Source organism: Centroberyx affinis, unplaced genomic scaffold (genome assembly GCF_046629955.1).
Source record: "Centroberyx affinis isolate AG114_WGS23_722 - 3 ecotype Tasmania unplaced genomic scaffold, CSIRO-AGI_Caff_v1 ptg002090l_1, whole genome shotgun sequence".
In the NCBI taxonomy this organism is placed as follows: domain Eukaryota; kingdom Metazoa; phylum Chordata; class Actinopteri; order Beryciformes; family Berycidae; genus Centroberyx; species Centroberyx affinis.
In genome coordinates, this window is record NW_027280416.1 from 1 (window position 1) to 63,497 (window position 63,497).

The 63,497-nt window shown below is 41.3% G+C and overlaps 4 protein-coding genes across 8 annotated transcripts; 1 reads left to right on the forward strand and 3 right to left on the reverse strand.

Annotated features, from left to right (window-relative positions):
- Positions 1-2,728: 2,728 nt before the first annotated feature.
- Positions 2,729-21,308, forward strand: slc5a6a (solute carrier family 5 member 6a). The gene is made up of 17 exons (XM_071531517.1): positions 2,729-2,854; positions 4,184-4,440; positions 4,852-5,073; positions 5,664-5,729; positions 7,230-7,281; positions 7,558-7,625; positions 8,179-8,333; positions 8,760-8,900; positions 10,220-10,349; positions 11,282-11,370; positions 12,649-12,761; positions 12,956-13,023; positions 13,174-13,260; positions 13,922-14,097; positions 14,790-14,893; positions 15,578-15,699; positions 15,799-21,308. Exons 2-17 carry the CDS (start codon positions 4,315-4,317, stop codon positions 16,000-16,002), a joined length of 1,923 nt encoding a protein of 640 aa, XP_071387618.1. The 5' UTR covers positions 2,729-2,854; positions 4,184-4,314; the 3' UTR covers positions 16,003-21,308.
- Positions 21,309-29,327: 8,019 nt separating this feature from the next.
- On the reverse strand, positions 29,328-31,764 carry LOC139654451 (transcription factor 24-like). Its single transcript, XM_071531516.1, has 5 exons — positions 31,589-31,764; positions 31,258-31,279; positions 31,109-31,201; positions 30,077-30,235; positions 29,328-29,465 (listed from the first exon to the last, which is right to left on the reverse strand). The coding sequence occupies exons 1-5, from the start codon at positions 31,762-31,764 to the stop codon at positions 29,328-29,330; spliced, it is 588 nt and encodes a 195-aa protein (XP_071387617.1).
- Positions 31,765-34,464: 2,700 nt separating this feature from the next.
- Positions 34,465-40,685, reverse strand: ephx1 (epoxide hydrolase 1, microsomal (xenobiotic)). 5 transcript variants are annotated; one of them, XM_071531520.1, is made up of 9 exons: positions 40,503-40,685; positions 39,403-39,583; positions 38,592-38,810; positions 38,160-38,289; positions 37,646-37,860; positions 37,378-37,379; positions 36,733-36,791; positions 36,078-36,200; positions 34,465-35,375 (listed from the first exon to the last, which is right to left on the reverse strand). In XM_071531520.1, exons 1-9 carry the CDS (start codon positions 40,683-40,685, stop codon positions 35,165-35,167), a joined length of 1,323 nt encoding a protein of 440 aa, XP_071387621.1. In that variant the 3' UTR covers positions 34,465-35,164. The 5 variants fall into 5 exon arrangements, with proteins under 5 accessions (XP_071387621.1, XP_071387620.1, XP_071387619.1 ...); XM_071531519.1 differs by lacking the exon at positions 37,378-37,379 and having other exon boundaries at positions 36,733-36,841; positions 40,530-40,685; XM_071531518.1 differs by lacking the exon at positions 37,378-37,379 and having other exon boundaries at positions 36,733-36,841.
- Positions 40,686-45,395: 4,710 nt separating this feature from the next.
- On the reverse strand, positions 45,396-47,840 carry srp9 (signal recognition particle 9). The gene is made up of 3 exons (XM_071531524.1): positions 47,672-47,840; positions 47,412-47,480; positions 45,396-46,284 (listed from the first exon to the last, which is right to left on the reverse strand). Exons 1-3 carry the CDS (start codon positions 47,741-47,743, stop codon positions 46,165-46,167), a joined length of 261 nt encoding a protein of 86 aa, XP_071387625.1. The 5' UTR covers positions 47,744-47,840; the 3' UTR covers positions 45,396-46,164.
- Between the last annotated feature and the right edge of the window lie 15,657 nt (positions 47,841-63,497).

A 63,497-nucleotide genomic window follows, 5' to 3' on the forward strand; every position in this document is an offset into this window, starting at 1 on the left:
TTTTTCTGTTTTTATCTCATATATATATATATAGTTACACATTTTGAGCCAGTTTTGGAATTGCTTCTCTATTCCCAACCTAATTCATACCTCAGGTTATAGATAATGAGCCGTAATGATGAGTGTGGTATTTAATGGGGTCAGATGTCTTGGCCAGGGCTTGATCAACCCAGCTCAGGAGAATCACACAGACAGGCCTGTCACTGCAGAACACTACTTTTGTTTGATCAACACACACACACAAACACAGTCTCTCTCTCTCTCACTCTCACTCTCTCTCTCTCTCAATCTCTCTCTCTCTCTCGTACGCACGCACACAGAGAGAGAAGCAGAGAGACTGAGGCGGGTAAAGTTGCCAGAGGAGTAGACTATGTGTGGGAACAGGGGGTTGAAGGCTACAGCACGTACACTGCATCATCCCTCTCCTCTGTGATCCTGTAATTGTTGTATCATATTTGTCAGTATGTTCTGTGAAACCCTGTAAGTTATCTGCGCTAATGTTACAAACTCCTGTACAATTTTTTTTTTCATGTTGACTAAGATCAGATGAAACTACTGATCCCCCTGGCGAAATTGGTAGTTGTTCTCTCTATGTTTGATTTTCCTCTTCAGCTCCCTCTGGATTGACTAAACGTCCTCCTGAAACCACTCTTTTTGTGATTTCATGTCCTTGTATCCATGGTTTATTGTTGGGAAAACAGCAAACTGTTTTCGTTGGAATTGTAGTGTCCACACAATCTGACATAGTCCATAATGCAAAGGTGGAGTCCTTTGGTCCATGTGCTGAAATCAGCCCTGTAGAGCCTCCATAGACTCTGACAACACACTCTCACTGTCTTGATGGCAATGGGCTGCTGTTGTTCTCGTCATTTTTGGCTAGGTCACCCTTAGGAAATGATTCTTCTTAATCTCAGTGGGATTTACCTGATGAAATGAAGGTGAACAAAACTGATTATCCAGCATAGTTTGGGGAGCCATGATAATCTTTACCTTTACCCAGCCTTTTAAAAACACTACAGTAGAGAATGCTTAGCCAAATGAGACAATCATATTTCTGTGTTATGGTTAAATTTTTATCTTAACTGGCTATTGTGCCATTGACAACATGTGCATTCTAAGGTACTAGGCTGCTGAAATAGACTAATACACCCGTGTGTGTGTGAGAGAGAGAGAGAGAGAGAGAGAGAGAGAGAGAGAGACCCTGAACCTTGGAACCATTGGCACCTGATGTCAGTGTTCTGAATGCAAGTAGCTCTATTCTCTCTCATAAAAAATGATCTTGCTTTGAAGTAAATGAGTTTAGTTAAAACCAGCCGGTTTATCTTTAACAAAATGGCCTTGTTTTCACTCTGGCTGAAACACCAGTTTTTATGCTTGCAGGTTTTGAAATGAATTTCTATTTTTGCTTATTTAAACACCAGAAGTGGCAAACTAACCAAATTAACCAGCCCAATTTCTTTATAAAAGACACACGTCTCTGCACCTGTTGCAAGCAACTTCAATTTAGGGAAATACTTTCATTTAGCAATTCAATTAAGAATGTCGCATTTATGACAAATAAGTAATGATCTCTCGGCAACTTTTTAAAATGCTGGGAATTTTTGATTTTAAGTGAATCGATGAGTACTACCTGAAAGATCTGATTTAAGTGTTTGGACTTCTCTAGCAAGCAGGACATTGGTTCTGTATGTGCATTTTTTTTTTTACAAACATCTTCTACTGTTTGAGCTAAGCACATTGTGCAAGCTAGCGAATTAGAGAATCAGAATTTGCAGGAGTGTGTGACAGTAAATTCAAATGGTGAAAGCTCACTTAACATAATGTTGCCAGATTATGAAAATAAGAGTCATGACCAGCCCAAACTTGGTTAAGCTATTAAGTTGAACTCAAGTAAGTCACTAGTGGCAAACCAACGCCATCCTATCACCATGTGTCCAAACCGAGGATGTCTTTTTTTGAATGGGTCATTTTTTATAGGCTAGCCTATATACCAGTCCACTGCTTGTGCACACAGATACACTATCTCATGCACACATACTGTAGGCCTGCACTTTCTCTCTGATAAACACATGACCCCCTGTTTAGAGGGGTAATTGAATTGGAGCCCAACATCTCACGAGATCCCACCTCTCCCTCTCCTCTCCCCTCGTTGTTCTTTCCCTCCTCCTGCCTTGTTTCACTTGTAATTCTCCACTACCACCCACCTCGTACTTTCCCCTCATTTCTACTATCTTCTGCTGCACAGATCCTCTCATCTCTCTCTCTCCCCTCCCTGGTCTGTCCTCCTAACCCTACTCCACACCTCCTCTCATCTCTCCCTCCCCTCACCTCTCTGCAGTATGCTGCCCGTCGCAAGGAGCGTAGGACAGTGCAGCTCGAACATTGTGAAAGAACAGGTTGTGAAAGAGAGGATGGTGTTTCGTGTAGTTGAATAGGAGAGGTATGTGAGACTCAAATGAGTACAGCAGGGAGTCAAGAATCTCTCTTCACCGCTGACAACAAAAATATATCCAGTAAGTGAAACCTGGAAAAGCACACTGTTGCGTATGGCTTGTGCAAATATAACATGGGATTCAGTTTTGTTTGGTCAAAATGTTCCGTGTTGAAAAAGAAAAGAAATACATGTTTTGGGAAAGATTGTGTTTGTATTGAATCTTTGGTAACAATGTTGTGACAGGTGATTTTTCTTATGTGTTTGGTGTGCTGTGTTTTTTTTTTTTTTTTTGCAGAATTTCCCTGTTGACTCCACAGTGGTTGTGATTGGTGGTTGTGAGCGAGATACTCCCCGTCGGTGAGCATTAAGTCTGAGTGGTCTGTGTGTGTCAGCCAGCCAACGGCAGCTCGAACTGAGTAGGTAAGTCCTTTGCAGAATTTCTTTGTAGCTTTCTCTGTCACATACACACACAGGTGCTACGAGAAAAAAATATCATATCACTTGTTTTTTTGTTGTTTTCCCCTGAATAATTGTCTTATGAATTGTGACGCATCTATCAAAATGCATTGTTTAGGAACCTTTTGTGAAGACCCAATGTGGACATAAACATAGCACTGTACTAATTGTGATTGTAAGTGTATTGAAGGCATGTGGAATAGTTTTTGTTGTGGAGTATGCAGATGACTGTGTGTGTGTGTGGCAGGGAAGGGAAGGTTGAAGGTCATGCATGCCTGTGTCTGGCTTATTCTCATTTTTACCTTTATCTCACGGATCATTCACTGGCTTTTAAATGCAGGCGGAAACTAGTCGTTGAGCTAAATGGAGGCAGTGTTAACAGGTGATGCACCGGAGTTTCTGGTGTACTGGTATAGCGCTATTTCAGAGGCCACAATCCAATTTTACAGTCTTGGATGGCTAATTTTCTATCTTAAACTTAAACAAAAATGCTGACTCATAAGAGATAGTAACACACAGGTCATGCTGCCCTGGTGCACAGTTATCCTCACACTTGAAGCAGTCTTGTGTGTGTGTGTGTGTGTGTGTGTGTATATGAAAATGCTGACTGATCAACATTTTTATCAAAACTGGCAATTTCCAAGGCTGAGTTGCTTCAACAGTGTCAAAATCAGACTTGCTTTTGATTAGATGTACTACATAAAGACGTCACTCTCTTCACTCTTTTTCGCAATCATCCTCTCACACACACACTTCTCACTGTCTCTCACTTTTAACACATTAAGTTCCCCTCTCTCCTTAACGCAACACACATTCATCTGTCTTTCTCTCTCTCTGTTATCTAGATTAAAAAGAACGGACAATATTATTCCTGTTCTGGCGTCTTTGCTCCGGGCAGTCCCAAGGTCCCAGTTAAGACTTATGGGTGATAAGGCTTTTGCTTTGGCTCCATCAAGACTGTTCCCAACCATCAAGTCAGCCCAATCAGTCAAAAAAATTTAAAATGCGTCTTAAAACCGAATTCATTGGCCTTTCACTGTGTCTGTGTCTATTTCATGGTTTTAATCATGTTCTTATTACCTTATTTCCCTTATGTCTTAATTTTCCTGTTGGTGTTCCTTGCTCTGCCTCCTTTTTTCTCTGTTTTGTACCCCACCTTTTGTGAAGTACTTTAGTACACATTGGGTTTGTGTTTTTAAAGCGCTATCAGTGCTGTATAATGCTCTACAAGTAAAGTTGGTTTGACTTTCTCACATTTTCTCTCTCTCCTACTCCCTCCCTCTCGCCCTCCAGTTAGCTCTCAGTGAGTATCCCTATGGGTGAAGTGCTTCCTTTGCCGTTGTGATCAACCTCCGAGGCCGTGCTTCCGACGGCCTTCACCCCTCCCCCCTCCACCCCCCCCCCAGCCTCCACCTTAAAGCATCATGGGGGAGGTAGCCCAGATGCACTTCAGCACAGTGGACTACGTCATCTTTGCCTTGCTGCTGGTGGCCTCGGCTGGCATCGGCCTGTTCTATGCCTTCTCTGGCGGCCGCCAGCGCACAACACAGGTAGGCATTGGGGTTAGACGGATACATCGGCGAAGAAATCATTTTTTTCTGCTGATGATGCCCCAGTAAATCAGTGTTTCCTATAGATTTGTTGTTTTTTTTTCTCTGCTCTGTTTATCTGCTCTGCTGCTTTGTTTCTCTGTTTGTCTCGCTGCTCTCCCCCTCTGTCTCTGTCTCACTGCTCTCTCTCTCTGTGTTTTGGGCAGGCTGAGCAATCAGGCTAGATAATTAATTTTCATTTTATTTACATTTTCCTAGCTGTAGGGCAATTTTCCAGCTTGGAGGCGGAGGGTGGGGTTGCACTGCAGCTAAATTAAACACTGGATTAAATTGGCACAAAATTAGATTTTTTTTTTTTTGTGTTTTTAAAAACAGTGCCCTGACCTGACATTGACATTTTGCTTTTCGTAGGAGTTCCTGCTGGCCGACCGGTCGATGAGCTGCCTGCCTGTGTCTCTGTCCCTGCTGGCCACTTTCCAGTCGGCGGTGGCCATACTGGGTGCTCCGTCTGAGGTGTACACCTACGGGACCCAGTACTGGTTCCTGGGCTGCTCCTACTTCCTGGGCCTGCTCATCCCAGCCCATGTATTCATACCAGTCTTCTACAGGTTGCGGGTGTCCAGCGCCTATGAGGTACACAGTACACTGGAGAAGTAATAGACAGCAAGTACCCATGGTTTACAATTAACACTCCTCTTCTAAAAAGGTTATATGCAGATCTACTTGATTGAGACAAAATCTGGTTTAGATGTTGTTTGTCTAGTTTGTAAATGATATATTTTTCTCATCTATTCCTCTATTGTTGTGTACTCTGTTCTTTCTTCTGTCTCTCTTTCTGCCTCTGTCTTGCTCTCTCGCTCTCAACACACTCTTTCTCTTGTTCTATCTTTGTCTTTCCGATGTATGTCCTCACAGCTCAACTTTCTTATTTGTTAATGTCCAGGAGAAACACATCTGAACGGCTGTGATGGCCCTTTATCTACAGCCAGACTGACAGTTTTTATCCTGAACTTAAACAACTATAATTTGCAAATACAGAGGAACTAATGCAGTTATTTCATGTACCTTAAGGATGACTGCTTACTTACATATCTGGCTTTGATACTGGGGAACAAAACTGAGAGTAAACGTCCACAGCGTTAACCATAGATCACAAGATGACACTGACTTTGAGATTGCATTTGTAATCGGATGCTTTTGTTCCCTTTCTCTCCTCTCGGCAGTATCTGGAGCTGCGCTTCAACAAGACGGTTCGCATATGCGGGACTGTGACCTTCATCTTTCAGATGGTATCTTTGTTTATTTCATAGTTTGTGTGTATGTGGGATTGGGTGGTGGCATGTCTCCACATTGTTTCAGTTGTCAGTGTAGTGGGGGGTGGTGGGGGGGTAATCTAACTGATTAACCTGAGCATATGCTGTACTATTTTTCTCTGTTGCTGACTACTTTGTGGTGTGACCCCACATGAGAAAGAAAGCTTTATTGATTGTTGTTCTTGCGGTAACCCGAGAGCTAGTTTTCTTGTTTTCCCCTGAAAAAGCAATACATAAGGGATCATGTACAACTTTGTGTCGGGGTCCTGATTCACACTGTCGGGGCTAATTTTGCAAAAATGACTGGCTCTCTGTACTTTTATCCCATGAGTGAGGACATCACCAGAAGACATAAAGGCTGTAAAGTTTTTAAGTGGGTAACTTGAAAGCACTCTGAGTTACTTTTAATAAAGACTAACTTAGTAAGTTAGTTGCTATTTAGAGCTATAGTCACAAAGTAAAGTAACTAGATGATTTTTTGCCTCCATGTCTTGCGAGCAAAGGACTGAACCTCTGCGATGCGTTCTGTAATCGCTTTAGTGTTTATACTTTTTTTGAGCACCAGTGTCCAAAATCAAAATCGAGCGATGATGGAATGTTGGTGACATTGTAGCGATGTCCATCGGGCGATCATAAATCGCTGTACTATAAACTGCCCTTTAATTACATGACTGTTTACCAAAGACATTAATCATTGACATGAAAAATGATTCAATATTATTTTATTGCAAGCTAAATTAATTTACAAGCCTCCACCACAAAAATAGTTCAGCCGCACTGCAACCATAAAAACGTCTGCAGCTAGCATCCATGGGCTACACTGTAGCAGAACTGCAACCATAGCAACATAAACAAATCCGGTAAAACTGATGTTCAGCCTCTAACCAGTAATAAACGTTTCATGCTTGCAGAATAAATTGAAAGTAAAAGTCTTCCATGTTTCTAATTTCTGTTATCTGAGTGTTTGTCTACTGTAACCAGAGTGTTTTTGGTGTTTTTAATAATTTGATTGTACCCATAATCACAGCAGAGAATGCCCTCCAGGGTATTATTGCTTATGGAGCCAGACTAACCTTTCAGCCCTAAAAATGTCACAGTGGCCCTTGTAAAATTTCCACTTTGGGATGTATTTCCTTGATGAGGTTAATAACATCTATATTCTTTTCAGTAAGAGTCGGAAAGGGTTTATACACAGTAATGTCGTTTTGTTTCAGCAACTCGAATAGATTTTCTAATAGTAGCTAGTCTTGAAACAAATCTGTAGACAAATGAATGCCCCAAAATCTTTTCAGAAATGTGTATGAACAATAGGTTCAGTTCAGGTCATGAATTTATTACTTACTCAAATGTGGGCCTGTTTTGGGGTCAACAACACTGTTGAAAACATTTTACCTTAGGTCAGTTCCACAACATGACCGCTGAGCTCAGCTTTGTTTGAGTGTTCCTACTCTAAAATGTTTGTCTCTGCCTCTGCAGGTCATTTACATGGGGGTAGTCCTGTATGCTCCGGCCTTGGCGCTCAACGCAGGTAAATACACCAGAGTAGCTTCTTCTATTTTGTCACATTTTACCATAGCATCAGTTACACTCCTGACAGACACTTAACTGGGTTGAACACTGGGTTTTGCTAGGCTTTACTCTCATTTGTATGTTCAATTTTGAATGAGAGTCTGGGGTTACCGGTGATCCCGAATACAGCATGTGTTATAGCTACCTACTGGGAAATTAAGTTCAGCTAGAAGATGATTGCATAAGAGCATTGTTGTGTAGTGTTCCCCAATGAGATCGCTGTGTTCAATTGCAGTGACGGGCTTTGACCTGTGGGGGGCAGTGCTGGCCATGGGACTGGTGTGCACTCTCTACACTACTCTGGTAAGAGACTGAATCTACGCTTTGAAGTCTGTCTCCTACATACCATTTGTCAGCATGTTGTTTCAGTTCAGTGGTGATTATTCGTAACACTGATGGAGCTTAAGAAAAGCTTTGGACCCTCTGAAAAAGAGATGTGAACTACCCCTGCCTGAATCCCTATCACTCTGGCCTGGGGCTTAACTTAGTAGACACTTCTGATTGAAATCAAGGAATACTTCATGTCCCCATCTTTTACCTGAATCACATCATTCATTCCCATATCTCCTCCCCTCTACTTACTCTGAAATTATCCTGAAATGCTTCCTATGTTTCCCTCTTATTTCTTTATGTAGCACCTCTATCATAAGTGATTACTCAAGGAACACAGACGCATTTGTTACATTTATTGTCAGTAAACCAAGACCCATGCACATCTTGTTATTGGTTGTTTGTAATATTGGTGATCTAGGAATTTAAGTTTGCTCTACTGTTGCGCTCATTTTAGGTCGCACTGGATAAGATTGTCAAAGTGTAAATTTAAACCATGGGGACTGCTGTATGTTGTGTCTTCCAGGGGGGCCTGAAGGCGGTGATTTGGACGGATGTGTTCCAGACGGTGGTGATGTTTGCGGGCCAACTGGCGGTCATCGTCGTGGGGGCCAGCCAGGCGGGGGGGATGGGAGAGGTCTGGAGGAAAGCCGTCAACGGCAGCCGCATCGCCGGACTAGAGTGAGGAGCCTGCATTTTCATAGTACAGATAGTACACAAAGTATTGCTCATTACCTCAGGAATAGCGATCATTTGGACACGTGACTCGGACACATTTCTGGAAGACTGACATATTAAGTATAAAATTTGAAATATCCATGGACCATGTGTACATATTCCAAATTTCTGCAGTTGACATAATTTTAGTTTCATCCATAAATGAGGAAATTCCAACCATTTTTATGAGTAATTGAATTTATTTTGCATTGCCAATTTTATTTGATTATGGCTGTTCTAATAACTACCTCAAACTGTAGTGATAATACAGTTTTTGTGCTGTCTATCAACAGCACACATGGCTGTCGATAGACACCTTGGCTATTGCGAGAATCAAACCTGTGTGGACTTCATCTTCATCTCACTGTATCTCACTTTCTGCCTGTCCAGCCTGAACCCCGACCCTCTGGAGCGCCACACTTTCTGGACGCTGGGTGTGGGCGGGGTTTTCCTCATGCTGGCTCTGTACGGGGTCAACCAGGCCCAGGTCCAGAGATACCTCAGCTCCCGCACAGAGAAAGAGGCTGTCATGTAAGTATGATCCTTTGCTCAGAACTTGTCAGTGTGGTTACTTAGAATTGGGTTATGCCGGAATGCAGATTGTCCTGAAGCCCCTTGGCTCCCCCACTGAGAGGCCGTCATGCAAAGGCTCAATGATGAGAATCTAAAACCTCTTTACAGAGTTTCTGTTTTGTTAGGATCATTTACATTGCAGAGAAAGATAGAAAATACGTGTCACTATCCAGGAAATTTAAAAATAAATAATTTAATTTCTCAGGCCTGGAAAAGTATGAAAAAATTGTCACACAGTCCCAATACAATCATAAATACTTATAGGCCCACTGTCAATTCACGTATTGTCATATTATTGTAAAGAAAGATTTTCAGCTATAGAGTGATATGGCATCGTCGACAGTCATATTGCCCAGCCACTCACATCAAACATCATATTGAACATGAACCAAAATCTTCAAATCCAGTCAAGAAATTAAATTCTAGAAAAACCACTGAAATCGGAAATGGAAAATTCATTGGAATTCTGTCATATTTTTATGTTGTTTTCCCTCTTCAACTATAGGGGTCGAATACTTTCTGCCGCAATCATATAGCTAATGGCATAACACAGTTACAGCATATTCATAATGCATCTCAAAACACATCATTTTCTAATGTGATTATTATGTAAGTAATGTGCATATAAAGAGTTTAGGGTGCCACACAGTACAGATCAAGTAAAGTGTTACTGAATTAGCACATTAACACAGATTAGTGAGAAGAGCACTGGATCTTGTTTCTGATAAAAGACATAAAGAAACAGGATAGATTTAAGGACCGTGGATCCATGTGGTGCTTCCCTGATAAAACACAGGGTATTATTCTGAACTTGATGTTTAGTCGTAACAGAATACAAATGCAGCGTTGAGCACTGAGGTTCAGTTACACACTGATAAAACACATAGGTGAAGTGATGCTAAAATACAGAAAGGAGAGGAAATACCGTTTTTTACAAGTGAGATAAGGAACCCCAATGGACTCATAAAAAACATCTCCCCTTAAAATGAACGGAAACAAATCAAACTGCAGTTCTAACCTTAACACACATGTTTTTACTGCTACTTTTGGATATTTTTTTAACCATACTTTATTTTTTAGATATTTATGTTGATACTTTTTACACTTTTAAACATGACTTTCTCTGTTCTTGTGTCCATTTATGATGTTGGTCATCTTGTTTCTGTTGTTTTCTTTGCTTCTCAAGGCCCTGAACTGTTTTTTATCCGTGTTTGTTAAGCATGTTGGGGGGAAAACCCACTTGTAACATTTTGTCCCCACCCTCTGTGTCCTTCCAGGTCTTGCTATGTGGTTTTCCCGTGCCAGCAGATCGTACTGTGTTTAGGTTGTCTGATGGGTCTGGTCATGTTTGCTCGTTACGGAGAGGACAGTCCTCTGGACAAAGGCCACGTCAAAACCAAAGACCAGGCGAGTGATACTCTACTATAGGGGTTCTCCACCTTGGTGATGATTAATGAAATGGTGGAGGGGGTCTAATGTATAAATTTACTATCATGTGTGATGAGTGCCTTAGTCTTGTGAAATAATTAATATTTGCAGCCTCAGGGCTTCTTTCAATAATTAATCAAGTGTAATAGCTTGAGATGGAAAAATAAAATTCATCCATTGCTAACAAAGTTCACCATTCTGTATGCTTATGCCTGCAACAGTTGGTCAAGAGAAAGCATGACTTCGATTTTGGGGGGGTCATGCACCAAAAATGAGACCCGCTGCTCCACTACCTTGATTACCTCACACCAGATGAAATATCTTCCAAAATCCCCTAGTGAGGGATTTTGGTCAACTTCCGCCTGTTATGTTTTTTTTCCCCAATAATTCAACAAGTTCTGCTTTTGCAACACTGCAAAATGAACTAATCTCAGAGTTTTCAGCTATTGTACTTATGTTTACTGGTTTGATTTTAATAACTCGCACACTTTCTTTGCAAATAGTCAGGCTGAGATCAATATTTCCTCTAACCGACATGTCTGTGGAGGCCTTAGTCAAATAACTCAGCGAACACTTTAAAAATGAATGGTTGCTGGCTGGTTATCAAGCAAAAAGAGATTCAGTTGGTCAATAATACATGAATTACCATTACAGTTACAACTACAATACATTGCACAATAAATATCAAAACTGTATTTGAAATTTCCAAAAACAAAGCAAATCCTAAGCATTTAATTTTTTTTTTATGTTTAAGTGCAGAACAACATTCAGACTTTTTTTTTTCTTTCTTTTTTTTGTCAGTATCTTTGCAGCGTCAACTCTGATGTAAAAAGCCATGGGAGTTCTTGCATTAGCTGGATTGTCCATTCTGGTTCGGTAGGTCCATCCTAATGCCCAGTTTCTTTCTGCAGATGGTGCTGTACTTTGTGATGGATGTGTTCAGGGACCTGCCTGGGCTCCCTGGGCTGTTTGTGGCCTGTCTCTTCAGTGGAGCTCTCAGGTAAGCCACCCAAGAAACGAGGCCTGGAAATAAAGGGTCATCCCCTGGCCAAAAAGCTTGTCCGGTGTTTGTCCTCTGCCACTCGTCCGGTGTTTGTCCTCTGCCAGCCATGAAGGAGTTAGTTTCATTCCAGGCTGAAAAATTGTGAAACTGAGTCACAATTTGAGGATAATAAACAACTTGTAAACTAGAATAGAATGAGTATTCTACCTTGGTTGTAACGTGACCACAAAAAAAAGAATCTCGTCAAAGTACTGATCCCACTGTTGCTGAACTTATATGGTTGAGATGGGAAATTGTTTTATCATTGTTGTCTAGACCCGAGTAATTTATAGACCTTGGTTTCAACCTAAGGGGAAGCAATCTGTCTCTAAATAATAAAGCCTGGCAATAACATGCCTGGCCGGCTGTGATTATATTCTCTTATGTGCTGGGTAGTAAAACTTAAAGGAGTTGTTGGGCACAGTCCATTAGTTTTACTTTCTGTGTGTGTGTGTGTGTGCGCTTCAGAAATGGGGTTTTTGTGACTTTTATGGATCCCTCCATCCACTCCTAACAGCATTAATGTAATGGTGTTTGTTCTGCACTTGATTTTATAGAACACGTTTTCAGCCCGTTATATATCCCCAGCCAGAATGTCACGCACTGAAAAAGCTCTATTGTCTTATGGTACTGAGTGAGTTTCCTTGGGATGTGACTGTTTTGTGTTTTTTGTTTTGTTTTGTTTTTTTTCAGCATGTATACAATATATTCCTGCTCTTCAGACACAAAAACACCCCCCATTATCTCTTCAGTAGATTCAATTGTACTTTTATTCACAACATAGGTTATTGTCAATGCAAGGTTAACACTTTGGTAAATGAGGGATGCAAACTATTGATATTGATATAATGGTTGGCTTATATAAACTCCAGTAAATTATCGCTGACAACCCATTCTTTCCTGATGGGAGTGGCATCTTTTAGAAATGACAAGGCCCATGTTTACAAGGCCCAAGGGCTCTCTGACTGGTGCAGTGGTTTCCCAGTGTTTTCCCCACAGGGATTAATGTGTCATCATCTATCAGTGACAAAGTGAATGATTATGAAAACTATATATATGTCATGACCGTCTCACTCACCAGATCCTGCTGCACTGCCCAGGAGAGCATTTTCTGCCATCACCAATAAGACAACAAATGATGTTACTGTCATATCACTGTTTATAAAATCCTAACTGTACATTCAATCCCCTATTCTCTCTCTGTGTTTCTCTGTCTCTCCCTCTCTCTCTCTCCAGCACCATCTCTTCAGCCTTCAACTCCCTAGCAACGGTAACCTTGGAGGACCTGATTAAGCCTCATTTTCCAGCCATGACAGAAGCCAAAGCCACGCTGCTCTCCAAAGGACTTGGTAAGATCAGACTGCTCTGTGTACTACACACACTTTTTGCTACATTTAGTTTACCACCAACATATAAACACAAAGCTTTCTTCAACTTAAAATAAATTAAAATTAAAATAAAATTAATTAAAATAAATGATTCTTACTGGCAGTAAAGTTCTGGCAGATGTTTTCATTAAATCTCTTGGTTGTCCATTCCGCAGCTTTGGCCTATGGCCTGGTGTGTCTGGCTATGGCCTATATCGCCTCTCTAATGGGATCTGTGCTTCAGGTAACTATTCACATGGTTTGCATTATAATTAGACAGTGATGCAGGGCTGATTTAACTAGTTTTAACTAGTATACACAGAACTCAACAACTCAAGTAAAGTGTCACCCACTGTACTGACATGCTGTCCTGTCTTCCTCTGTTCCCCCCCAGGCAGCCTTCAGCATCTTTGGGATGGTGGGCGGTCCGCTGCTGGGCCTCTTCTGCCTGGGAATGTTCTTCCCCTGGGCGAACTCCATAGTGAGTCACTTTTGAGTCTCTTTGATTCTCATGTCTGAAATAAGTTATTTGGTTTGGGGTTGATCAGGCACTCGTCTTTTAATTTTTTCTAAGCCTTGATGAAGTGAGTGTTTTTTTTTGTGGCAGCAGGTAAATGGTAAGAAGAGAGATGTGAACTGTAATGAGGAAAACACCACTGTCTTCTCTGAATCATCTCATGTTGCACTACAGTGACACAGTCACAAACCTGACTATCATTATGCTGGGTCTTGTTTGGGTTCAGGCTCATAACATGCTGTTCAGGTGCAGGTTTAGGCCAAAACAGCTTGGACTGGATGAACTCATGTCAGGCCGAGCTGAATCTCAGTGTCCACACCCACAGGCTGACCCTGAACAGACTTGTCTCGCACATTTCCTGTTCGAACAGAGTCCAAATTCCTGATTTCAACTTAATTATAGAAATATGGAGTTGGTTATTTGTTGTCTGATCTCATCCAAACAAGCACTACTACTTTGTCCACCATGACAGTTTCTGTTCTTCACCAGATAAAGCTTCAGCTCATCTTTGTTCTGCACCACTCTTCTGCCTTTCTGCTTTTCCTGTCTTACCCTGCGTGTCTCATCTCCTCTTCTCTTCTCTTCCTCACCTCTCCTCCTCTTTCCTCCTCTGTTACCCTCTCAGGGAGCAGTGGTTGGTTTGATAGCAGGCCTTGTCATGGCCTTCTGGATTGGCATCGGCAGTTTTGTGATGCGTATGTCTGCTTCACCGTCACTCAACACCACCGCCCCGCCCCTCTTTGGCAACATGACTACCGCTGTCATGACAACGCTGGTCAGCTCTGCCACAACCAAGCCAAGGTAAAGCCATACATCAGAGTTCTCTTTACAAATCTTATCTGTTGAATCCTGAGTGCTAAAGTTAATACCAATGCCATTACTTTTACTGGACACTATAGATGCAGACCAGCTGTCATTGTACAAAACATAATATGACATATAATCATATTTCTCCATTAGAGAGATCTAACATCCTTCTTTGTGGAAGGAAGGAAGGAAGGAAATGCATTTTGTTTTGATTTCTGACATGTTACACGCGGCAAGGGTTGAGAATTGATTTCACTGATTTGGATTCTGCTTATCTATTAATACCAAAGCACAAATCTTTCTTCTTGTTTTTTTTATTTATCAATTCCAATTCTCTCTGATACCTTAATTCAACGTGGTTTGAAATCCGATACTAGTATTGGCATCTGTGTATTTGCAGGTCTGTAAAAGGAAGAGAAAGAGGCTAGATGATAAAGGAATAGCTTTATCTCTTATGTCTGCCAGGATCTTAACCTAAGATATGATTTTGAAAACATCTATAGCAGATAACATGGAAACATTGAAATTCTTATTTGTCACCAGTGGGAAAATGAGATTGAAAATGTTTTTTTTCTCTCTTTCTGTCTGTTTCTCTTTGTTCCATCTTCCTTGCTTTCTTTCCCTCTTTATTTCCTTCCTCCATTCTTTCCCTCTGTTTTCTCTCTTCCTCCCTGTACCTCCATCAGGCCGACAGGTGTGGAGGCGCTCTACTCGTTGTCCTACATGTGGTACAGCGCTCACAACTCAACCACTGTTGTGGTGGTGGGACTGATAGTCAGCCTGCTAACAGGTAGACACACTCATGCACACATACACTCACTACTTAAGTTGATATTCCACATCAAGAACTCAAACGGGTCCTCAAAGTATAGTGATACAAGTACACAAACACTTGAGCACACACAAGCAAACTTTCATACAGGCAGTGCACAGACAGTTTATGGTGACATGTAAACATAAATGGTAAACGGGCACAGACAATGCACAGCCACATAGATTGTGAATGCAAGCCCCCAATTAGTAGCTAGGTAGCTAGCTAGTAGCTAACTAGCTACTACTACTACTACTACTACTACTGCCTAGGCTACAAGTAGTTAGCTATAGTGGGCCAAATATATTACCTTAAAATGTGAACCTTTAGCCCTTTTTTTTTTTTAGCCTTGATATCCATTCATCTAATGTTTTTTCAGTGGGGAATGATATGGTGAAAGTGAAATAATAAATGTCGTATTTCTGATGTTTGTATGATATGCATCGTGGTACACAATGGTAGGGCATAGCTGGGCTGTACTTGCTCTTCCAGGTAGAGTTTCCCACCCAGTGTGTCGCAAGTTCAAAATGGCTGCCGTAAAGTCCAATCCCTCTCCCTCACTCTCCACTCTACTTCCTACAAAGCAGAAATGCAAAAACAATCTACCAAAATATGGTAATGGGTAAATTGCTGTCATGTCCATGTATCCCACCCATGTGGCAGGTCCCATGAAGGAGAAGGATCTGACCCCAGGCACGGTGTATCCAGTCCTGGGCAAACTGCTGTTCTTTCTGCCTGAGCGCTACAGAGAGAAGCTCTGCTGTGTCACTCCCCTGGCTTACAAGGTAATCTCATGTTTACGATCAATGCCGCTTTATGTTTTCCTGCTTTGTCTGTTCACCTCAGCCGGAGATTTCATTGGCCTTTTTGTGCTTGTTCATCAGGACAAAGCGATCAGCACGCAGCCTTACCAGATGGCCAAGAAGGAGAGCAATGGAGCAGCCTACCCCAAAGAAGAGGCGATCACAGAAGACAAAGAGACGGAGGAGAGTGACAGAGCCAAAACAGAGGAAGGAGACGAGGAAACGGGGACTCCTATGCCCTCATGTCAACTGACGGCTCACACGGTTCAGGAGACGGCTTTGTGATCCTCCTGTTCTCCTTCGTACAACACACGAAACACACACACTAACATACATACACACACTCTCACTCCCAACTACCATCCACCCTGGGCTCAGCTCGTTCTTCCTGGGGGAGAAGCCCTGTACTGGGGAATCAGGGGCAGGATGAAACCCCCCCCTGTGTCTGGAGCATAGATGTCCATCACTAAGTGGACAGCGGAAAATGGAGTTTAGTCCCAAAGCCCTGCAGAATGGAGAAGATAATGCAACACTAAGGTTTGGTGTTGTTAATTTGTTTTTTTTTACTTTGCGAGAATCATTTGATTAGGATTACAGAACAAGGCTAATGAACTTCAATATCAGTGTGTGGAATGGGTGCATTTTATTGGTACTTCACTGCGCCACACTTCTTCTCAAATGAAACCTACTGGAAATCACCACTTGCCACGCTGGAATTGTGCATTGGAAGCCAAAATGGCAGCAATCAAAGGAGACAATGAAATGGAAACGCAAGCAATCACAAGGCAAGTTGGGAGGGAAAAAACCTCTCGTTACGTCCATCAGTCTCCATTAGCCGCCCTGAAAACCCTTGACCGCGCACAAAGGCTTTTGGATCTGTCCTAATGTGTCCAGTAACAGTTTGAAGTTGAGAGAGTGAGGAGTTACTCATGCACAAGGAACTGTTCCACTGTGACTTTGGATCCAAGTCATTTTGCTTGACAAAAGCAAAAAAAAAAATCAGGTAGCAAATAGTGTAAACACAAGATGTGTACAGAAAATTTGTTATTGTTATTTTTGTAGAGACGATGGGAGCATAAAATCACAGAATATATACAAGAGAATATAATATAAAAAGAAAATTATGTCCCACGAGACTGACACTTAATTGAAGATTAAGAATGAGATTTGTGCTATTGTGATAGCCTTGGTTCTTGTGTTGTGTAGTTTCTTTACATGGCCTTTGTTTAATGCTATTTGCCTTCCCAGCTGCTACTATAGATCTTTAAATACTATAAATCCACTACAACAAAGCTGTAAGTTTTCAGATGAGGGCAAAGATGGCGTGCCATAGCCGTTATCATGTTCCTAGAAAGGAGGTGCATGAGGAGAAAACATCCTCACTGTCAGTTGTATGCAGTACAAGTCTGCATGTCTTGCCTGAGAGAGGCTGTACAAAACAGAGAACTCATGCATATGTTGCCTCCCTCATTTGGACTGGCAGTGACATTGCTGTCTCCTCATGCATCTTCTAGTCTTGTTCCCGGAAAGGAAATTGTCATCCACTGTTTACTCTTCATTTTCATTGTAGAGAACTGTACCTGTATTTTGCTCTCTCTTGATGCCACAAATCCTTTTTTTGTGGCCATTTAATTAACAGCAGACATTCTGTGTCCCTCCAAGTAAGCACTGTGTTCAGTTCAGTTGAAAACGCACAATTGTACATAAGAGACCAACCTTTCCTTTCCCGTACTTATGGCTTCTGGAAAGCATGGGAACACTCAGGAGAGATGGTTTTAGCAAGGAAATGGAGATTGTACAGCTTCTTTTTGAAGACATATTTGTATCTGCATCTGTGGCAGGGGAGCTTGCTTTTGGGCCTCAAGTGTAATTCACTATAACAACAGAGGCCAATATGTTGCCCACTAAATGCATCTTTCTTCAACGGAAGTTCAAATGGTATTATATTACATAACTAATCTAATCATCAAAACGTCTGTCTCAAATTTGGTTTATGTCGCTCTTCGTTGTGTTCACCGTAACATTACAGTTTGACACATATTCCATGTCCCTTTTCTCCCAGGCAAAACCCCATGAAGTTATGAAGTGCCTCATTTCATAGCCAGTTTATCGAATGTTGTTTTCATTAGCTTTATACGCATTACAGCACAAATGGCTTGGCCGCCTCCTTTCCCCACAGAGTTGAACTTGCCCGTGCTTCTGCATGGGTTTACATCCGGTCCTTTGTGGGACGACTGCCCTGAATGATTATAGACAAAAGCACAGCAGCACGCGTGAATCAAACAGAGAAGCCATCTTGGACCTTTTGGGATGGATCTCCTTTAGCTCTGTTTGGCAGTTACTTGATGTTTAGTGTCATGTTCTTGGAAGTAATTTTGTATATGTATTTTAAGCATCTTTGTAAGTGCCCGTCTTTTTTTAAATTCAGGTTAACGTGTTGCTAGTGCCAGTACGTGATTGATTTGCGTAATGATGTGTAATTTGAGTATGTATGTTTGGTTTTTTTTAATTTAAAGAATTTGGATCCTGCTGTGCAGAAGGTTTGCATAACTATGTGCTCAACAGTTGCTTCATCAACATCATTTGTCATTTTTTGGAATCTCAATGAATTCTTGACTATCCTGTCCACCTTTCAATGTTGGATCCATGTCATCTCTTGTCATCGTGTAAGAAGGGGGATGTGTGTGTGTGTGTGTGTGTCTGTGTCTGTGTGTGTGTGTGTACAAGTGTTTTTGGTCTGTGTTTCGTCTGTGCTCTTGTGCTAGGGCTTGATAATGGACCTCAATGCCATGCCTGTTTATGTGACTTACTATGGTTTTATCATGACTAGTGTTGTTGAACGGTACTGAGCCTGTGAAACTAGTCTGGCCTTACACCTGTTCCCAAAGAGTTTCTTTTACTTAACAACTGCTTCTCTACAATAGAGAGCCCACATGAAGTACACTCGTAAAAACGTAATTTTTAATAAGTGTACAACCCACATTTTTGTTCCTTTTCTATACAAGATATATTAACCAGTTCTGTCAGTATCCTTGTCTCAGATTAGATGCAGATGTGTTGAAAATTACATCCTTTTCAAGGGTGCATACAGAAATTTGTCATCTAGGTCCTGCAGGTGGTGAAATGACACTTTTTTTTTTATTTTTTATTTTTTTTTAGCCTAACATATATTCATTTTTTTCATTTTTTAATTGGGTGCCCTGCCTTTTCCACCAGATATTATTCCTGTTTATGAATTAATCCAGAAGTTGCTAGAGTTGTGATTGTCCTTATATTTCAAGTACAGCCTAGCCAATTAAGGTGAGACAGACTTGAACAGCAGAAAAGGAGCACTCCACTTAGCCTGTCTCTTTTAATTGAAAAGGATTATGGACTCTCAAGGCTACTAGATGTTAAGCCCCTTTAAACCATGTAAGCACCAGTCCATTACAAAAGCAAAAATATGTTTGTTTGTACCATCACCCTAAAGCTCAGAAGTACTTCTATTTATCCAAAGCATATAGAATGTGAATTCATTTCATATATTTTGATAGTTTTTTTACCAATAGAAAATATATGGAAATCATGTTTGTATATTTTCGTAATTTCACGTAAAGCCTGTGTACATTTCATGAGTTGAAATGTACAATTCTATATGCAAGAACCATGAAATGTTTTCTTTTTCCCCCGTGAATGACAGGCAGAAATGGTAAGGTAGCAGTCCGCTTATAGACGTCTGCTAACTCATCACATCTGTGGACACATCTGTAGCACTAGAAATTAGCGTTAGCATTTTTCAGAGGGACCGTAACAGCCTTCGCCGTGTTCCAGCATTATAAAAATGTTGGTTGGTTTTAGCTTTTTGCTAGTGCTACATCCCATATTCTAGCCGTCACGTTCACAATCAATCAAAGCATTTTAATGGTTCCTAGAGAAGTTTTTAGATACTTTTTAATTACATCCTGTGACAAGTATGTACGTTGAGACAAATTTTTATTATTTATATGATTGCATAGTGTTGAATCCTTGTTCTTCATACCTGAAATTACTTGAAGTGTGTGCCTGTAATGCTATACCCTAATGATACACAGATACAACCTCTTTAAAATCGGGGTGATGAACGCCACTCATCCACAAGTGCTGAGATATTATTATTATTGATGTTGAAGATGTCCTTTATCAGCCCAGATTGGGTTGAGCACTGTGATAATGATGACAACAAAGCACAATGAGGTCAGTAGTCCTCTTATTGAAATAATCTCACTGAAGCCATCAGTTCTTGTAAAACAACTTAGAGACATTGCGTTCATAAGTTTAGAACTGTGTTGATTGTAATGAGGCAAATGACTTGCTTCAGGTCGTCTCTAAATTTACGATACAGTATATCTCTATTCTACTGATTAGTGGCCTTTTCTGTACTGGATTAATTTGGACTGCACAAAAAAATACAGCTGACTGAGAACACACTTGACTTGCCCGTGAAAGAAAAGCATGGCACTTAGTAATTTCCAGCGATAATAAATATTCAGAAGATTGATATTTATTATCCTGTGTGATTGTTCTCCCATTCATAAGAATTCTTCCTAATATGCATTCCAAAAAAAAACCCCGAAACAAAACCCATAAGCACTGAAGTCGGGACGACTCCTCTGCTTTGGCTGTGCCTTCATACAATCTCTGTATTGTGATGCTGTTTTCTTCAACTGTTGGTCTTGATGAAAATCTGTGGTTGAACCTCAGATGTTTCCGTGATTTCCTCTGTGTCCTGATCTCCTTTTAGAGAGAGAGTTTTTTTCAGGATATTCCCCTCTGGAGCTCGACTCTGGCCTGAGAATTTCAGCTCAGTCTGAAAAATCAGTCTAGACCTGGACCAAACCCAAGGAGTATGATCCTTGGTGAGTCTTGCTAAAGCCCCAAATTGTTAATAGTTCAAGAATGAATCACTAAGATCCATATTTTTAACATTTTCCAACTTGATCCCAAACCAAACCCCGCTCCCAAGAATACAAGAGATCATGGAAACACACGTCTGAAGATGCAAATGTATGTTTTACTACTGAATATGTCACTGAAATCCAGCTTCTGATGGAACAGTTGATACATTAGCCAAATTGGGGGTTCCTCTTAACTCCCCCATGTCAACATTGATTTTGTCATAGAGATCTAATCATTTGAGCTGCTGTCATAAGAGAGAACGCACTGTTTTTTCCTCTTTAGATGGCAAAGAAAAATCCTGTCACATCATGATATTGTGGGGAAACAATCCTATTCAAGGAGGGAGTGTGAAACAGGGTTATGGTCCATACACTTTTAATTCAGTTAAAAATGTAAACTGCAATTCAGTCACTTGACACTGAAGTTCCCAATTGTTTTTCCCATTATTGACTGAAAGTGTTTTGACCCCAACCCTGATGTAAAGAAGGGCTACAGGTTCCCCCTGGTATGACAGCGTGTCCAACATGACCACTGTTTGTTAGCGCCACCCAGTGGGCAGAGTTTTCCTAATGTTGACATTTTAATTGTCCTCCCAAGATTCAGTGTTTGTAACTGGATGGGCTCTAGTGATAAAAGACCATTGTTGTTGCTCTGTTTTTGAAAAATAAAGAATGTGTGATTGGAAATGTTTTTGTGTGTTTTTTGTGAAAGTCACTCAAGTCATTGCTTTCAGCCAAGCAAGCTGGTCCATGTGCTCCGAGTGTGCTGCTAGTTTCTACTACTTTGAAGGCAGCTACGCATGCATTAGTAACTGTTGTATAAAATCTGTTACTGTGGTTATGGATACTTCATGGTAGCAGTGCTCAGCTGCCTAGTGTACCTATTGTATCACCACAATCATAAGAATGAATGTCCTTTACATTTACATTACATATTGTAATTTATCTATCTACATCCGTTTACCACGGACTACTACTATATACGTTTACTTTAAAGTTTTACTGCACATTTATAGGTAGTAAAATAAAGTATAATTGATGAGTTTTGTTCCAGATAGGTGATTCCTACCCTTACAAAATGACAGCTGTCATAAAAGTAGAACTTATTGGAAAATAAATAATAAAACATATAAAATATTTTCAAATGATGAAGTAACAATATTGACTGTTATAATAACTCCTGTTATTACATTCTAATTCTTACAAGTTATTACATTTTAGTAATATTACATCATAAAAATATGTTACACACCTTATGAAGTAATAATTACTGGTTAATGTAACAATGTGAATGCTATAACATTATCTGGGAATTTTTTACTTAGAGGTTTTTGTTCTATTTGAGGACCCATTTAGATTTTTTTTTTTTTTTTTACATTTTGACAAGTTATTACGTTATCGTCTTGACAGTGGTCTCATTTTGTTATACCAGTGTATCACAATTAATTTGTACATGATATATTGATGTTTAAAAATGCTAAATGTACCTTTAAGTAAAGAGTTTGTTTTGTTAATCCGCTGCTGCACAAACTGGGATGTCTGGAAAGGTTCTTTCTTTGTTGGATGTTTTGAGAAACTAGGATCTTTCCCTTCGGTCGGTGGCTTTCCGATCCCAGGGGAGAGTCTTATCGTAGACTGCCCCCCCTCCCCCCTCCCCCCTCCCCCCTCCCCCCCTAGTCCCTGTTAGGTCAGTCTGACTGCGGCCCTGTGGGTCCCTGTCTGCCGTCGCCCTCTGAGTTTACACTATCTGATCTAGACATTTGCCAATGCTGAACAGTAGAATAAGATGGTCCAATGATAAACTGTGCTGGCAATATTCCTATGACCCTAGAATTATTATGAAGTGCCTGGAAAATAAATAAAATAAGAGCCGAAGATAGTTTGCTTTTATTAAATCAAATTACTAATTTAGCTATTTGTTCATTTGAATGTTTGATTTAGTCAGTGTTAGTTCATTGATTCCTGTGTCATATGTTGATATACCAGGTGATGTATGTTATTTTGTTTCACTGTGACAATTGCAATCTGTATCTATCTATCTATCTATCTATCTATCCGTCCATCCGTCCATCCGTCCATCCATCCATCCAAAGACCTAAATGCGTCCATAGCTTTACACTCGGTTTTCACATCACCGTACCATAGCTTTTTATTAAGTAGTCCTATGAGTGAATGTACATACACAACTATGTAGGCTAGTCTCATTTGCCTTAATTTATGAAAATGTTCCTTGACTTTATCCTAGGTTGCATTATATGCTCTTTGGCAAAAGATTCAAAAGAATAATGAAAATTACCTATCAACCTTTACACCTAAAACGAAACCGGACAAGCAAGCTTGTCTTTATTGTAGTCACACAACACACCACAACACTTGCATGCAGCGACCACACACACACACACACACCTTACATGTCATTACATTTTTGCTCCTTATTTATCAATGTAAAACACTTATTCTGACATTAAGATAACTTTCTCATAAATCGATAAATAGATTTGGTCATAGGTTCAAAATTTGGACATGAGGATGTTCCATAAACAAAGAACCTGGATGTCTTCCCCTGCCATGCCAAGTCATTTATTCAGTTCATTTTCAGTTCCCTGGAAAATCATTGCAACAAAGATTAACTTGGTGATTAGATGCTTTGGGGAAATCTGTTGAAAGTGTTGTTGCCCTGAACACTGTAATATCAGCAGAGGAAGGAAGCAGTTCAGCACGTTTGAAAGGAGGTCGTGTTTATGTGAAACAGAACAGTAACAACCCCAATAATTTACTGCTAACAGCTCCTCTCCAACAGATAGGAGTTTTACATGTACAAACATTTCTCATAGGCAGAAATAATCTCATTGGTTGAGTTAAACTTCAATGGGTGCAGCCAAAGAACCACAGTTTTTCTGGCAAAGCTTCATTAGCCTGAAGCCCAGTGAAAAAGGTAAGGTATGAAGCCTAGCGCTCTGCTACTAACTGAAAGAATGCAATGTAGCCACACTAAGTTATCCAGGTTAGCTAGTTAGCCTATCTGACCTTCCAAGTTCAAACTAACCTTACTAGCTTATAGTTATCTAGGTAAGCTAGCTAGCTAGCTGCTGACCTTTCAACATCATTAATGGCCATTTATATTTATATTTACATTTTGACCAGAGTTCCTTCTTTGCCATTCAGGTTTGCCAGTTAGCTGATTGGCACCGAAAAACTGTGGTTCTTTGGCTGCGCCCACTGAGGTATAACTCAACCAATGGAATTATTTCTGCCTCCAGAGCAGTTCTGCCTCTGAAAAATGTTCAAGTTTGCAACACTCCAATCTGCTTCTATTACTCTTAGTCTCCTTCTCACCTCTCTCCATTGTTCTCAGCTATTCTGTTCAACACCATCCTCTTCCTCACTCCTTCTCCTCTGCTCTCTTCCAACTCTTTCTTCTTTATCTCCTTTTTCACCTTGTTCTTATATTCTCCTGTCTTTCTTCCTCCTTAATCTCCACTTTCCTTCTCCTCTCTCTCCTTCTTCTCCGCCGCCCTCCCCTCTTCCTCCTCATCCTTCTCTCCAGTCGTCCTTCTAGTTCCTCTCATCCCCGCTCTCTCTCTCTCTCTCTCTCTACTCCTGCTCACTCCCAGCAAAGGCCTGGCCAAGCAGGGGGAGTGTGGCCACACAGCTCCATAAATCCAGCCTGAAATCAGCATGTACCGGCCATAATGAGCGGGAGATACTGAAAATATGTTGATTATCTCCCAGCATGGGGGAATGAGGGGGCAGGGAGTTTGGACATGGGCTTACTTGGAGCAGCCCCAGTGGCATAAATAGCTGTTTTTACATGAAAACATGGACACAAAGACACAAACGCATACACAATCATACACAGACACATACACTCACACTTTGAAGGCAGCATCAGAGCCTGTAGATGGAGTTGATCCCTTGTATTGCACCTGTGACTGAGGTAACTGCCCCAATATACTGTATGCTTTGGTTTTGCTATTTACAATGAGGCTCCTATTCTATATAAAAAGTGAAAGTGCATAAATTCTTTACCTAAATTAAAGTGGAAATCTCTGGTGGAATGGAACTTGAGTGAAAATTGGAGTATTCAGATTCTACTTGAGTAAAAATATTTTATATTTTTATTTGGCATGAAAAATTATATGTTCAATATAATGTTCTTGTATTTCAGTGCAAGGAGCCTTTTTGTTTCCATATACAACTTTGATGGATTAAGCTGCAGTTGTTCCCAGTTTATTTATGTTTACTATGATTGCTTCTTCTTAAAGATGGCTTGCTCTAGGAAAAAAAACAGCATTTTTATGAAAACATCATGTTTGTTTGTGAAATATTTTTCTTATAAGTAACTATCTGGTATCTGTTGGTTAGATGCAGTTGAGTAAAAAGTAGGAATTGAGTAAAAGTAGTAGAGTAGTAGAAGAGTATGTATGACTTATTTATTCTGGTTCAAAGTTAACCGAGTAAGAAACAGGGAATCTTTGTGGATAATATCCAAATATAATATTCAAATCTTCACTAATCCTGATTAGAAGCTCACAATTGTGCATATCTTTCTTGTGCGTCATGCTTGTTCTCTCATTCCCACCTTTGCAAATGCACTACATACTTTCTTGCAGCACTTGTCTGTACGTTTTGAAAGTTTTCAATTCTAAAGTCTATGCTTATTCTATACTTATTTCTCTTCTGTCAGTACTATCCACCAGCTCAAAACTTCTGCACAGATAAATGTACTTTGCAAACCGTGATTCTGATCCTGATTTGATCTCCGCCTCTCTCGCAGTTGCTTTACCAAACCGTCTGGCTTCTCCTTTCCTTCTGTAACCTCCGCCTTAGTAGTCAGACTCCAGCAGCTCCAAATTAGTCATCACTACACGAGGGAAACAGGGGTAGCAACCTCCCCTCCCCCCACCGGAGAGATTTATTGGAATAGCCTTGAACGCCGGGCTATTTCTCGTGGAGCCGAGCCCATCTTGTTCAAGGGGGAGACGAGTTCAGTTAGTCTGGCCTCTCATCCGTCGTAGAGAGAGAGAAAGTGCGCAGGCGTTCTCATCCCTTCTCTCAACCCTACAAACAGGATTTATCGCATCTGATTTCTGTGCCGATCCTTAAAATTACAGCTCCCTCATTTCTGTAATTACAGTCTAATTATACAGCAACAAAATATGATACATGGTAAATTATGAGTTGGTATATAGAAACTACAAATAAGTGTCAAAAAAGAGGGAGACTAGGAAGTGTTTTTTACTGATGGTTTATGTGTCTCAAGGTGTGACCCAGTCCAAGAATTTCACTTGCCAATATTCAGGTGAGTTCAGGTGAATGATCGGCCTGTTAGCTCTGAGATCCAGTTGCGTCAAATTTTGTTCAATTTTGTTTCTACATAATTATACTGTTATGTAAAGGAGCTGCAAGGGAGCTTAAGTGTGGCTAATGTTGTTGCTTTGAAACCATTTCAATAGACAAACGTGTTATTATGCTGTTTTTGCAATCAAAGGGCCGGTGTTAATATTTAAGTGATATTGTTTATGTCAAAATTGGTGGTAGATGCATTAAATGTCATGAAAATATCACAAAAACATCCAATTACTTAACTTATGGTTCACATGATTAGTTTTCAGCCAAAGACTAATCGCCTTACAGCCCCATTGACTCTCCAGAGGAAAAGGCCCTGTAAAGTGCAGTGGTGGGGAACGTACAAAATACTTTAAGATGCTGGGAAATGCAGCATTTTTAGCTTAGCTAAAATATTTGAGTTGGGATTACTTGTGAGTTTGGAATCCAATGTATTCTACCTATTTCTAATCTAGCCTTGTCTTGTAGTTTGGGTGGGTTCATGTGTTCATTGTGTGGCATTGTCCCTTATGTGCTGAGTAGGTTCAAGGCTCTATTCAAAAGAAATAGTGTAGTTTAGAAAAATGTGTGGGCATCAATCTGAAAATTAGGCTCCTAATTCCTTATAAATTGACATTTTGAAAATGCAGTGCACAAAGCATTCATCCGTCACAGTGATATGCAGCATTTGGCCTTCTCTCAGTTCTCATTCCTAATAATTTTGAAATCCCATCTCACTTTCGTCATGGGATGGCAAAGTGCATTAGTTACAACATTTCTCACTGCCAATGGACTGGAGAGATTCAATTATTCAAGTAATGTGCACCATAACTTAAGTTACCCAGTTAGTTAATCAATGTATTATCTGCTCATCATCTGAAACTTGTAATTTATAAATGAAATGAATTCACTTTACCTTGGCTAAAAATTTAAATGTTACTATCTTGTGTAAGATGAAGTCCAAGTAGGCTACAATTTTCTGAGGAACACCTAACATTTAGTTTGTACATGAGCCATTTCAACATGCCTGTCTGGACCTAAATCTAATTTGTATTACATGCCACCAATAGCCTGTCTCTCCAAGATTTTCACACTTGGCATGCAGTGTAAATGACGATGACAGCACCTAGGGGGATTTTCTGGGGATAAGGGCACATTTTCTGGTTGAGAGCTGACAATACTACAACTACAGTATCATTTGGAGATAACAAATCCTAACAAATTTTGTGAGTCTGCAAAATCAGTTTTGAGTCTTGGTTCTCTGATTTCTGCCTTTTGCAGAGAGTTGTTCACATTAATGCAAGTCGTAGATTGGAGTTTCAGTTATATAAACATTTTTCGGAGGCAGAGTTGTTCTTGAGGCAGAAATAATCTCATTGGTTGAGTTAAACGTCAGTGGGCGGGGCCAAAGAACCACAGTTTTTCAAAATATAAATAAAGATTATAAATAGCAATGACTTCTTTCAATCATCACCATGGCATTCATGATGTTGGAAGGTTAGCAGGCTAGCTAACTAGCTTACCTATAGGCTAGTATGACTAGTTTGAACTTGGAAGGTTCATAATATTACCTCCTCCTCTCTTACTCATTGCCTTTTTACTGGACTTCGGTCTGACGTTACTTAGTCAGAAAAACTATGATTTTTTGGCTCTCAACCAATGAGATTATTCCTTCCTCCGAGAAATGTTTGCAAAACTACAACTCCAAAGAATGACTAACATGCATGAATTCTTATCGTAAATGGCGTGTAACGTGTGCGTTCTGTGGAAGAGTTGTGGCTAAGTGGTCATTACTACGCAGATATGAAGTGGTCAGGGTTTCACAGCTGGACAGACAGCTGCCATGTGTTCCCACAACAATCCCTCCCTTGCTGCTTATCTGTCTGTCCATCCTTTCACTCCCACCACGCACGCACACACACACACTTTATCTGACACCAAAAACATCTAAATAAAAAGTAGGAGACCCTGATAAAGGTACATTTTAATTGTTTTTACAAAAAGCACACGTGACAGAAATCTTCCTGTGAACGTAAAGTCTGACAAAATAAAACTATAATACTGTACAACCTTTAAATCAAGATAAACGGTTACACACTGTTCCTCCATGTGGTGATTTGTGTTTCATGTTTCTGTTATAAATAATAGTGGTGTAATTTGTTAAGTGAAGCAGCCTTTTCATTTCCTTCTATTAAATTCATACCTGACACCCTGCTGTCTAATGTTCAGATAATGATGGAATTTTTAGCATTGGCATGGCATTCACTGCAGTAGACAAACATGTAGGCCTACACACTAAAAATGTCAAGGAGGATGAATATAAAGCTTGTCTATGTGTATTAATCTGTGTGTGTGAATGTATCTGTACCTGTGTGAGTGTGTGTGTGTGTGTGTGTGTGTGTGTGTGTGTGTGTGTCTACTCTCTTCCTTTTCTGTCTGTACAAATCCTCAGGGTTTTAGAGCAAGAAAAACCAACACCTTTTCCAATAATCAGAGATTGTTTTTCTCTGCCTGTATAGCTCCTGCAGAGCTACACATGCAGTGTATTCATGGATCAAATAAAACAGCTTTTGGATTTGTATTTTTACCTAATCAGGACATGAAACTAACTTTTAAGCTACCAAGATGATGTAACACCGCCTGGCAACCTGCCAAAATGGCTGGTGAAACTGACAGATTTACCTAGTAGCCACTACCAAAATTAACCATGTGGCTGGAGGTAATTTAAGCCCTGAGCTTTATACTCAAAAGACACCGAAAACTGCAATATATTTTAACTGAAAACTGAATGTATTTTATCTCCCACCAAAGTAAAAGTGAAATGTTTGGTTTTCTTCTTTTTTTCTAGAGAATTTCTTGGGGGGGCAAACACATTGCTTTTCCGTAGAATAATGACATTGCATTAAAACTGAGAGATAACCACAGAAGACGTAGTTATTTTTATTTTATTTTTTTTATTTTGATTGTCGTGGCTTAGAAAACTGATGAGTAGAAAGTGCATGAAGCCCGTCCCACTGTAGTAAGCTTGCTGCGTATCTGATCAGTGGTATGTTTTGCAGTCATGAGATTTTGTATTTTATGATATTGGAGATGCACATAGGATCATTTTTATAAAGTAGTTTGAACTCCTTTTTCTAAATAACTACAATTAACAAAAATATATTTCTCTTTAGGATAGATTTGCTGTAGTTCAGCTTCACCAAGTAAGTAACTGTACTTTCAAAGCAGTTTCTCCAACACTGCTAAATGTTACAGATCACTTTGTCCACATTGCTTTGACTTGTCCTTTGTCATCACATCAGTGCACGATTCAGTACCTGGCTGGCTGAGATTAAGAGTCAAGGAAAGGGGAGAAAGGTGCGTCCAGAGTTATTTTGTGTCTGCCTCTAAGGTGGGGGTCAGTGGGCGTGTCCCGTCCCGTCCTGGTGGAGGCGTCTGATTGGTTGGAACTCCTGATAGCAGCTCTCCCATGCTGCCGCAGTAGAGCAGGGAACGCATGGGCCACTTCTGGAGGGAGAGACAGCACACTATGATCATGAATCATACATAATTGCTTGGCATCAAGAAGATGTAAGTAAACCCAATACTGAGTAAAAATTTATTTGGCAAGATGTGACAATACGCTATTTTAAAAAATTTGAATGCTATCTAACATGTCATGCTAATACAGTTCATCACCTAGATCTGTGGTCGTGTACAGATATATTAGCTTTCATCTTGTTAACTTAACAGGGTGAAAATATATATGAGAACATGTGACAAATTACACGTACCCAAAAATGTTTTCAAGTCTTTGCAAGAAAAATGAAACAATGATTGTTATTATTTATCTATTTAATTGGTAATTTTGTTGCCATTTGAACCAATTTTGCCTCCCGACCAACTTTTCATCACCACTGTTGTTACGCATTGGTTTTTTCCACAGATTCTTGCCAGCTATTGGCCAGCTTGTATGCTGCATTCAGTACTTGCCTATAGACCCAACAAATATGCCATAATTTGCCATATACATTCAGCAGTGCATGTATAGGTCAGTAACAGTCAGTACAATATACACACAGTACACAGTATAATATACACACCATGGTTAGGACCAGGATTTGGTTTTCCAGTCTTACCTTAACAGGATGGAGGTATCCGCCCGGCCTGGAGGGCAGAATGTGCTCAGTCCCTCCCTGGTCCAGAGTCTCTGTTAGGTGGGCGATGTAGTTGGTAGCCAGAACCAGAACATCCAGTTTGGACAGCTTGGTATCTGGTGGGACTGAGGGCAGAGCAGCCTGCAGAGAGGGGAGGAGGTCGGACAGACCTGGGTTCAGTTCCCTCTCAAGTCACTCAATTCAAACTCAGGAGGATTTTCCACAATATCCAAATATCAAAACCCTCTTGCTCGTGAGGGCTGTCAAATCTGAGAATGAATGCTTGATCATTAGTCAAGGAATTTGAGATTTTATTTACATTTTCAGCTGACTGAATTGAAAGTGAATTTACCCCAGGGGAAGATTTATAAGTTCTAGATATTGGATTGGTATTATGCACATAATAGACATTAGCATATTGTAGGGTGACAGGGTGGGCTAGCGGTTAGAGAGACAGTCCCATAACCAAAAAGGTCACAAGTTTGATACCTGCAACAGTCATGTGTCTTGGTGCTGACAAATATGTCGGATTATTTGCAGCAGTGTGGCTTATTAATTAGACTGACTGTCCTGTAAAGAAAATGTTGCAGTTTTGATCACCACAACAGACATGAGTCCTATCAAAGTCTCGAGAAAGTCACTGCACCCTTATCTCTTCACTTGTAAACCACAATGAACAGTGGCAGTCAGATGGCTAAAATGGCAAGTGTAAATGTCATAAAGATGGATATGCTGTACAGTAGATGTATTATTCTGAGGCTAGATGCACACAAGAATATAAAAACTGTCTTTAACCTGGTGTGACCCAAATTTGATCATTTCAGGCTAAATACTGAATAACTCTCAGATCAAGGTCATGTAAAGATCAGATTTTTTTAATTTCCTGATCTTGTGTAAATCCAGCCATTACTATCTTTTCTTACAATGTTTCCCCATCGAAAATATGTTTTTGGGTCTAGGCAGAACTTGATTGGATCTATTCCTATCCTATCCTTTCCTGTGTGTGTGGTCTACCTGCAGACTGTGGAAGGCCTGTCGCAGGTTGCGTACGCGGCTCCTCTCCCTGGCAGCGTTTTCTGGGGAGTGCTGGGGCCTCAGCATCCTGGCCTGGACTGTCGACCCACAACCAGAACCAGAACCGGTGTTTGGGCCTGAACTGGAGCTGGGCCCAGACCCAGAATGCACCTGGATCAAAGCACATCTGTGTCAGACTCTTGACAATTACGCCCCAACCTGGCAAAAACCAAACTGGGGCCAACTGGCTTGGGTCAGGTTGGTGTGGGTGGGTTGAAAAATGCATCATGACCAGTCTTTGAAACCAGGGTCATGCTTGAATTTCAGGTTTGAAACTTTCAACCTATGTAACACTTACATTGTCCTGTCCTGTTTTTACACCATTGTGATAATACATTACGGACTTGCAATACTCCATAGTTTAATACAGCAAAGGACACGTCTCCATCACATGGGGTAGAAATGAAATGCAGAGCAGGCAGACTCACCCACTTTCTTGGTTCCCGGCTGCTGCGTACACTCTGCCTGTGGCCATGCAGGGATGCTTGGCTGCTGGCTGGACAGGTCTGCTGGCTCTGTGGGTCGGCTGCGGTGCAGGAGATGAGCTGGTGGTCCATCGCAACCGACATGAGACCTTCCAGAGGATTCACAGCCATGGATACTACTGGATAGCACCCTCCCAAACTGGTGTAGCAGCCTGTCCTGATGCCTTAAAACTTAACTATCTTCCTTAGTCCACTTTCATTTGCAGTCTGCTTTGTATTAATCTTTTCAATAGCTACTGAAGACCATTCTGTGCAAGTGAGCTGCAAGCACCTCCGAGTGCCTTTCCAAAGTTCACGAACATCTCTGATGCTCCAGCTCCAGTGAGGACCACCCCAGTTGGAAACCCAGACCCCCGAACAGCTGATGAAAATGCTCCACGGTCACACCAACGGCGTTTATTCGTTTTCCTCCTGGCTGCTTCTCTACGCATCACTGTCCATCCGGATCCCTCCAAGTCTCACCCTCTCTCTTTCTCTCTGCCTCGCTCCTTCCTTCTCTCTACTTGTTTCCTTATCGGGTGAGGTAATGTGGGGATCTTCAAGTGGTCCTTATCTCCCCCGCCTGGTCGTCCTGATCCTCCCCTGGACGTTCAGCTGCCAAGAAGAGCAGGCAGGCAGGCAGGCCGGTCTGGGGGAGTGGAGGATTGGAAGGGTGTCCCGAGCCAGGGCACTAGGGGGCTTGGGAAACTCCAAGCCCCACTAACAGCTGGACAGGGGTGGGACTGGGGGTTTTGGGGCAGTGGAACATCACCAAAGGGAGGTGGTGGATGTGCATTTCTGTTTGGTTGAAAACTTTGGGGTAGATATTCTGGGATGGGATTCCCCTGGCTTGGATAACACAGAGGAGGAAATTTAGCACTGTTGGACCCTTACACACATATGATGTCAACGAGATGGAATAGAGGAATCTTGATTTAATAGAATTATTTTCACCACACATGCAAACACAAGCACACATGCGCTCACACACACAATTCACTTAATTGATTCAATAAAACTGCAGAAAACACATCAATAATGGGCAATGTCAAGTATCATCAATCTACAACATGGCACATGCATTTATGGGCATATATAACTAAGGGGCTTGTGCAACAAATGAATGAATCTTTTTTATTTTTTGGTATTTCTGATTTTCACAGTCAACAGCAGAGAGAGCAAGAGAGAGAGAGACAGGTTGATGACATGCAGCAAAGGTCCCAGGCTGGAATCGAATTGAGGACATTGAAGGACTTGGGATGTGCCTTAACCAATTGAGCCATCTGGATGCTCCAGAAAACTGTCTTTTTATATAAGAGACTGACACTGAGACAATGCACCACTCGATATCAATTTTATTTGGTCAAACAATAATGTCAGAACATTGTCATATAAAATACAACATGCCATCCAGGCCATCTTGGAATGATGTCAAACACTGCAATAGTGATTCTGTTTCTTATCTATAATTTAAAAAGGCAAAGATCAATTATTGGTGGTATTATCAATGAAAATACTATTTCACAAGCTAGCCAAAAATTAGACAAAAAAGTATAGAAATTTAATTTTCAAGGCATTACTGGGTAAACATTCAATCTCACACTATACCAATAATGTGGAAAAAAAAACAAAAAAACAACTCTCCCAACTAAAACAAGATTAACCAATTTCTATCCAGTGAATAAATTGGTTCATTTATCATTTTCAAACAAAACTTGTCTACTCAACTTTACTGGTGGTATATACTGTATGAGATAATCATGAGCATGAATTATCATTTTGGTCTCTTTTCAGCATTGTTACTCTCATTTCAGTCTATTAGTAAGTTACAGTAAGTATACTAAATATCAAAGTATCAACAGAAGCTTTTTGAAACCAAATCAAAATTGTTAAACTGGTAACTTCTGTTTCTAGCCATTGTAATTTACAGTGCTTGGAAGCACCAAATCAAAGCTAATCAGTGAGTCATGCTGTGTAATTTATGCTCTGTAAGTATACTAGGAAATAAATTGATAGATAACAGTTAATTGACAAAGCTCCAGATTAAATATTATCAAAGGCAGCTGTGGTTGTCGCAATACAGTAGTGTGCTGTTGTTGGACGTAAACAGTTCATCCAGAATTTTGTCAAAATATCTGATAGCGCCAGTACATTTCTGAAAAAATAAAATGGGGTTTGAATGGGTTTGAAAGTGTGATAAAATGTACTGAGCACACAAAAGTCTATGCATGCATTTCACTACGATAAAGAAAGAAAAATAGGATTTGGAGGTGCCAGGCAATCGTGTGGCAGCAGCATGGTTGTGTGTCTAGCGTAAAGGAGTTTAGCGTTATCAGGGAGAGGAATGTCTGGCACATTCTCCACGCTGTCATCACAACAACACCAAGCGCTCCCTGACCTCCCATCTGGGGCTGCTGAGTAAACTACAGTCAAGACTACAAGGCTGAGGCGAGTTTAGAGGAAGCCAGGAACTCAAACAGCTACAGCAGGAGAGAGAATGAATGGGTGCTGGATACTGGAGTTTTAGACTGGACAGACACACACACCCTCACCTCTAAGTGTGAGTGTGTTGGCTGGCTGGTAAGCTGGCTAGTGGCCCGGCCCACAGCACTGTGACTCTCAACCTTTTCAGCTCATGACCCCCCAAAACAATCTGATGCCTCCTTGTGACTCCTTGAGCTTTCTGAATGTTTACCAGGCATTTACTTGCAGAATGTTAACTTTGACACCAAATGATGACTTTTATTTTTTTTATTTCAGGCTGTTTCACTTGATTAGTAATTGAAGTAAGCCTAAAGGCTGCAAATATTCATTATTTTGTAACAAAAAAAGATTAAAATCGTGACAATAAATTTGTATATGGGAGATATTTTTCACATTACATAAATCAACCTCCAGGTTGAGAGACAAGGTTGAGGTTGAGGGTCCAAAAAGTAGATAGGTAGATGCTCCAAAAGGACCTAGGCTTTATTTTTTATTTCTTTCTTGCCCAGTTTCTGTGGTTCTTTTCACAATAAAAGCCTCTGGCTGTTGTTCAGATGGAACCTGCATCTCTTATCGTCACATCTGATTATTGTGTAACCCCACTGTTCATATTACAGTGCTGACATGGGACTATAAGTCTGAAAAGAGTTGCCATAATTTTCCTGCTGGCAACAAATTCCATTAGTTTGCATTTTCTGTTCTTTCTGTATTGCTTTCTCCACAGTGCAAGTTTCAACCAGTTTGACAATCCACTCCAATGAACTCCATTGTGCCAGATATCAATCAATTTTTCAGATACTAACACTGCACAAGACTGGTCCACATATTGATAAGTATTAAGACATTTCACTGATAGAGCTATAGTATATTGTTTTATCAATCCCACCTCATAGAAACACAACAGACAAGTCTTAACCTAGAATCCCAATCTGAATGTTTCTACTTGCTTACTGCTCATGAACATGCTCCAGATCTTGTTTCTCTACATCCATCCAACCAATCGATCTGCCCATCCACTCACAAATCAACCTGCTCATCAATCCATCCTCTACTTTTTCTTCTTCTTCTCCAGTGTCTTGGTGAAGCTCTGGATGTCCCGGGCCATTAGCTGGGGCTCTTCCATGGCAGCAAAATGGCCGCCGCTGGCCATGGGTGTGAAGGTCTTGAGTTTGCGGTATTTCTGTTTGACCCACAGCTTGGGTGTGTGCATCAACTCGTTGGGGAAGCAGGCAAAACCAGTGGGCACATGCACTGGGATCCTGGGAGGGGAGGATGGTGTGTTAGTGTCAAATTTAAAGGGACACCTTAATATTTAAGTCAGAAAATCGATTTCGTTGATTTCTAATCGAATTAAATCATGACATCTTGTGCCACAAAAATGTTACTCCTTGGTTACTGCAAACAGTGCTGCTGGACTATTTTTTGTGGTGAAAGCTTGTAAGTTACTTAAGCTTGCAAATAAGCCGAAAGTGTCAAGGTTTTGAAACACATGACCGGCTCAGTGTACATTATCCCTTATGTAAAGCATGGCTTTGAGTAGCTTATTGCTTTTACAAAACAGTGGCAATACACCACGTAAATAAAAAAACATAAAGCCAATCCTGATTAAAAACTGAGAAATAATTAAATGTTAATAATAATTAAATGTTATTTTTCTGTGAAACAATATAGTTATTGTACAGTAGCTAAACAAATTAATATGTATATAACTGTTCAGATAGCCTCAGATGTGCTTTTATCAGGTTCAAGCTTTGAAGGCGACTCAGCCAATCAGAAATGAGGACCAGAACTACCTGTTTCATAATTTGAATTTTATGATGACAAATTTCTTCACTAAACAATTCACACAGTATGCCCCCAGAAGTTTCTTCTTTAGGTACCATTAAAATTACTTGCTATTATTTTTTTTGCATTTCTCATTGGAACAAATGGGTAGTGCTAGACTCTGGGATGCCACTCACTTCTCGTGGGGCTGGTTGAGGCCTTTGCTGAAGTTTTCCTTGTAGAACCTCATGGAGGAGATGATGCAGCCGGACGTCCAGTAGATCATCACATTGGTCAGCAGGTCATCCAGAGAGAACTTCCTGCAAGGCAACACACAGATGCTAGACAACACAGGCACAGCAGATAATGGCTGCAGTACTTTAACATAACAGTAATGACGATAATGATGATTCTGCTATTAATGCTACTCAAGGACCCCATTCATTCATTTATCCTTCATCTGTCCTGGATCAGTAATGCAGACAAATCTTACTTGAATATTTTATAGTAGAAAAAATATATCGACAAAAAAAAGTGGGACTTCCACAATGGTTGCATGATCCATAACTACTCCTACCACTAACCACAAATACTAGGTTACTACAACCACTCCCACTGCTACTACCAATAATAATGAAAATAATAACTACTTATAGTATATTGATACTTATTATATAATTGTAATAATTTGATACTGATAAGAGAAGTGGGCTTAACAGTGTGCTGTACTACTACGCTAAAGTGAAAGTTTTAACAGGATGGATGCCTTGATGGCAAATGTCAGCACTGATACTTTTCTATTCTATTCTATTCTATTCTATTCTCTATTATATTCTATTCTGTTCACTGTACCTGGTGAGTCCTCCGTCGTCCAGGCTCCTGAAGTCGTGGTCGGTCCATGTGGAGAACTTCTCCAGAATGTAGGCAGCCAGACCGACTGGGGAGTCGTTCAGTCCTCGACCTGAGGGGAGAGAAAGTGACTTGAAGTAATAATAATGATGATAATTAAAGTTAAAAATCATTAGCTATTTATTCATTATAATTAGAGTATTTGTTGTGATTGTACTGTAAATTCCCAATGTTAATCTCCCATAGCCAACCCCAACACTAACTCTAACCGTATCTCTGTCCCATTAATCCTAGTTGTTTACACTCTCTTGTGAACCCTAATAAAACCAGGCAAGAAGACCAACAACAGATTCCTTGGCTAATAGCTCCAGGGGGAGGAACTGTACAAGCACACATTCATCTGGGAGCTGCACAGTACTGTACATCCTCTCTTGTACTGTTGGCCACTGAGCAGCTCCACTAGAACAACTGGGAGTTAAGTGTATATTGCTCCGGGGCAATTCAACAGTATTTGTTAAGGGAGGGGAGATAGTATATTTTTTCCTTGCCGTCCCAGCCAGTCTGACCAATCTGACTCTGACCACAAACTTGCTTATCTGACCATTATGCTACCCCCCCCCCCCCCCCCACACACACACACACAACCACCTCTCTCCTTAGCCTTGATTATTCAAGGTTTCACACAGATATTTTGTTTCATCTTATCACTTCATTGTATCACTGTGGTTCAGTCCCTTGCACTCCTTACTACTGGTTGCTTGCAGTGTTGGTGATCTAGGAATTAAAGCTCATTCTACTGTTGCTCTCATTTCAGTGTTTCTCCCGATAAGAGAGTCTGCTAACTGCGTAAAAAATGTAACTAATGTAACTATGATGCTGCCTCAGTCCGCCTTGTTTTCTGTTTTTCAGCCCTTACCCACGGTGTCAGGTTTGGTGGCCTGGATGTGCATGTAGCCAGACTCTTTGATGGACTCCACCACCAGTTTCTCCATGCAGGGATAAAGGCGCTCAATGTCCATGTCAGTGAAGCCGAACAACTTGGGGAAGCGACGGCCGAGCATGATGGACAAAATCATGGGCAGCCCCGGCTTGGAGGGAGGGGCAAAGTTCACGTGCAAGCCTTTCACTATCCTGGGGTACGCAAAAAACATCTTATTTGAAAAAATAGAGCAATATGGCTCCACATTATTCAAGAAATTACAAAGACAAGCTAATTAGAGATTATGGGAATTATATGATAAATATATATTTTCACAGGATTGCTCTTCCCAGGACAAGCAGATGTACACTGCAAGAATTTAGGTTAGCACCTTGCATGGTTAGCATATGGTGTAATATTTCAAAATTTTGTGTAATTGTACTTCAACTAAGTAACATTATCTTGCAACAGACATTTTTTCAGGTGTTGAGGAATTCCTTTTCTGTCTTACTTGGGCTCCAGCTGAGACATGTTGGTGGTGATCAGCCAGCCCCAGTCTCCTCCATGGGCATAGAACTGCTGGAAGCCCAGACGCTTCATCAGTTTGTGGAAGACGCGCGCCGCACACACCGAGTCAAAACCTTCAACAACCACAGAAACACGTTCACACACACACACACACACACACACACACACACACACACACACACACACACACAGAGTCTGAAACTGCAGTATGAAACCAGGCAGTTTCTGGGGATGTTTGATTTCTTTCTCACAAGTGTGTGTAGCATTTCAATATCAATACATCATTACCACATTCATTGCATTAGTGTAAATATGGTAAACAAACGAGACCATAGATGAAAAGATTAGCAGTCTTTACCGTCTTATTACTGCATTTCACATTGTATGCCACCGGGCCGGATTTCGGCTGACTGACCTTTCTTATGTGGGGCTTCGGAGTAGCCATAGCCCGGTATGGAGGGACACACCACCTCAAACACAAGGTCATCTGGGTCTGACGGCTCCGTCAGCAGTGGGATCATCCCATAGAACTCGTAGAAGGAGCCGGGCCAGCCGTGAACCATCATCAGTGGAACAGCGCTGGTTCCCTCCGGTAGGTTCTTGGGCTTCACGTGCACATAGTGGACATCGATGCCTGGATGGAGTTCAAAACGCAAGAACAGGACACAGATCAACTGGATGAGAATTTTGCAGATGAAAAATTAAAGTTTGCAAGCTTGAGAGCTTTCCTTTACAGCCATAGGAAACCAAATGAAAACTACATGCTCTACTGATCAAGCTAGAGCCCTCAAAGCATAACTTCAGCCTTTTTTAACCTGGTCCCAATTTTCCCATCATAACAGTCAATTCTGACCAAATTCTCGACAACTGCTTAACTACACAGCTACGTGCGTGTGCATCTCTCTAATACAGTACTATAAGGCCAATGAATACTCAAAATAAATAAACAAATAAATAAATCAACCCCCCAAACAATCGATGTTAACATAGGGTGCAGGTCGAAAATGGTTGGAGTTATGCTTTAAATCTGGCAGTGTTAGTGCCTTGCTCTATCTGTTGAACAACACAGGGAATGGAACCACTAACCCTGGCAGTGTTGATACCAAACTCTATCCACTGACCTACATAGGGAATGTAAACCCAATCCCTAGTAATGTTAGTGTCACACTCCACAGGACTTATAGGACAGTATCTTCTTCACGAATGTGCCAGCAGTGCAGCCTCACCTTCGATGTTGGTTTTGAAGTGGGGGTACTGGTTGAGTTTGTCCACTTGTCTCCTCCAGTCAAAGTCGTTTCTCCAGTAAGACACCACCTTCTGCAGGTACTGGGAGTTGAAGCCGTAATTAAACTGGCTGTCCTCCAAAGAGGGAATGGGGCGCGTCTGGTCTATCCTCCTGTAAAGGTCCTGGGAGCAGAGGAGAGTGGAGAGAGTACAGTGAGGGCTTTGAAAACTTTTCAACCTGGGTACTTAATTCAGTTGAGTAAGGGTGCGATAACACATACAGTTTGTTTTCTAAAACTATTCTGGGAAAGTTTATTTTCTTGCATTTTTGTATTTGGTTTGTTTACGTTCACACTGCCCAATTATGAACAAACCAGGACTTGTACACAAACGTCACATGGACTCACAAGTAGCTTGTTTATTGGACAGAGTTTTGGTAACCAAAAATTTTGGCAGCTGGGGAGTGAAAACAAATTTGATTCCAGTCCCTGTAACTTGAGCTTTAGTCTGTCTCTTTTTTTCTGCATTTTACCTTCTCTGGATCTCACACCAGTTAAGAACACATAGCTGAATATGAGCATCAGTCCAGGCTGCAGTTTGCCCTCGGTTCATTTTTTTATGCTCGGCTTTCAAAGATGCTGCTATCACACGTCAACACCCGTCTGCTTATAAAACTGTGTTTCCTGTAGTTGGTTTGGATTATGGATTATGCATTTCTGACTGATGATATAGTTTACTTTGGCAAAATGAATGCAGAAGTCCTCAAAGACTGTAATGGTCCAACTCTGAGCATCTGCTGGCTGAAGTCGAAGGAATGAAGGTTTTTATCAATCTGGACCATAGACAAGTTAAGATGTATTCTCTATGAGATAGAGGCCAGTAGGTGTCAACATGTCAGTGCAGGAGAATTAGTATTGTATGAAGATGTCATAACTATAATGTATTAACGTCATAAATTTGAATCTTGCCCAAGAACAAGTCAACACCTCTCCATTTCTTTTCCTAGTTTTTCCTCATCTTTCCTGTTCTTCTCAGCTGTTTTCTGCCAAATGGAGCCCAAAAAGAAATAAAAACATTTTGTGAAAACAACAGTGAAACTAACCTCCAGCTCTTCGTCGCCAGTGGTGACTTTGTAGGGGCGGATGGTGAAGTCCTCCCCGTCTTCGGGGGGCACTCCAGGCCCCCACCAGCCATCCTCCGTCTTCAGAACCTGGGTCTTGCTCCTCTGAACCAGGAAGAAGATCAATCCTGCGATCACCAGTCCAACCAGCACCTCGGTGAACATGGTGCTGAGGTCTGCACCGAGAGAGGGACGGGTGGATGGAGAGAGACTGGATGGACAAGGATGAGTAGGACAAGGGGAAGGCAAATGGTTTATCAATAAAAATGATGGTAAAATATCTTTATCAACAAATACTTTACATGGCCAAGACTTGATGAAAACCAGACAGTATTCATTTCAAATAACAATGACATTTACATTACATTCTACTTCATGTCATGATTTTGTCTTTAAAGAAAGAGCAGACATCTTTGCTCTAACATACAGTATATAGCACATGTTTCACATCTTCAGGCATGGAAAGACTTAAAAAAACCGTCTGCAAAGTTTTAGTAGGTCTAAAATACCCAAAACGAGATGAAAATATGACTTAAATGGATGTGACAGAGACTAGCCTAAAATGTCCAGAGGATTTGCTGACTAAAACTAAGTGAAAAAAAAAAAAAAGGATAAAATGACAAAATGTCATGAAAACTAAAGGAACGTTTGAGTCATCAGATGCAGACTAAAACGAAATCTAAACAAATCACTGGCAAAATTTAAACTGGGAAGGACAGAAGGAGGATGATAAGAAAACAGGTGAGGTAGGAAGGAGGGAGGAATAGAGGAAAAAAGGAATACAGAGGATGGCAGACAGATGACGAATGCAGGAAGGACGAATAGCTCAGCAGTTAATAGATAGACACTACAATGCATAAATTGGCTATAGTAAAAATACTGCATAAGCAAGAACATATTAGAGTGGAACTATAACAGTTTACCAAGCTTAACATGTATGAGTGCCTAGAAAAAAAACCCACAACACAACAATTTTGCAAACCATGATGCACACAATAATTCCTTATCTCTGTGACTTTCTCCATCAATGACACAAACAATTTGAGGCCTGGGGCATGATAATATAATTATCCAGGACAGGAGGATTTTACGGAAAAATGTGGGAATGCTTAAAAACAAAAGTGCCACTGTTGTTGTGGCTGTTGTGGATATCCCAGTAGAGCCAGCTGAAAGGATTAGGTAGAGAATGGGGCAGATAAGGCCCCGCAGTCAGTCACAACTCCTGAGGGAAAACATGATGGCTGCATGACAAAGCTTTTCTCTTTCAGGAATAGCTGCAAACATGGAAACAGAAACATTCACTCTTTTATGTTCTACTGTACTCTATGGGGTATTTCTATGGGACTGACAACCAATAGGTCCCATTTTTCATGACGATCACAACTCAAACTTAAATGTCTGGTCCATGAAACTAGGTTCAGACAAAACGAACCAGGCGGCTATGCAATGACACCCCCCCCCCCCCCCCCAAACGCCCCTAACACACATACACACACACACACACACACACACACACACACACACACACACACACACACACACACACACACACACACACACACACACACACACACACACACACACAGCAGACCCCTGTGTGTTACAATCTGATTATAACGGCTGCCACAAAGTTGACAAATTGTTCACGACGTCAACTTGATTCACGTTTCGTCCGGGGCACTGACGTCAAGTTGATTAAAGTGAATTCACTCTCAACTTCATGTTAAAGTTAGCTAGTTCACTGTCAAGTTGAAAAAGTATGCTAAAAACCTGCTCTGTGATCCCAAACTGCCCCTTGACCGACTTATTTATATTGGGCAACAAACGCAACATTGGTCAGCAACATAACTGCAGAAGCATTCAGTGCAACTAGCATAGAAACCATGCGACGATACAGCTCGAAAAGACGAATTACACAGTAAACAGTCAAGAAAATGTAACGTTAACCGGAATCTACAAAAGTCTGGAGAAGTTTATGCTAATTTACCTGTTTTCTGGCCCTTTGAGGTGCAACGGCAGCTACAACCTCCTCGACCGGACCTGCCGTTGTAACCGCCCACTGTTCTCTGGCCCCGTTCCATTCCAAATATTTGTTTCCTCTCAACTGTCCTAGCTTACTCCTCTTACTCTATAGCCTACCAAAAATAACTTTGAAATGGAGAGGGGTGAAAAATAAATGCTAACCGGGTTCGGTGCATAAATCGTTTGGATCCTTCGAGATATACAAAAGGAAAAAATAAGGCGAATACAAAAAAGTTCATTCGTTGGAATTGAATGTGGCTTAATGAGTCGAAAATGTGCAGAAACGGATGCTGGGAAGTGTAGTGTTTTCTTTTGTGTGTGTGTGTGTGTGTGTGTGTGTGTGTGTGTGTGACTACAGGTAGGCTAAGTTAAATGTAAGGCTTTTAAGACCCGCTTAATATCCCACTACTATAATTGGAGAGCGGTTTGTGTGTTTGTGTCCCACCATGGAGGAGAGGAGAGGAGAGGAGAGGAGGAGACAAGGACAGGAGAGGACAGGAGAGGGGAGAGGAGACAAGGAGAGGAGACAAGGAGACGAGGAGAGCAGAGGAGAGAGAAGAGGAGAGGAGAGCATGAGAGGAGACAAGGAGAGGAGAGAAGAGAGGAGAGGAGACAAGGAGAGGAGAGGAGACAAGGAGAGGAGAGAGGAGAGGAGAGGGGAGAGGAGATGAGGAGAGGAGAGGAAACAAGGAGAGGAGAGGAGGAGGTTATAAATTCTAGTTTAGTACAATGGAAATACTGTAAGAGCACATGCATCTATTCCAGGCTTTAAAACGCAGTATTTCACACATGGACACATACAATGACATGGTGCAACAATGATTACAGCTGACAGCGGGTATATCTGTTCAATAAGAAAATGTTACAAGTTCAAAAGCTTTTGCACTGGAGTTGTTTGTCTCACCGTTTCACTTGAAAAAAATCCTTACTTCACTACCAAAGTACCAACTTGTTATTCCATACATTCCCCGACTTTCCATATCTGTGTAGGAACCATTTTATTTCATTCATTCATTCATCCATCCATCCATTCATCCATCCATTCATCCATCCGTTCGTCCGTCCGTTCATTCGTTCGTCCGTTCATCCATCCGTTCATCCATCCGTTCATTCATTCGTTCATTCATTCATTTCTTGCTGCACATTCCATTCCATTTCCTCAAACATAGCCTATGCTAATGAACAAGAGAGCAAAGGTGCAATGATGACTGCACCCTGACATGGATCATCCAGTGATGGTCATTATTATTGGTTATTCATTGATTCATTGATGCATTCATTCTTTTATTGCTTTATTTTTATTTTTTGCCATTCAATCGGCGGCTTGGCCCGCTGTTTCTCCTCCACCAATCAGAACACGGCTTCGCTTCGACATTCTAACTGATTATGACATCATTGGATGGAGCTGGAATCTGCTCTACCGATCAGAGACTGTCTCAGCTGCACTGATGACATCACAATCAGAATTCTGACGTGTTTGGCCGCAGCAGCTCAGGGAATAAAAGCCCGTGGTTGCGGTCAGACCTTTGCCTCGCTCCCCGAGGCGCTGGTACAGCTGTTGCTTGGACCGCGGCAAGAGGCTCTGTTGGGAACCTCTTGACACCGCCCTCATGGTAGTATCGGAGGCTTGATGGCCATGGCAGGAAACTTTCTCTTATGTCACTTAAATGTAACATTTGAGGCGAGAAATGAGGACCCTGTGAAAACACGGACTTCAAATGATCGCAATCCTGTCAAAATCTGCACGAGACACAGAGATTGGTTAAAACAAAGCAGGGATAAAAAATTGCAGGGAGTATAAACAAAACAAGAATAGAAACGCAAGGAATAAAACAAGAAGGAAAGAAGAAAGAAAGAAGAAAAGAAGAAAGAAAGAAGAAAGAAGAAAAGAAGAAAGAAAGAAGAAAAGATAAGAAAAAAACAATCTCCTTAATCTCTTGCCAAAGCCCACAGTAAGAGTTTTACCAGTTGGGAGTCTCGGGGAACGTGGCAGGTACTGCCGCTGCTGTTCCGGCTGCTGCAGCAGTACTTTTAAGCCAGGTGGTAGTTAGTCAGGTGTGGCAAGCAACAACACTGCTGCTGCTCTGCTACTACAGCTGCTGCAGCAGTATCGGCCCAGTAGTGGCAGTACTCTAATGACATCTCTAATTACATTATGATTAGTCAAAATGCTAATTTAGATATCTCTAATTACATTATGATTAGTCAAAATGCTAATTTAGATATCTCTAATTACATTATGACTAGCCAAAATGCTAATTCAGATATCTCAAATTACATTATGACTAGTTAGTTTAAATCAAATGAAGACTAAATTGGCGAATGATCCTGGAAAGTAAACAATAGCAGTATCAAATTATATGACTACACAGACAGGGAAATTTATCACTAGAAAAATGGTGCACTGAAAAAAACATTTGAAGACCCTTGAAACAGTATTCAAGACTCAAAGGGAACTATTCAATTTAAAAAGGACTTGCAGACACACTGACTCAACGTTATTTGTACCTGAGAAGTTAAAATTAAATAAAGTTATAATTATGACAATTTAAAGTGTTTGTGATATGAGGTAAAAACAGATACATTTGAAACTGAAAACACTACCTCAGCTCTGGTGCGCTGAGTAAATAGGAGCTACATACCGTATAACCAGAAGAAATTTTTTTTTTTGTCCTTTGATTAGCTTTAACTCTCTTTGTGAGGAACTTTGCTCAACTACAGTATGTTATTTAAAACTTTACCCAGTAGAACACATCCTACAGAGCAGAAGCATGTACAGATTTCTGATTAGTTTCAACACGTAGCCTTCATAACACCACCACAAGACAAACACAGGAGAGGTTCTGGCAGTACTGGGGTAAATAAACATTTATTGAACATGTAACGCAGTTATTTTCAGTAGACGAAATGGCATTGGAGGCGTGGGGTTTCTCAACAGTTTTGCAAGGAAATCAGAAGGTCCCGCTTCAGTCACGTGGCACATGGTGTCCGTGATGAACACAATTCTCCATGTATGAGGAAAAACAAAATGAAAACCTACTGCTGTTATAAAATCCAAACCTACATAACTATACAGATGTAAATAGACAAGACATGCAACGTCTTATTTGTCATTCCACCTTTAAGTCCACCTCAAAACCGAAAATAAACGCAAGCTCTTCTAAAGAACTCAAGGTGCCGAATCTGCTTACAGAGCAGCAGAAGATCTCTACCCCCCCTAGCCCTCCCTTCCTCCTTTCTCCATCTTTAATCTATCCTTAAATTTTCCTGGCTGCCCACACTGGCTTTACTACACATTTATACAACCAGGGATGTGATCAAAACATTTGAAATAATAAGGCGGAAAAGCAGGAGGGGAGTCTCAACTGGAAATGAAAAGGAAAGTGTTATAAAAAAAAAATTAAATCCTGAGAAAAATAAAATAGATTTACATCACATCTCTGACAGTATTAGTATAGGTAGCCAGGTGGAATCTCATCCCATCCCCTCCAAAACCTTCCCATTCGCCCGTCTCTCTCCGACTCTCCGCTCCGATCCTATTGTTTTGTGCTCTCAACAACCGCCGCGTCCAGATTCTGATCTCAGTCCAGGTGTTCTAGAAGGTCAGGGCTTCTAGAACGTTTCAGTCCGTCTCCATGGAGCCGCTGTGCGTCTCCTTGGACACCATGAGCCTCATCAGTTTGCCGTGGAGCTTCTCGATCTTCTTCACATCCTGGGCCTGGTCCGTCTTGTACTGTAAACACTGCGGGGAGACAAAGTGACAGAATAAGTTCATGGGCCTCATGGTTAAAGGAATAGTTCACCCAAAAATGAAAATTCTGTCATCATCTACTCACCCTCATGCCAGTTGAAACACAGGTGAAGTTTGTCCATATAAACACACAGGGAGGTTGCCAGCACAACTTCGTAGCAGCCTTCTATACCTACAGTATATTTACACCATAATTTAATGCAAATCTCAACTACAGCTGATTGATTTGCAACAAATAATGGTGTAAAGGTTTCGTCTTTCTATTCACAGTGTGACTGTTTGGCTGTTTTTGCTTTGGAACTCTAAAGAACAGGTCCCCATTGACTTCAGTTGTTTTGGAGAAGGCTGCTACCAAGTTGTGCTGGCAACCTCCCTGTGTGTTATATGGACTAACAAATTTCACCTGTGTTTCATTTGGCATGAGGGTGAGTAGATGATGACAGAATTTTCATTTTTGGGTGAACCATTCCTTTAAGGAGTGTAAGGACAGAATGCAAGAGTACCATTTGCTTCCCTCATCACTTATTTTTCCCCCTAAAAAAAGCCATCTTGGAAAGTCATTCTTGGCAGTGATGCATATACAGAAGCAATGGTATACACAGTTTTCAAAGATATTTCCTTTTACTCTATTTTGCTATCCTTTGTGAAATAGTAGGAGAAATTCTGTAAGAAAATAAATATGGGCTGTGCGCTGGGCCACAAGACAGAAATGGAGCCCAAGTCTATTTGAACTGAAGCAACAGAGTTCAGTGGTGCGTCCACTGTTTATCACTTTCCAATCAATGGTCACATGACTCCACTTGATGATGAGATGTGTAAACTGAGGCAGGGATACACCAATACCAATGCTAGTATCAGCTATTGGGCTAATACAGATTTCCCAAAAATAACTGATCCAAGAGCCACTATAATGTCAGAAAGCAGAGCAAAGCAGCCTGGTTTTCTTTTTTTATTACACATAGAAGAATGTTAGAACTATCCAATGTAAAAAAACAGGATTAGATCTCAAATTTTCACCAGCACTCCGTATCGGTTGATACTAAAAGTTCAGTACTCAAAATTGGTATCTGTGACTCGTTAAAATGAGAATTAAAACAGTAACTCCTCATGTAACTTACCACGGCATCGTCAGTCACTTTAATGCAGAGGTTTCCATCGCAGTGTCTGTACTTGAGAACCACTCTGACCTGCAAAAAACACAAGAACTTCAACTTCTGAATGAAACTATTCACATTCTCAAAAAACAAACAAAAAATCAGATCTCTCTTGACATGTTCACGTCGCTAAGTTCAATGCTAGCAAACAGTCAGTGCTGTGTTAGCTAACAAGCTAGCCAGCTACCATGCTAACCTACAACAGAAAAATAATGTGTTTTCACCTTCATGGGATCTGTCAAATACAGTTTTTCCGCTGCACGAGAGAACTCCTCCCATGTCTGATAGTAAGGCATTATTATAGTGAAACAGAAATATTATTATACAAAAGAATCTGTTTCAATCTGCCTTTCGGGGTTTGCTAACTTCGGAACACCACATCAGCAGCAACGTGAGCTCGACCAATCAGCGTGAAGAGAACGTAATACCGCAAGCACATCCGGTTCACATTTTCAAAATAAAATCACGTCTATGAACTCGCAAAAAATATTTCAAGAATATTTATATTTATGATACACGTAGGGCAGCAAAACCGGCCACTAAATCAACAAGGATCAACAGAACAGGTAAGGATCAGGTGTGCCAATCAAAAAAGTTAAATGCAGCAACTACTGCCACTTATGTTTTAGAATTGTGCCTTTGCAGGACTTTTATTTCCAAAATACTCCTCAGCAGCGGAACAGGAAATAATACTGTGCAGCACGGTGAGGGAAATCCTACATCTCGCCCTCTAGTGGTTACGCACGAAACTGACTGAAAAAAAAGCCTGCCACTTCCATCCATATTCCCCAGTCTTTGATGATGATGATGATGATGATGATGATGATGATGATGATGATGATACTTTATTGTCAGATCCAGTCTGAAATTGTTCTTGCATCACAGCAGCTCCATTTGCAACATCACAGAAAAGACAAAAATTAAGACAGGACACAAAGATACATACAATCAACATATCATTTCAATCACAAAAGACAATATTCAAGGCCCTTCAACGTACATTTGATCCGGTAAATTGATATCACAATTTACATAAATAACCTTCAATCCTAGTTCCTCTAATCATGCATTTTCCCAATAGGGTGCATCAAACCCCATCCGAGATATTTAGGTGTCTTGCTCAAGGGCATTACTTTGGCTGTGCAGCGTATCAGACATCAGCAATCCAGTCTTCTAGCACAGTGGTTCTCAAAGTTTTTGGCTCGTGACCCCTTGAAACGAGGGGTCACGCCAAAATGCCTCCTTGTGACCCCCCATCACAGACTGCATAATGCAGAATGGTGAAGAGTTCACCCAAAAAATGATTTTCCCCTTTTCAGGTCGTTTCATTTGATTATGAGGAGACTGAGAGGCTGAAAACTATTCAATATTTCACAAGAGAGCAAAAATTAGAGAAAAATCTGAAAATACACATGATAATACATGTTTATAGTAGAAATATGTTTTTTTCCTATCTCATGAATCATCTCACAACCCCCCAAAATTATCTCTCGACCCTCTGGGGGGACCCGAGCCCCAGTTTGAGAACCTTTGCTCCAGCAGGTAGCTCTTGGTGTATCACTGTAAACTGTCATTCTCTCTGTGTGCTTCTCTCTCTAGGTTATTTCTCACTCCAAGATTAAATGTAAATGAAGTATGTAAGCATGTAAGATAGATAATGATAACAGCTTTACGGACTGGATCCTCTATATTTTAGAGATACTGAATGATGAACCCTAAAACATGGATATTTAGTGTTTTGGGGATGAGATCTGCTGGGGGACAGGAGTGATATTTCATGGTTTGGACAGTAGATGGCAGACAGAGTTCAGGTATTTTTACAGTCAGCCATCCACAGACACTGTTCAATTATGAGACCTCATAAACTTCAATAATAGGTTTTACACTGGAGTATACAGGACACCTTAACTATTCTGATAGCTGATTCCAAAAACTAGTTGGTGTCTACATGCAGCGGAGTCTACATGTTAAATTCCAGTGCAGGTTTCTTGGAGAGTCACGTGTTAGGCGCTCTTCTCCTGAGCGACTTGCAGTGAGTTCAGCAGTGGAATGAGCTTCACTTCCTTGAGATCCAATGAAAGTTACTGGTTGTGTGTCAGATGTCACAGTAACAGAGCTGGTGAGGAGTGGGTGGTGCGGTGACGGCTCCGACATCATCAGCTGAGTCAGCTGCAGCTCAGTCACCAAGTTGGTCCGTTTCAAATTTTGGAATCAAGGACTCCAAAGTCAAGGAGTCAAGGAGTGCCTTGAAATCACAATGAAACCACATTTGGAGAGCATCTTGCTTACTTAAAGTGATGTATTTCCTAATGAAACAGGATGTTGGGGCGGGACATAATGCGGGGAGAGGTCAATCAAAAGTGTAAACCAATGGGAGATCAGTTAGGGAGAGAAACCGTTTTATTGGATGGGAGGGGCAGAGGGGCGGGATCGTTATGTCTGTGATGGTTTTATTTGTTGGCGTTTTTATGTCGCCTCCTGGTACACAATGAAATCACCACTAAAGATTTTCTGTTTTCCAGAAAGTAAAAGTAATGAGATTTTATAACATAAAAATACAACAAAATAACATTTTTGCGGCATAAACTGTCACATCGGTGCATGATGTGACAGTTTGAAAGAGCAAAAAAGGCGAAAAAGTAATTTTCATTTCAGTGTGACTTTAAATACCATTTTTATTATGAACAAACCCAGTAGAAAGTGGATTCCTAACTCTAGAGCTTTACAGCCTGAGCTACACAGAAGCAGCAATCTCCCTCAACAACCTAACAGACCTGCGCTGACACGGAATCCAAATTGCGTGATAGAAACTTGCTTTACTGGCTATTATATGTCGGTGAAATCAGCTTGCCCTTTCCACAGAGGTGAGCTCCTCCATCAAAGTGCGGCGACATTAGATAAAGGGAGGAGAGCACCTAATGTGACCTTTGCCTCCACCTTTTTATTTCTCAGAAAAGCCTTTCATAATCCTCTTTCAGAACATCAGACACCCGGCAGGGGCGGCTGGGCCTCTTTAAGCATAACATTTACTGCATATCCACAGCAGCTCATGTGGCTGCTATGTTATTTATTACCTGCCATCATCTTCCGCATTGTCACATCCACATGTCAGATATAGTCTGATGCCTAATTTCTACTACAGGGCCAAACAAAGCTAGCCAGGGCTTTTCCTTTGGCCTGGTTTCCACTAAAATGGCCAAAAAGGACTATAGGCCAGGGCTTACTTGTTATTCATGTCAATTCCCCCCACTCAACATGCTTATGATTCTTTTTGCATCTCACTGCAGCTAGAGATGATACGTCAGTGGGGGAATAAGCAAGCTTAATAAAGAAATTGTGCTTTTCATTTCTGGCTGTAAACATTCTGACTTGGCCTTGGCTCTGGTAAAGCCTCTCTCTGTCTCTCTATGGATAAGTGGCTTATAGTATTGGCTTAAATTGCTGCTATATGCCATTATAGTAATGGTGACGTCTAATGTTACGCGGACACATGACACATGACACATGACACACACACACACACACACACACACACACACACAGGCTGGTGCCATGAACCCTCGCTGCCTGTCTGTCTGTCTGTCTGTCACGGCCTTGGTGACATCAGAGTGGCATTTTTGTTTCTTGCTGACATGTAGATTAAAGCCTGAAGGATGACCGTAACTGCCAGAGCTGTCTTCTTCCTGACTTCTCTCTCTCTCTCTCTCTCTCTCTCTCTCTCTCTCTGTCTCACACACACACCAGTAAATCACACGGCCCGGTGCTGGGAGCCACCTGTGTCAGGACATCATCTCCTGTGTGAGAGTCTGACGCCGGCTCTTGTCTGTAGAGAAAGTCTGCACACTTTTTTTTTTACTCCCAACTTCAAATTCTGAATGGAAAGATAGACTCAATGTCTTATGTGCTAATTGAGTTTCATGACCCTTTGTGCTTGTGCAGACTGTTTAAAGTGTATTGCATGGCAAATGCCAACCTATGGTGATAAAGCAGTTTTTATTAATCCCTGAAAAACTGGCTTTTTGGAAATACAAGGTTATGATATCAGTGTTTTGCTATTGGGGATTTCATAAATACCCCTTCCACTGACAGCATCACCCCATTCAAATATCTAATCTCCTTTTGAAAACGGCTTATGTCAAAAAGCGCTGTATGATTAGGCCTCTATCTCCAGCAGTTACAATCCCAGTCATGAGAAGGTTGTGTTGTGCATCGGGGGAATCGAGGCAGTGATGCACAGCTCACATTTCACTTGGCAGGGATCGTTTTCTCACCTGGTTGCTGCTGCTGGCTGCTCTTGTATGAGCTGCTTCAAAGGCCTGTGTGAAAACTGTCTTAGCTATGCTGAAACAGGACGTGAAACTTTTCCAGCCAAGAATGCAAATGAAAAATGGATTTGCTCGCCCCGGAGGCCCACCTCATTTATTTTAATGTAGAGACCCACTGTTGGCCTGCAACCCTTAAACCAAGCTCTGCTTCTCTCTGTTTCTCTGTGCTCTCTTGTGTTTTGGCAACTGTCTTTGCAGACCCTTTGTGATGATTAAGGTAAAATTGAAATATTGGAGGTAGGGAGCCATATTCTTGATTTCACTATGACATGCAGATAATAAACTTTGCTTGCTGGTTGCAGGAGCCCAGACTCTTCCTTATGCACTATGCAAGCAAGAGATCAAACACATGATCATTGAGTGACAGCTCAGCCATGCCTTTGCAAAGTTGCTGGGGTTTGGCAGAGAGAGACTGCAAATTGCTATTGCAGATTGCAAATTGCCTGCAAATCCCTATAGGCTATGCTGCTACTATGTGCTATAACATTTCCATAGGGATTCAGTAAAGGGTAGAGAGATTATAGCGACCTTATCATGTTTTTTTTTTTTTTTATCTCCTATTGTATCACTGTAATGTATTTTATTCCTACAGTAGTTTATAGTTTATAATCTTGCTGTGATATTTGTATGGTAATGTAGTCTTGGATAACTATAGTTATTTTATTTTCAAAAAAAAGAAGAAAAAACTGATAATCCCGTGGCACGCTGAATTTAACATACTTCTTTTGTAACATCTTCACTGTACTTCGATCCCACGGTCTACATCACAGCATAACAGATCCAGCTCAGTTGTCAGGGGCAACTTGTACGTCTCCTACGTCCCACGCGTTCTGAAAATCGTTGCGTCAATTGCTGCCTTCAAGTGCTGTCGGAAATGTCACTATTCCTACCATAGAGCGTAAGAAATGTTCAACAAAGTGGCAAATATGACTGGGGAAAGTCTGAATTTCCATGACACCCAAGTTGTTGAGGCAGGGAGCGGAGAGCATGGAGGCTCAACTAACAACTGATGGTAAAAGTGATGTAGGCTATCAACAATTACCCTCATGACATAGAATTATGGAAATCCTGACACATTTACAACATCACAACAAAACTCCCTAAAAAGACCCTATATGAATATTGCAGGAATATTAAATACCATAGAATACGATAAGGTCATGATATTCACTATTGATTACCACAGATACAGAGTAGGCTATATAGTGATGTTGTATTAGGGTAAAACATCATTTGCATGCCTGATGCACATTTTCTCCTCTTCATTCTGCTGCTGCAGCACAAAACATCTCTGGGAAGATATAGCACTTGTGATACTTTAGTGAGTCCAAATTTGATCTTGTAGTTGTTGTCATTATAATGGAGAGCAAAGATAAAGCAAAAAATGATATTAGATCCATGGACTTGGCTATACCATGGTGTTTAGTGAAATGACACTTCTGCCAAAAGCATTGGAAGACTTGGAAGAGAGGTTGTCTTCTTGCTAAACAATATAAATCAAAAATTATGGGTCAAATAAAAGACAGTTAAACTAATGGAATACATTCAATCATAGATGCATTACAATTACACGTTATCCATCAAATACCACCTGAAAGTTACCTTTAACATTGTATAATATTCAGTATTGACAATATACAACATTATGTGTAATCTCAGATATGTGGGAAGAAAAAAACAAAAAAACATGGAATTTCACAGAATTTCAATGAACTTCCTGAAATTCCAACTCAATTCCAATTCTGTTTCTTGTATTTTTTTTTCTTTTTTAAATTGCAATTCCAGTTCCTCAGTTGAATTGGAACTGATGAGTTCATTCATGATTTGAATTGACCCCCAATCCTATTTTTTTTTTTTTTTTTTTTTTTTTACGACTGGGGGCTCTGGGAAGTCGGAGCCTACGCGGAGCACTTGAACGCAGCACGTGTTGCAGCCAGCAGGCAGCTGCAGCAGACGGGTTTCCCAGCGGCACAGCGCCGCATCACACCGACTCCAGCGCGTTAAAACACACCGAGAAAACGCTGCGATTCCCCCCTCGCTTTTCTCTCTCTCTCTCTCTCTCGCTCTCTCTCTCCTCAAAGTAAACGCCGGGCAGCGGAGACGCGACGCTGTAGAACAGATCATGTAGGATTCATTTTTAAATTCCCCATTTCTTTTCTTTTCTTTTTTATTTTACTTTTTTTTTTTTTTTTACTTTTGTTGGATAGCCTTCAAAACTGTGAGCCGATTCTCTCTCCCCGTCGGCGTCTCATTCATCTCGTCGTTGCAGCCGATTCAAGTGGCGAACTTTTCTCCAAACTAACTAAACAAGTCAGCCGTCGTCGATATCCAAAGGAGTCTGCTGTATATTTGGCGTGACTGCACTTCATCATGAGGTAAGAAGCCCTAAATGGTTTTAATTATGAAACGGCATTAGAGAATTGACTGGTATAACGTGATGAAACTTCAGCTCAGGCTCTGGAGCTGCGGGGGGTTCATCATGCTTGGACCGTGTCAAACGAGGGAAACTACAATTAGGATACAAAGCACGTTGATTTTATATGTAACGGACAGCAAACTGTCTGCCTTTTTAAAATATGCATCCCCAGCAGTTTGTATGGCAGAAGCCCACCGCAGTGCTCCGTCTTGTCTGCTTGCAGGGCGAAATATTATCCTTTGCTGCACAAGAGGTTGAGGATAGTCAGTTTACACACATTGTTGAATGCATCTTGATGTAGACAAGCATGACACTTGTAAAGAAATAAATAATAATCATAATAAAAAAAGACACCTATTCGTTACAGAAGACTACACGCCGTTCAACTCCCACAGCTCCAACATGAGTCTAGTCACACAGACAATTTCTGCTGCATTTCTGGACGTGCATTGGTTTGTAATGGCGCTTGCTCATTCCTGCTACTGCTGCTCCCGCACTGCATAAGAGGGATTATCTTTTAGCACTGATGATGGGATGGCATTTTATTTTGATGCCACATTATAAATCATACACACACACACACACACACACACACACGCGCGCGCGCGCGAGCACGCACACCCGCTTTTGACCACCAGAAGCGTTGACTGTCTGCTTGTCGGTGCCGCTTCTTGTTTCTCAAAGCAGCCCCATGCACTTTGGGCAGGCTCTTTGAAATGATATGGAGAATGGGCTGGCACATGTCATTGAATCTCTCTCTCTCTTTCTTTCTCTCTCTCTCTCTCTCTCTCTCTCTCTCTCTCTCTCTCTCTCTCTCTCTCTCTCTGTCTCTCTCATACACACTCACACAGACAGACAGACAGCTTATTCAAATGTGGAAACACGCAAAATATTAATGCTTTTGTCAGCCACTTGGTTGTCTGAAGCCTATGTCGGCTAGGTGACAGACACTTCATAGATCAGTCTTCAGCTTATGCAAGACGTGCATGTCATACATACAGTCAGGACACACCTTTTAAAAACTAATGACTGTCCACCTTTAGCAGGCAGGGACGCACCTATCTGATACGAAAAGTGGGTACATTTCCCTTAAAACATGGGACATTCAGCCCTAACCGGTCCAGCCTGAATCATGCTGTACATGTGAAATGTGAAGATGTTAAAAATAAGTGCAGTCATGTTGTAGGCTATGCATTCCTCCGTGTTATGCAACAGGAATGGAGTCTTTGTTTCCCGGCTTCAGCATGATGTTCACTGTCTCCTGACCCCAAGCACAGTGCATCCATACAAATGGCTTACTGTATAACAGCTGGGCAGTTATTAAAGAGGGAGACTGAGAGAGTGTTTGGTGCTCAGCGTGTCGGCAGACACTCAAAAGTTATTAGTGTCCGACCGTACTGGAAGTGAATCACGTCGGTGCTTCTTTACTTGTGTGTTAGCTGGATACGAAATGCCTGAAGGTCTTAAGATAAACAATTAGACTTTAAATACTTTCCCCTGGTCATTTTCATAACCCCCCCTAAATGAAAATGTCAGAGTTACTGTATGCTTACTATCTTTGTCTTGTTTGGGACTTCTGAGTTTTCTGTAACATTATTTCTACACATTATCATTGTTGTGTGCTTTTAAAATGTATTCAACCACCTATCTGTTTGCAAAACCCACACTATTAGTTATGCTACCACCTAAAATCCTCACAGAAAGCTTGGAAACACCTTGGATAATACACATGAATGCCAGTAGAGTGATAGTTTTCAGCTTGTTTTTGTTGTTTTTTTGTAGATTTGTCTTTGTTTCCCCCCTCAGGAATCTGTGCTAAAATGGCATGAGGCTGCTGATCAAGCAAAATCTGTTGGTTTTACTTGATTCTGTTGGACATGGCTGTGGCGGCACAGCAGTTTTTGTCAGACATTTCCTTCACATGGTGCAGTGAGTGCTGCTCTGCTCCACGCAGGGAAAGTTCAGATGTCAAAACAGCTTCTATGGAAGTGTGTGACCCTGATTTTTTTTTTTTTGGGGGGGGACCCATGACTCAACTTTGTATATATATATGTGTGTGTGTGTGTGTGAGGGAGTGAGACATGCAGTGCGAGTGGGGCTTGCCCCCCCTTAAAGAAAGCCCCTAATTGGATCCAGCTGTTGGAATCTCTCTGTAGGCCAAACTGTGGTTAACAATAGCTTTGGTTGTTTCAAAGAGCCGCATGTTGTGTCGATGTACCGGAATGGAAACCTCTAACTTCTTTTGTGTGATTACATTGTCTGTTTTTATCTTACTCATTCGTTCCCCTCCTCTCCCTCATCCTGTTTAACAAACTTCCCGTCGGTCGCTTCTTTTGAGTTTTCGCTGCGTATCGCACTTCAAACTGGAGCAGAGTTTAAATTGGGTTAACAGAAGACTAGCGATGGCAACAGAGAGGAAAATGGACACGGTTACTTTTTGTTCATCGGGCTGTGTTTTCGCTTTAAGGCATGGTTTGTTTTTCCTGCTTTCATTCAAGGAGAAAAAAAAGTGTGTGTGAAGAAGAGAGGTATTGATGTGTCTGTGGGGTGTAACAGGTGTGTGTGTGTGTGTGTTTGACTGGCGGCCCCAGCTGCTCAGAGCTGATTCATGCAGGCCATTTGTGTGTGTGTGTGTGTGTGTGTGTGTGTGTGTGTGTGTGTGTGTGTGTGTGTGTAAGGCTGCAGCCACAATAAGAAACCTACATTTTTATCCTCTGACTACATAGCCTGTTGGGTTTCAAAGTTAACTCGTCATTTTCAGTGTTTTACCAACCAACTTGGTGCCATGTGTTCACACTGCAAGCAACACGACCAACAAATCACTGGAAATCCATTCACTTTCCATGGAGCTGAGCAGCCTGGGAAACTGGAACATGTGCGGATGGTCAACAAGCTTGTTGGCTGAGAACAGTTGGCCACGGGCTGAACTTTCATCCGTCGTCAAGCAGCCAGTAAGCTTTCTGTGCTTCCTCATCTCCCTCCCGAAGTGATTTCATGAACAATATTTCCGCCTGGAAAGTGCAAAATGGATGAGAAGTTGATTCCAGCCATTCGAAGCTTCCCAGCTCTCTACAAGTTTCATTTGAAAGACAGCAGAAATAAACTTCTCAAAAAGGAAGCTTGTGAATGGTTGGGTCCATCATCGGGGTTGATGGTAAGCTAAACGTTGACGATACCAAAGCAGTGAAATATACATGATTTGCCTGTTCAAAGACCTCTACCTAGATGCAATTGGAGTCTCTCACACCGCCCACAATCAGTCAGAACGGAGCGACCCGTCACTCTAGTTGCTCACAACGGTTCAGTGGTGAATAACCTTTAAAACATGGTTGGTTACCTGCAATAGCGGCTTGTAAAGTAAACAAACTTGCCAGGCCCAGCGGACATTTAGCAGCATTTTGTAGCTGGTGCCTTGTTCCCACCCTGGTTGTATCTCAGCTATTTCGGCCACATGTACCTGGCTGCATCAGATTCCTAAACCATGAGGATGGAGCTTTATAAATAAGGGCAGTCAGTTGGTTCCCCTGCGTCGTGTCAGGCCGCACTTAACATTGATGTCGGCATATCTAAGGCCGTTTGATAAGCGTCGTCGTCCGGGGCGACGGGGCTGTGAAGTGTCATGGTAACGAACCTTGACAACCGCTGAAAGACCTCTTGCCTCCCAGGCGTTGCAGGTTCACGCCAGAGATGAATGACAGGAGCCGAGGGTTCGGACCGACTCTGTTATCTACTCAGCCTGAGCGGACAGGAGCCGGGCCGCTGCATCAGAGAAGCTGTTTATACAGAGAAGAAACTCACAAATCACTTCGGAGCCGGAGCTTGAGCTGGACCGGGGCCAGTTATGGTATCCGGTCCAAATGAGGTATTAATGAGGTCAGCGTGAGGTTAATTTGAAATGAGAGTAAAATGGGTCTTTTAAGTTGATTTAAAATGCTTAACATTTAGTCACTGACTCCAGTAGCTTCTTGAGTCGTGTAAAGTGTAGACAGGATGAGATGCAGAGAAATACTCAGAGGGGAGTTTGACTCATGGGATTGAGGTGTTGCTCTTCTTTACACTTTACATCCATCATATAGCGATAATATAGGGCTGGGCGATAATTCAATATTATCATTTATCATCTTTCAGTGGAATCATATGGTGATGATATGAAGATATTTAAATATCGTGACACACATTTCTGCTGTCTAAATTGATGAAGACAAGCACATTTTACTTAAAAACTCTCATAAAATGAGGGATGGTAGGAATATTATTTGAATATTTCTGTTTTGTTTGACACCACACCTAACATTACTATTCGGTTCAATGAGATGGACATTAATTTGATTATTTAACGTGATTTTGCATACATGAACCATATCGTGATATATATTGATATCGAGAAAAATCCTTATGATTATCGTGATATTGATTTCAACCATATCGCCCTGCCCTACGATAATATTTCTACAAGAAGGAATGACTTTATTACCAAGGATCATGCCAGCCTCATGCACAAACTATTTCAATGTAGCCTTCTTTGTAGATAAAACTCCCAGGGCTTCAGATTTCCTGAATAGCTGAACTTGTTTTGTCTCCATTCTTTTGTTTAACTGAAGTTACCACTAAAGGAGAGTGTGGAATTGTTGTTTGTTTCATGTTTTTATGATGCAAACTAATCAGACATACAGTATATATTGACATTAGGGGAGGGGGAATAGATGATTGCTGTGTCCAGACAGAAATTATAAATTGACTAATGATGAAAGGTTTTTATTTTATTAAGAGTATAAATCTCCAAAATTGCATCTCCTGTATTAATGTTCCCCATGTAAAAACAGGCAGTGATGTAAACAGACCTTAAGATCTCGTGTTAATCTGTACATGTGTGTATATTGTTCTGATGCCAGAGATATGCTTATAATCTTAATGAGGTAATTCATACAATATGTTTTAAAAGAAATCATTGAATCTGACTAATGGAGGAGAGGAGTCTCAGTTGACCTAGACCCTGTTCAGGCCTCCCTGAGCGAAAGTCAAGGCAGACCCACATAATCTCTCTCTCCTCGCTATCTTTCCACCCCCCCCCCCCCCCCCCCCCCCCCCTTTCTCTTTCTCTGCCAGCCAAAGCCATGGCCATTTTTCTCTTCTTTCTGAATTTCATCTGAAGGCGGATTGAGCCCTAAAATGTTAAGTGCTTGCGGGACAGGACAGGAGAATGACATTATTGTGCTGCAGTGATTTTCTTTTGAAGTTTTTTTGGGGGGAGATTTTGATCGCTCTGGCTACCGGCCACCATCTGCTCCTCGCTCTCCTCATCTCTCTCACTTCTTCTGCCCTCCCTCCCTCTGCCAATCCATCCTTAATCTCTCTCTCATTTCCCTTCTATCTACTCCGAAAAGGGCCGCTTTGCAGTTTTCTGTCGGCCAGGAATCTTTATTTTTTTTTCATCCCATTTGACGTCACGGACGAGTTTCATCTTTCACGTCTCACTTTTTCAGTTTCAAGTTTCCCCCCTGGCCGATTGTTTGCAGAGGTAAAGTCAACCCAAGGAGGAAAGTAATCACAGCCTGTGTTTGAGGCGGACAGAGACAGCGAGCCTGCGTGCTTTCTGCCGGGATTATTGCTGATTCACTGGAGTGGAGGATATGACTTTGTGCTCTTAGTGTAGCCACAAGCGGTAATTGCGGCGTCAAGCCACATGGCAAGGCTTCTGTGGTTACAAATATTAAAATATTTAAGGGAGAGCTTTTCACAGAGAAGATTACTTTATGGCATTTCTACTTTAGTAGATGGTAGAGCAGTGGTTCTCAACCTTTTTCATATCAAGGACCCCTAATTTAGTCCACATTAGAGCCACGGACCCCCATTTAATGAGATTTTGTCTCTCGGACCCAAATCTGAGACTATTTTTATTGTTAGATATGATTTTGTCCAGAATTCCATGACTGTCTGTACTGTAGGTAGAGAGACAACAGAGAAACTATGATCAAAACAGTCATTCTTCTACATTCTCTAACTTGTGTTAACTTCTTATAAATGAAATAATGCTGAAGTTTAACAATTCTTCAGCTTGCTGGGGACCCCCTAGAACCCTCTCAAGGGACCTCTGGTGGTCCCCGGACCCCACGTTGAGAACCACTGTGGGAGAGAATGATAGGAAAGATGGGGATGGCATGCAAGGTAAATAGTGAACCCGTGATGTTATAGGTGCATGGTATCTTCCTTAGCCCACCTTCCTTTCAAAGTCATATAAATTAACTTTTTTCACTTTTATTTAACCAGGGAAAGTTGACCAAGCACACATGCTCTTTTTTTTAGCAGAACTACTAACTCTCTGCAGCAGTTGGGGGTTCAGTGCCTTGCTCAAGGGCAACTAGATGCCAGTTGTTGAGGGAGTGGACAGTGTTACTCACTCACTTTCCCCACCCGCGTTCTCCCAGCCGCTCTGGTGATTCAATCCGCCGACCTTCCAGTCACAAGCTCACAAGCTCAACCTCTAGGCTACCACCGCCCTTTTTGAGATTGGACAATGGCTTAAACTAGGCGTGTGTGTGTGTGTGTGTGTGTGTGTGTGTGTGTGTGTGTGTGTGTGTGTGTGTGTGTGTGTGTGTGTGTGTGTGTGTGTTGTGTGTGTGTGTGTGTGTGTGTGTGTGTGTGTGTGTGTGTGTGTGTGTGTGTGTGTGTGTGTGTGTGTGTGTGTGTGTGTGTGTGTGTGTGTGTGTGTGTGTGTACATTTGTTTAGTCATAGGTCCTCTGATGAATGATGCTGCAGTTTAATCCTGTGGCATTTTCCAATCTTTTTGTGATGACTCCTTTTAATAGAGAGTTAAAAAAATATATATCTTCTTTCTTTTTTGGCTTTCAGGGGCATTTTGGTCCTTTTTTCTGGGCAATTTTATTGAACTATGAATACATTTTCATTGCATATTGGCAAACAAACACTCAATTTGTACCACTAAGATTTACATAAACGTCTTTCCCACTGCTGGAAACTGGCAGCAGGCCTTACAGAAGAGGGTGGCGCCTTTTTCCCCTCACTGTCCCCAACCGGTCCGTCTTCCACCCTTCAATTGTGTTTTTTTTGGGGTTTTTTACGATTGCGTATTGCTGGTTCTTTTGCTGATGCAGCGTTCTCCTGTTATCAGGGGCATTTTTTGCCTGCTCATTTTTTATTTCACAGGGATTTTATGAACTTTCAAGGACGTCTTTGCCCTGAGCCCCGGTTGATTTGACCCGACCTCGCTCTGGACAGTCCGCAGCTCCTGGTCTCTCTCTCTCTCTCTCTCTCTCTTCCACATCTCCCTTCGTGTCTCCCTCCATCCCTCCATGTCCACAATGAAGCCTCTTCCTCCCAGTGAAATCAGATGAAGTATTAGTGGCATCATGGGTGTTTGGCCTTGCTTCACTGACAGGATATGAATAGCCGAGGACGAGTCAATATGTTTAGAACATGAGATCAGAAGGATTATTTGAAACGCTAGCCCAGCTCATGAATCATATCTCTGCTGGCTAAAATGATACAGAGAGAACTAGGCTTCCCCGAAATGCCGAAATGCTGTCTTTTGGGAAGAGACACTGATTGACATGGGCTCAGTAATAAAGCCCCAGCTATGTTCCTCAATATTGCAAAAACGTTTTTTTTATGCTCACTTAAGGCAAAAAAAAGTTTATCGATAAAGAGGCTACCCAGTGAATACCGTTGGAAAGGCATTTGGTAAACAAATGATGTACCATAAAGACTTTATTTTCCTCATGGATGCTTTTTCTGATGCAAGGATTTACGCTCAGGAAGCCCATTATGGATGGAAAGACGAAGAAGAGAAGTTTATTTTTTTTAACAGTATTCCAAATTCACTTAAAATTCCCTTGACAGTTTGCTTAAAAGTTAGTTAAGGACAACAAATATTGTGTTCCTGGTGTAAATATGTTGTTATTAAATGCAATGATGATGCCCCTAACCTGACAGATGGATATGTTGGAGAATGACACAGTATTTTCAACAGAGTCAACAGTAGTGGGGTTGCTATCTAACCTCAGGCCGGCCACCTTTCTCTTGCTGCTCTGGCACTTTTTTCCTCTCTCTTCTGGTCCATTTTTACCATCTTTCCATCCCCCCTACAGCTCAAGAAATGAAGGTGTAATACCAGAATAGAAGCAATATACACTTCTGTGGCAACTAAGATTATCTCACCAAACCACACAACAGCAATTCCACCTTTCCACACACAAACCTACACCTACTGCAAAATTAATTTGTTTATGTTGTATCTTGTGAATTTTGTTTCCACAATTACCAATCATATAATATTGACAGTAATGAAATATCTCACTCAGAACCGCTGCTGTAGTTGAAAATCTTCGAAATGTTGATTTTAAGTGCCTTAAAATTATTTTATACCTCAAATCATTGAGACTAATAATTGTGATTAAAATAACTGTCAAAATAACTGATCATTTCAGCCATTATACCCACCTAACGACCAAGCAAACGGCTAAATAAAGAAACAAAGCTTTTTAGTGTTTTATTTGGCCAAAAAAAAATGGACAGTCTTCACTGCTTCCCATGTAATGTGTGATATTCATAAAAATAACAGTGCACATGTTGCGCTCTACTGATAGAAATAGGTCTTTGCTAAGCTCCAGAAATGTCCATCTGTGTGTGTGTGTGTGCGTGTGTGTGTGTGTGTGTCTGTGTGAGTGACAGGAGCGCTGTGTGTTTAACCTCTGAGGTGTTGTCCTCGGCGTCCTGTGGGTTTGGTGCGCTCCTGCCAGTGACATCAGTTACCGCGTATGGAGCCGTGGAATGCTGTGAACATACAAGGTGGTGTCTTCACCTGGGGCAGGGTGAGCTCACAACACATTTGTCACCAAAGAGGCCTGACCTCCTGCTGTGTGTATGTGTGTGTGTGTGTGTGTCAGAGAGGGAGAGGGAGGGAGAGAGAGAGAGAGAGAGAGGAGGGAGGGAGGGAGGGAGGGAGGGAGGGAGGGATAGAGGGATAGAGAGACGGTGCGAGAGAGAGTAGGTGGGACAGATGGCAGCCAGGATGAGGACTCTGACAAATGTACAGACTATATGTGTTTCCCATTCAAACACTTGTACACACACACACACACACACACACACACACACACACACACACACACACACACACACACACACACAGGCTCTCACCACAAAGCCCTACCTCTCACCCAGAGTTGTTTCATTTTCACTGATGCGTATGATTTTCAAATGTCTTATCTGCTCAGTGTTATAGTTAAGTAAATTAAGGATTAATCCATTAAACATTAAAGGAAAAATCCGCTCAAATCAGTTCAACACTG

Bases quoted from the DNA above. Each gene is read 5' to 3' on its own strand.
- srp9 (XM_071531524.1), bottom strand. From the start codon at position 47,743: ATGCCTTACTATCAGACATGGGAGGAGTTCTCTCGTGCAGCGGAAAAA. The intron at 47,481-47,671 runs GTGAAAACACAT...TGTTTTTTGCAG, and splicing joins ATTTGACAGATCCCATGAAG to GTCAGAGTGGTTCTCAAGTA. The intron at 46,285-47,411 runs GTAAGTTACATG...GTCTCCCCGCAG, and splicing joins AAGTGACTGACGATGCCGTG to TGTTTACAGTACAAGACGGA.
- LOC139654451 (XM_071531516.1), bottom strand. From the start codon at position 31,764: ATGGCTGTGAATCCTCTGGAAGGTCTCATGTCGGTTGCGATGGACCAC. The intron at 31,202-31,257 runs GCTCCAGTTCAG...TCGACAGTCCAG, and splicing joins GCATTCTGGGTCTGGGCCCA to GCCAGGATGCTGAGGCCCCA. The intron at 29,466-30,076 runs GTAAGACTGGAA...CTCTCCCTCCAG, and splicing joins GATACCTCCATCCTGTTAAG to AAGTGGCCCATGCGTTCCCT.
- slc5a6a (XM_071531517.1), top strand. From the start codon at position 4,315: ATGGGGGAGGTAGCCCAGATGCACTTCAGCACAGTGGACTACGTCATC. The intron at 7,282-7,557 runs GTAAATACACCA...GTTCAATTGCAG, and splicing joins GGCCTTGGCGCTCAACGCAG to TGACGGGCTTTGACCTGTGG. The intron at 8,334-8,759 runs GTGAGGAGCCTG...CTGCCTGTCCAG, and splicing joins AGCCGCATCGCCGGACTAGA to CCTGAACCCCGACCCTCTGG.
- ephx1 (XM_071531518.1), bottom strand. From the start codon at position 40,685: ATGTTCACCGAGGTGCTGGTTGGACTGGTGATCGCAGGATTGATCTTC. The intron at 39,584-40,502 runs GTTAGTTTCACT...CTCTGCTCCCAG, and splicing joins CTGGCGACGAAGAGCTGGAG to GACCTTTACAGGAGGATAGA. The intron at 38,811-39,402 runs GTGAGGCTGCAC...AACTCCATCCAG, and splicing joins CTTCAAAACCAACATCGAAG to GCATCGATGTCCACTATGTG.